General features: G+C 47.9%; 1 protein-coding gene across 1 annotated transcript; it reads right to left on the reverse strand.

Moving 5' to 3' along the window:
• Positions 1–14,987: 14,987 nt before the first annotated feature.
• On the reverse strand, positions 14,988–46,934 carry LOC134017789 (protein NLRC3-like). Its single transcript, XM_062457818.1, is given in 14 exon segments — positions 14,988–15,875; positions 15,877–16,093; positions 17,541–17,596; positions 19,710–19,883; positions 29,206–29,376; positions 31,641–31,808; positions 31,941–33,738; positions 34,808–34,860; positions 35,241–35,283; positions 35,693–35,827; positions 36,257–36,524; positions 42,494–42,610; positions 45,186–45,302; positions 46,812–46,934. Coding segments are annotated over 11 exon segments (3,387 nt in total). The 5' UTR covers positions 36,516–36,524; positions 42,494–42,610; positions 45,186–45,302; positions 46,812–46,934; the 3' UTR covers positions 14,988–15,562.
• Positions 46,935–63,687: the final 16,753 nt, after the last annotated feature.

Raw genomic sequence — 63,687 nt, forward strand, 5'->3', positions numbered from 1 at the left:
ACATGCTAGCGGACAAACTTTGTAGCACAATGGAGTGTGATATTTTGTCTCCTTGCGGCCGCAAGCAATAAAGCTTTCTTAAACTTTTTCAACGACTGACTGCAATGCTTGATAGATTAATATTTTTGACACATACTAGTTACAGGTTCCGGACAATACAACAGGTCAAAGTCTATCATTCATTATAGTAGCACGTACACTGAACAGTACAATAAAACAGGTCAGAGTCCAGTGATATAGACCCCATCATGAGAGCTGTTAACCCTTCAGGTAGGAGGGCCCTGGGTGTACTGTCACATCAGAACATCAGACACAAGTGAAGTTACAGACCTACGACTAACTGGAGAAAGACAACATCCCTGAGACAAGATCTTTATTGATGCAGAGTTGTTGGTCTGGATATCTACAGGACTTCAGGTCCCAGAATCCACCTCTCCACTGCCCTTGTTACCTGAGATCACGGGGACTTCACAATGCCCTGGTGGTAACACACTCTAGAATGTTGAATCATTAACAGCATGAACATCATAAAGCAGATTATTACACTCTGACCAGAAGTTCTGCTCTCCTGTGTAAACCCTGCCCTATCTCCCCTGTCCCCTATAGACCTGCTGTACCTGGACTGACTCTCACCTGTCACTGATCACAACGCTCCTATAGACCTGCTGTACCTGGACTGACCCTCACCTGTCACTGACCACCACGCTCCTATAGACCTGCTGTACCTGGACTGACCCGCACCTGTCACTGACCACCACGCACCTATAGACCTGCTGTACCTGGACTGTTCCTGACCATGATTCTGGATCAGCTCTTGGTACATCTGAACCTGTGTTCTGATTAAAAGTTCTGCACTTGTGTTCCGCTCCTGGTCTCTCTGTCCTGTTACAACCAAGAGTCTTCATGACCAGGAATATCTACACCCTTTTCTCTTGGGCTGAATCCATTTCACTTTATTAACCTTCTGTTGTAAACACTCCCCAAATAACTGCTGTGTGCTGATTCAGCAGCACTGGAATGAGAGCAGTGTTGTCATGGCTGTGTGCTGGAGGTCACATGTATATGGGTACAATAACAGCAGTCTCAGACAGGGTTAGGGTTAGAAAGGGAGGGCCGTAGTGTCTTACAGATCTCCTCCACTCCCTCACCACGGAGGATGGCTACCGAAGTCTCCACTCCTCTGGTGGAATGAGCCTGAATGCCAGGAGACACAGGACATCCCACACCCTCATCCATGATACTGAGAGCATTGTGGAGCCAGTGAGAGAGGCTTTGTGGAGACAAAGTATCCCAACTCTTGATCCACCACAGCAGAACAGTAACTGAGGGGAAGATCGTTTGAAGGAAGATTGGAAACTAAACAGTGTTTTAACATTAACCAATGTCAATGCCAATACCACAATGCCAATATCAATATAATTAGTTATTTGTCTGGGGGTTAAATCAGAGCAAGAATGGTCAAAGTAAGGTTAAATGAATATACATTTAATAACATTGCAAATGAATGAAATCAATTACAAGGCAAACATGGTACAAAATGAAATCTTTAAATCTTACCTACTCTACCATGATTATTGTAACTCAGAGAGAGAAAGCAAGAGGTGAGGAAGGAGAAGGAGTAGGACAAGCCAGAGCTGAGGAGAAGGTCTCAGGAGATGAAGAATCCACAGAACAATGCTTCACAATTCCCTTTATACACATGAACAACCAATCAGATCACATCTTGACCCTTATCAACATATGACTTAGCATTGCGACAGGAAGTTACACAATGAGGTGTGAGACCCATCAAGCAGAGACTCTGTCCAGCAACTCCAGATGTTAGCATATGAGAGGAGGGGGCAGGGTGACACCCAGCCTTACAGTAGCATGAGAGAGGAGGGGGCAGGGGGGCACCCAGCCTTACAGTAGCATGAGAGAGGAGGGGGCAGGGTGACACCCAGCCTTACAGTGGCATGAGAGAGGAGGGGGCAGGGGGACACCCAGCCTTACAGTAGCATGAGAGAGGAGGGGGCAGGGTGACACCCAGCCTTACAGTAGCATGAGAGAGGAGGGGGCAGGGGGACACCCAGCCTTACAGTTGCATGAGAGAGGAGGGGGCAGGGGGACACCCAGCCTTACAGTAGCATGAGAGAGGAGGGGGCAGGGGGACACCCAGCCTTACAGTGGCATGAGAGAGGAGGGGGCAGGGTGACACCCAGCCTTACAGTAGCATGAGAGAGGAGGGGGCAGGGGGACACCCAGCCTTACAGTAGCATGAGAGAGGAGGGGGCAGGGTGACACCCAGCCTTACAGTAGCATGAGAGAGGAGGGGGCAGGGGGGCACCCAGCCTTACAGTAGCATGAGAGAGCGTCTACTGGACATAAACACAGCAACGTTTTTCTTTCTCCCCGCTGTGTGGAGGGGGGAAGAATGATCTCAGCTGGCAGCTCTGTACCCTGAACATCCCACTGGTGACCTTGGGCACAAAGCCTGGGTTAGGTCACACCACTGCGCTTGTCTGGTCACCTGAGATGATCAGACAGTCTGCGTGTGTGGACAAGGCACACAAGTCAGTCACTGGCTTAGCCGGAGTCAGAGCGAGGAGGAAGCTGGTGAGATAAACGAAGCGCAGGCTGGTGATCAGTTCAAACAAAGGCTTCCATAACCAGACCCTTGTCTCTGAGGCTTTAATCCTTTTCACTTTATTAACCTACTGACATTCCCCAGACAGCTGCTCTCTGCTGATTCAGCAGCACTGGAAAGAGATCCATGTTGTCATGGTTATGTGCTGGAATTCACGTGGTCCCACCGTGGCCCTGACGCTCTCTGAGGGGGTCTGAGCCTGTACGTACCAGACAGGAAACGTTTAACCAACAGGAGGCTGAACACAGTCGTCCTGGCAACACCTTCATAACAAGCTGAGACGGCTGTTGCATATACCCTGACACTAGTCTCCTGTCAAACAGTGATCGTAAAAAGCACAAAAACGTTTTGATCAGGAATTGTGTGTGATGTGTGTGTCGTGTGTGTATTGGTTGTGTATGTGTCTTTGTTTGGTGTGGTGGGTGTATGTGTGGGCTGAGTGGTGGGTGTATGTGCGGGCTGAGTGGTGGGTGTATGTGCGGGTTGAGTGGTGGGTGTATGTGTGGCCTGAGTGGTGGGTGTATGTGTGGGCTGAGTGGTGGGTGTATGTGTGGGCTGAGTGGTGGGTGTATGTGTGGGCTGAGTGGTGGGTGTATGTGTGGGCTGAGTGGTGGGTGTATGTGTGGGCTGAGTGGTGGGTGTATGTGTGGGCTGAGTGGTGGGTGTATGTGTGGGCTGAGTGGTGGGTGTATGTGTGGGCTGAGTGGTGGGTGTATGTGTGGGCTGAGTGGTGGGTGTATGTGTGGGCTGAGTGGTGGGTGTATGTGTGGGCTGAGTGGTGGGTGTATGTGTGGGCTGAGTGGTGGGTGTATGTGTGGGCTGAGTGGTGGGTGTATGTGTGGGCTGAGTGGGAGAGAGGGCTGCCAAAGGGTCGTTCTTGATTGTGCGCAGAAACCGTTTGGAATATCCCCTCTGTCTAAGTGCGTGAAATAGTGTTGAGATGGCTATGTGTAAATCTTCTTTGTAAGAAGATATTCTATGAAACCGGATTATTTGTGATTTGACTATACCTTTAAATGTGTGTTTGGGATGGTAGGTCTGTTTGTGTAACAGGGCGTGTGTGTCTGTAGGTTTGAAATATACCCGTGTCTGTAATGTCTTATGTGTTGTATTTATTGGGTGAAAGTATACTGTGGTGCCCAAAAAGTGAATTTGCTGTGGGTCAATTATGTACTTTACTGTTATTGAGGGGTGATGTGAGTTGAGTATGTGTATGAATTCTGTGAAATGTTTCATGTCGTGTGGCCATGCTCCTATGATGTCATCTAAAAACCTGTAGTAAAATGATGGTTGCAGTGGACACTTTGACAGCGCTTCTCTCTCCCACTCAGACATGTAGATGTTTGCATAGGCGGGTGCGAACTTCTTGCCCATAGCTGTTCCCGATATCTGTAGATATTGTTTATTGTTGAATAAAAAGTCATTTCTGTCTAGACTCATTTGGAGTAATTGTAGAATGTCCTGATCCGATCTATTGGGGTCTGGGTGTTTTTGGAATAATGACGTTGACAACCTGCACACCCATCGTGGTGTTAATGTTGGTGTACAGGCTGTCAACGTCAATGGTGAAGATGTGTGTGTGGGAGGGAACAGCTATGGGCTTGAGCTTCTCTAAGAAGTGGTAGGTGTCTTTGAGGTAACTGGGGTGGCGGGTGGATAGGGGGTTGATATGATAGTCGATGTATTCCGATATGTTGTAAGATTCGCTGTTACAGTCCGATACTATGGGTCTACCAGGAGGAACTTCAAAGGGAATGGTCCAGGTGTCCGGTTCTTTATGGATCTTGGGAAGTAAGTACAGAAGTCTTTGTCGTGGTGTGTCCGGTCCGTATAAATAGTCCCGTTGTTTGGCTGTAATGTAGCGTCTGTTGTAAAGTGATTTGATGATGGTCCTAAATTTAACCTGTGTCTGTGGTTGTATGCTGTCCGGTATGATCTTGTAATGTCTGCTGTTGTTTAATTGCCTGTTTGCTTCAAAAATGTACTGGTGATGATCTAAAATGACTATTTTGGATCCTTTGTCCGCTGGTTTGATGACTACCGTATGTGTGTGTTGTTTTTAAGTGTTTGTAGGGATTCTCGGAGTGTGGTCGTGAGGTTGTCCTGTCTGTCCGTCTGTGTGTTGTGGTCTCGTAGTGTCCTTCTGTCTGTCTTGATAAGATTCCTGATGTGGTGATCCACCTGGAGAGTTTGGGCTCCCAGGTGGAGGGGTTGATGAATGGCAGGTGAACGTCACTGTCTGTGAAGCCAAAGTAGTCCAAAATCTTGAGTCGTCTGTGGTATTAGTGAATGTCCCTTTGAAGTTCCTCATGGTCAAAAGTGGTGGGGCGAGGAACGAAGGTGAGGCCTCTCTCCAGCAGTGCTATTTGTGCTGGTGATGGATGGAATGTTTTGGACAGGTTCAGTATGTTGGAGTTAGGTGGTAGTGGTGTGTAAGAGGGCTGAGAGACGGAGAGAGGGGGGTAGATGTGTGTGTCGTTGGCAAGTGAATGGTGATGTTAGAGGTGTCCGGGTTGTGGGTAGGGGTGATTATAAATTTAGCTGTGCACACCAGTGTGAGAAAATTGCTGTTGCTGTTTCCGGTGTCCAGTGAATGGTGTCCCTAGTGGTGCGAGATGAGTCGTTGGGTATTTCAAAGAGTGTGGGTAGATGTGTGCTGATGTATCCCTTCATTATCTTGATGTTTTGTTTCTGTTGTGGGGTGAGAAGTGGTGAGTGGTTCATGATGGGGACATAGATGGTGGCGTTGGGGAAGGTGCTCTGGGCTTCCTTGTACATGCTGGCTAACTGCTTCAGTGATGTCTGGTATGGGTCGTGGTCCTTGTTGTTGAGACCCACCGAGAGGACCACCACCTCTGTGTGTGGATGTACATTAGTTTTTTCTAAAACTTTTGGGAAATGGTAGAAGGTGGCCCCAGGGTAGCTGTCCACCTGTGCCATAGGGTTCTGGAAGGAGGGGATTCTGTTGAGGTTGGAGTCCCCAATGAATAGGTGGGACTTGATGCCTTTGATAGTCCGGTCCGCCACCTTGCGCGCGGCACGGGCTATGTGGTAGGATGGTTTGAATAATGTGTGGGTGTGTGGGGAGGTGGTTGGGCCTTGTGCTGGGAGCTGAGAGGTGTGTGACGGCTGTAGGGGTGTGTGTGCTAAGGCGCCAAGTGGCGGAGAGTCCCCCACAGGCCCCTTGGTAGGATGGAAAGGGGAGGGCTCAGAGCAGGCTTTATCTCAAGGGGAGTTGCCTTTTAGGTGCCCTTTCATCATTTTAGCCTGCAATGAGGGCCTGTTTTTGGGGGGACTCTCCTGTCTGGCGCCTGGGGAAGGGAAGAAAGAGGGGGTTACTGGGTGTTCAGTGATGTTTGGGCCAGCTTCCTGAGGGATGGGGGAGGCTGATGAGGGGGACTTTCGGTGACCTACAGGGGAGGGGAAGCTTGTCTCTGTGGAGAAAGCTCCCCGTGTACGTGTCTGTGTGTGGGAGGGGGAGTAGGTGTGTTTTTTGAAGTGGGACTGAGTGAGGGACTTAGTGGCTAGTGTAGGGGGGGTCCTGAGTGTGGTGGCCAGGAGGGGGATCTGGGATGTGCCTGTACCTAAATTGAGTGTGTATTTGTATGCATGAGTGGCTCTGGGGAGGAGTGGGAATTCTGGGGATGTCTGTGTGTTGTGAAATGAAGTGTCTGTGATGTGTTGTTCGATGGGTGTTCCTATGTGTGTGCTAATTATTTCTTTTGTAGGTGTGCTTGGACGTGTTGTAGCTGACTGCAGTGGCGGTGAGGCTGGCAAGGTGGTGGAATGGACGATCGGCAGAGGTAAGTGCTGTGTGGTGGTCTGATGTGCAGGTGAAATTGACAAGGTCTGAGGAGCTGTGGGTGATTGGACTACAGGTAGGATGAAATGTGTGTTGCGTGGCTGTTGAGTGGTTGAGCGTGATGTGGTACTAGCTGTGTGTATGGTGGGTGGCTGTTGCGTGGTTGAGTATGATGTAAGTATGATAAGCGTGTCTGCATATGTCTTGCGTGGCTGTTGGGTGGATGTGTGTGATGCAGGGATGACTGTGCGTGTAGTGGTGGTGGTAGTAGTGAGTGGCTGATGTACAGGTGGATCTGTTGTGGGGGTGACTGTGTGTGTAGTGGTGGTGGTAGTAGTGAGTGGCTGATGTACAGGTGGATCTGTTGTGTGGGTGACTGTGTGTGTAGTGGTGGTGGTAGTAGTGAGTGGTTGATGTACAGGTGGATCTGTTGTGGGGGTGACTGTGTGTGTAGTGGTGGTGGTAGTAGTGAGTGGCTGATGTACAGGTGGATCTGTTGTGGGGGTGACTGTGTGTGTAGTGGTGGTGGTAGTAGTGAGTGGTTGATGTACAGGTGGATCTGTTGTGGGGGTGACTGTGTGTGTAGTGGTGGTGGTAGTAGTGAGTGGTTGATGTACAGGTGGATCTGTTGTGGGGGTGACTGTGTGTGTAGTGGTGGTGGTAGTAGTGAGTGGTTGATGTACAGGTGGATCTGTTGTGGGGGTGACTGTGTGTGTAGTGGCTGGCTGTTGAGTGGATGCCTGTGGTGTTGGAGTGGTCCTGTGTGCCTGTCCGTGCTGTGTGGCTGAGGGGAGTTGTAGAAGTGTCTCTACTGTTGTGATGGTTGTCTGTGTGAGTCTGTGTGTGTATCTCTTCTGTGCCCACCCCATGGCTATGTGCAGTGCAGTGGTGTTTAGGGTGGGTGCTGTCGGAATGAGTGTCTGGATGGTGGAGTTGTAGTGTGTCTGTAAAATGCCCAGGTTATTGTTCATCCATAGTGTAGTGTTGTCTGAAACTACGAGTGTGGTGTGTTCAGTAGGTGAAGAAGGCCTGATAAAAGAAGTGAGTTTCCCCACCTGCCTCATCATGCCCCTTGGGTGAGTCTTAGTAAGAATGGCTGCATTCATGATCTCTCCATGGTGGACTGCCTGTATTCATTTCAAATACAATTTGGCTGCTTTTCTGGTGGCATCATCCGGTGCCTGACCAGTGGGTGGAGTGTTGTGTGTGCTGTGTGTGTGGGTGTTGTGTGTGTGCGTGTCTGCATGAGTGTTGTGTGTGTGGGTATTGTGTGGCTGCGCGTTGGGTGGATGCGTTCGCTATTGATAAGTGTTGTAGGCCTGGGTGTTGTGTGACTGAGTGTTGTGTGGTACAGTGTGATGTGGATGAGGATTGTGGGGCTGGGTGTTGTATGGTTGGGTGTTGTGTAATGGAGTGTGATCTGGGTGAGTGTTGTGGCCTTGGGTGTTGTATGGTTGGGTGTTGTGTAATGGAGTGTGATGTGGGTGAGTGTTGTGGCCTTGGGTGTTGTATGGTTGGGTGTTGTGTAATGGAGTGTGATCTGGGTGAGTGTTGTGGCCTTGGGGGTTGTATGGTTGGGTGTTGTGTAATGGAGTGTGATCTGGGTGAGTGTTGTGGCCTTGGGTGTTGTATGGTTGGGTGTTGTGTAATGGAGTGTGATCTGGGTGAGTGTTGTGGGGCTGGGTGTTGTATGGTTGGGTGTTGTGTAATGGAGTGTGATCTGGGTGAGTGTTGTGGGGCTGGGTGTTGTATGGTTGGGTGTTGTGTAATGGAGTGTGATCTGGGTGAGTGTTGTGGCCTTGGGTGTTGTATGGTTGGGTGTTGTGTAATGGAGTGTGATCTGGGTGAGTGTTGTGGGGCTGGGTGTTGTATGGTTGGGTGTTGTGTAATGGAGTGTGATCTGGGTGAGTGTTGTGGCCTTGGGTGTTGTATGGTTGGGTGTTGTGTAATGGAATGTGATCTGGATGAGTGTTGTGGGGCTGGGTGTTGTATGGTTGGGTGTTGTGTAATGGAGTGTGATCTGGGTGAGTGTTGTGGGGCTGGGTGTTGTATGGTTGGGTGTTGTGTAATGGAGTGTGATCTGGGTGAGTGTTGTGGCCTTGGGTGTTGTATGGTTGGGTGTTGTGTAATGGAGTGTGATCTGGGTGAGTGTTGTGGCCTTGGGTGTTGTATGGTTGGGTGTTGTGTAATGGAGTGTGATCTGGGTGAGTGTTGTGGGGCTGGGTGTTGTATGGTTGGGTGTTGTGTAATGGAGTGTGATCTGGGTGAGTGTTGTGGGGCTGGGTGTTGTATGGTTGGGTGTTGTGTAATGGAGTGTGATCTGGGTGAGTGTTGTGGCCTTGGGTGTTGTATGGTTGGGTGTTGTGTAATGGAGTGTGATCTGGGTGAGTGTTGTGGGGCTGGGTGTTGTTTGGTTGGGTGTTGTGTGGTACAGTGTGATGTGGATGAGGGTTGTAGGCCTGGGTGTTGTATGGTTGGGTGTTGTGTAATGGAGTGTGATCTGGGGGAGTGTTGTGGCCTTGGGTGTTGTATGCCAGAGTTTTGCGTGGTTGAGTGTGTTGTACATGAGTGTTATGTGGTTGAATGTTGTGTGCATGGATGTTATATGGATGCATGTTACGGTACTGTGTCTGAATGGAAGGATGTGGTGCTCTGTTGTACGTGTGTGATGTTCTAAATGGTGGGTGGGAGGGAGGGTGGACGGAGAGTGTAAGGAGGGAGGGTGGGGGGAGAGAGTAGAGAGGGAGAGTAGGGAGGGAGGGTGGGGGGAGAGAGTAGGGAGGGAGGGGATCACACTAGACACACAGACAGTGTATATTCAAGTGGGTAATACTGTCATATTACTGGTCCTAAATGTAGTGTTTCCAGTGTGTGTGTGTGTACATGTGTGTGTACGTGTGTGTGTGTGTGTGCATGTGTGTGTGTGTGTGTACATGTGTGTGTGTGTGCATGTGTGTGTACATGTGTGTGTGTGTGTGTGTGTGACCCTCACCTGTCACTGACCACCACACTCCTATAGACCTGCTGTACCTGGACTGACCCTCACCTGTCACTGACCATGATTCTGGATCAGCTCTTGGTACATCTGAACCTGTGTTCTGATTAAAGGTTCTGCACTTGTGTTCCACTCCTGGTCTCTCTGTCCTGTTACAACCAAAAGTCTTCATGACCAGGAAAATCTACACCCTTGTCTCTTGGGCTGAATCCATTTCACTTTATTAACCTGCTGTTGTAAACACTCCCCAGATAACTGCTGTGTGCTGATTCAGCAGCACTGGAATGAGAGCAGTGTTGTCATGGCTGTGTGCTGGAGGTCACATGTATATGGGGACAATAACAGCAGTCTCAGACAGGGTTAGGGTTAGAAAGGGAGGGCCGTAGTGTCTTACAGATCTCCTCCACTCCCTCACCACGGAGGATGGCTACCGAAGTCTCCACTCCTCTGGTGGAATGAGCCTGAATGCCAGGAGACACAGGACATCCCACACCCTCATCCATGATACTGAGAGCATTGTGGAGCCAGAGAGAGAGGCTTTGTGGAGACAAAGTATGCCAACTCTTGATCCATCACAGCAGATCAGTAACTGAGGGGAAGATCTGATAGATGCACAGCATTTCAGGTAGTGTAGGGGGGTTAATATTGGTGAAACAATCAAAACGAATTCCCCTGTTTGAAGGAAGATGGGAAACTGAACAGTGTTTTAACATTAACCAATGTCAATGCCAATACCACAATGCCAATATCAATATAATTAGTTATTTGTATGTGGGTTAAATCAGAGCAAGAATGGTCAAAGTAAGGTTAAATGAATATACATTTAATAACATTGCAAATGAATGAAATCAATTACAAGGCAAACATGGTACAAAATGAAATCTTTAAATCTTACCTACTCTACCATGATTATTGTAACTCAGAGAGAGAAAGCAAGAGGTGAGGAAGGAGAAGGAGTAGGACAAGCCAGAGCTGAGGAGAAGGTCTCATGAGATGAAGAATCCACAGAACAATGCTTCACAATTCCCTTTATACACAAGAACAACCAATCAGACCACATCTTGACCCTTACTTATCAACACATGACTTAGCAATGTGACAGGAAGTTACACAATGAGGTGTGAGACCCATCAAGCAGAGACTCTGTCCAGCAACTCCAGATGTTAGCATATGAGAGGAGGGGGCAGGGTGACACCCAGCCTTACAGTAGCATGAGAGAGGAGGGGGCAGAGTGACACCCAGCCTTACAGTAGCATGAGAGAGGAGGGGGCAGGGGGGCACCCAGCCTTACAGTAGCATGAGAGAGGAGGGGGCAGGGGGACACCCAGCCTTACAGTAGCATGAGAGAGGAGGGGGCAGGGGGACACCCAGCCTTACAGTAGCATGAGAGAGGAGGGGGCAGAGTGACACCCAGCCTTACAGTAGCATGAGAGAGGAGGGGGCAGAGTGACACCCAGCCTTACAGTAGCATGAGAGAGGAGGGGGCAGGGTGACACCCAGCCTTACAGTGGCATGAGAGAGGAGGGGGCAGGGTGACACCCAGCCTTACAGTAGCATGAGAGAGGAGGGGGCAGGGTGACACCCAGCCTTACAGTAGCATGAGAGAGGAGGGGGCAGGGGGACACCCAGCCTTACAGTAGCATGAGAGAGCGTCTACTGGACATAAACACAGCTACGTTTTTCTTTCTCCCCGCTGTGTGGAGGGGGGAAGAATGATCTCAGCTGGCAGCTCTGTACCCTGAACATCCCACTGGTGACCTTTGGCACAAAGCCTGGGTTAGGTCACACCACTGTGCTTGTCTGGTCACCTGAGATGATCAGACAGTCTGCGTGTGTGGACAAGGCACACAAGTCAGTCACTGGCTTAGCCGGAGTCAGAGCGAGGAGGAAGCTGGTGAGATAAACGAAGCGCAGGCTGGTGATCGGTTCAAACAAAGGCTTCCATAACCAGACCCTTGTCTCTGAGGCTTTAATCCATTTCACCTTATTAACCTTCTGACATTCCCCAGACAGCTGCTCTCTGCTGATTCAGCAGCACTGGAATGAGATCCATGTTGTCATGGTTATGTGCTGGAATTCATGTGGTCCCACCGTGGCCCTGACGCTCTCTGAGGGGGTCTGAGCCTGTACGTACCAGACAGGAAACGTTTAACCAACAGGAGGCTGAACAGTCGTCCTGGCAACACCTTCATGACAAGCTGAGACGGCTGTTGCATATACCCTGACACTACCCGCAGTCTGCTGTCAAACAGTGATTGTAAAAAGCACCAGAACGTTTTGATCCGGTACCAGACTGGGTCAACGTTTTGTCCTTCACACCACCGAGAGAAAGTTTGCCAGCGTGTCACATGACCCCTCACAGTGGATCACATGACCCCTCACAGTGGATCACATGCATGTGCTCTGTACAGTCTGGATGACAGCCTCAGACAGACCTCTGTGTTCTAACAGGTCCCTCTCAGTAGCCAAGCCATGAGAGGACCTCCGATCCCAGGTGGGCTCTTCACCGTGCCTCCGGCTTGGGAGAGCATCCTTCCACTGAGGGAGAGGCCTCGTCCATCCACCCCCAACGGTGGTTCGTCCCCGTGACATCAGGTCTGCTCCTTTGTTGAGCAGGTCTGGGATATGCAGGGCTCTCAGGGAGGGGAGACAAGACAGGTACTCATGCAGGCACCTAAACATGTCCTTTGAGCCTTCTCATACTACAAATGGACAGATACAAACAGATGGGTTTCAGCAAAACAATGATTGTCACCGAACGACCTCCTAGTTAAGTTACTAAACCTTCTCCCTGGTTCATGTGTGTGTGTGACCCTGCCCATCTCCCCCTGGCCTCCTCCAGGTAGATTGAGCCCAGGTGCAGGTAGATGGGATGTGTGTCTGAGGCGTCCACCACTAAGTCCAGGGTCCTCTCATATCAGAGAGTAGGGAGGGAGGGTGGGGGGAGAGAGTAGGGAGGGAGGGAGGGTGGGGGGAGAGAGTAGGGAGGGAGGGTGGGGGGAGAGAGTAGGGAGGGAGGGAGGGTGGGGGGAGAGAGTAGGGAGGGAGGGTGGGGGGAGAGTGTAAGGAGGGAGGGTGGGGGGAGAGAGTAGGGAGGGAGGGTAGGGAGGGAGGGTGGGGGGGAGAGTAGGGAGGGAGGGTGGGGGGAGAGAGTAGGGAGGGAGAGTAGGGAGGGAGGGTGGAGGGAGAGAGTAGCGAGGGAGGGTAGGGGGAGAGAGGAGGGAGGGAGGGTGGGGGGAGAGAGTAGGGAGGGAGGGTGGGGGGAGAGAGTAGGGAGGGAGGGAGGGTGGGGGGAGAGAGTAGGGAGGGAGGGTGGGGGGAGAGTGTAAGGAGGGAGGGTGGGGGGAGAGAGTAGGGAGGGAGGGTAGGGAGGGAGGGTGGGGGGGAGAGTAGGGAGGGAGGGTGGGGGGAGAGAGTAGGGAGGGAGAGTAGGGAGGGAGGGTGGGGGGAGAGAGTAGGGAGGGAGGGTGGGGGGAGAGAGTAGGGAGGGAGGGAGGGTGGGGGGAGAGAGTAGGGAGGGAGGGTGGGGGGAGAGAGTAGGGAGGGAGGGTGGGGGGAGAGAGTAGGGAGGGAGGGTGGGGGGAGAGAGTAGGGAGGGAGGGTGGGGGGAGAGAGTAGGGAGGGAGGGTGGGGGGAGAGAGTAGGGAGGGAGGGTAGGGAGGGAGGGTGGGGGGGAGAGTAGGGAGGGAGGGTGGGGGGAGAGAGTAGGGAGGGAGAGTAGGGAGGGAGGGTGGAGGGAGAGAGTAGCGAGGGAGGGTAGGGGGAGAGAGGAGGGAGGGAGGGTGGGGGGAGAGAGTAGGGAGGGAGAGTGTAGGGAGGGAGGGTGGGGGGAGAGAGTAGGGAGGGAGGGTGGGGGGAGAGTGTAGGGAGGGATGGTGGGGGGAGAGAGTAGGGAGGGAGAGTGGGGGGGAGAGAGTAGGGAGGGAGGGTGGAGGGAGGGAGAGAGTAGCGAAGGAGGGTAGGGAGGGAGGGTGGGGCGAGAGAGTAGGGAGGGAGGGTAGGGAGGGTGGGGGGAGAGAGTAGGGAGGGAGGGTAGGGAGGGTGGGGGGAGAGAGTAGGGAGGGAGAGTAGGGAGGGAGGGTGGGGGAGAGAGTAGGGAGGGAGGGTGGGGGAGAGAGTAGGGAGGGAGGGTGGAGGGAGGGAGAGAGTAGCGAGGGAGGGTAGGGGGAGAGAGTAGCGAGGGAGGGTAGGGAGGGAGAGTAGGGAAGAAGGGTGGGGGAGAGAGTAGGGAGGGAGGGTGGAGGGAGGGAGAGAGTAGCGAGGGAGGGTAGGGAGGGAGGGTGGGGCGAGAGAGTAGGGAGGGAGGGTGGGGGGGAGAGTATGGAGGGAGGGTGGGGAGAGAGTAGGGAGGGAGGGTGGGGGGAGAGTGTAGGGAGGGAGGGAGGGTGGGGGGAGAGAGTAGCGAGGGAGGGTGGGGGGAGAGAGTAGGGAGGGAGGGTGGGGAAGAGAGTAGGGAGGGAGGGTGGGGGGGAGAGAGTAGGGAGGGAGGGTGGGGGAGAGAGTAGGGAGGGAGGGTGAGGGGAGAGAATAGGGAGGGAGGGTAGGGAGGGAGGGAGTAGGGAGGGAGGGTGGGGGGAGAGACTTGATGTAGTCGGGAGCAGTCCTGTTCACCGCTCGGAAGGTCAGTACCAGAGTCTTGAATCTGATACGGGCCGTGATGGGAAGCCAGTGGAGGGAGATGAGGAGTGGGGGGAGAGAGTAGGGAGGGAGGGTGGGGGAGAGAATAGGGAGGGAGGGTGAGGGGAGAGAATAGGGAGGGAGGGTGAGGGGAGAGAGTAGGGAGGGAGGGTGGGGGGAGAGAATAGGGAGGGAGGGTGAGGGGAGAGAGTAGGGAGGGAGGGTGGGGGAGAGAGTAGGGAGGGAGGGTGGGGGGGAGAGAGTAGGGAGGGAGGGTGGGGGAGAGAGTAGGGAGGGAGGGTGAGGGGAGAGAGTAGGGAGGGAGGGTAGGGAGGGAGGGTGGGGGGGAGAGAGTAGGTAGGGAGGGTGGGGGGAGAGAGTAGGGAGGGAGGGTGGGGGGAGAGAGTAGGGAGGGAGAGTAGGGAGGGAAGGTGGGGGGAGAGAGTAGGGAGGGAGGGTGGGGGGAGAGAGTAGGGAGGGAGAGTAGGGAGGGAGGGTGGGGGGAGAGAGTAGGGAGGGAGAGTAGGGAGGGAAGGTGGGGGGAGAGAGTAGGGAGGGAGGGTGGGGGGAGAGAGTAGGGAGGGAGGGTAGGGGGAGAGAGTAGGGAGGGAGGGTGAGGGGAGAGAGTAGGGAGGGAGGGTGGGGGGAGAGAGTAGGGAGGGAGGGTGGGGGGAGAGAGTAGGGAGGGAGGGTGAGGGGAGAGAGTACATTTACATTCATTCATTTAGCAGACGCTTTTCTACAAAAGAGCACAGGTCACTGATCATAGTGGGGAGAGAGTAGGGAGGGAGGGTGGGGGGAGGGTTAGTGTGTGTGTGTGTACGTGTGTGTGTGTGTACATGTGTGTGTGTGTGTGTGTGTACGTGTGTGTGTGTGTGTGTGTGTGTGTGTGTGTGTGTCTATAGGGCCACTGGGTCACCAACAAACACACAGCATGTCTTCTATCATCCTGTATAAAACATCTTTATTTCTCCTTATTTAGTCACTAAGACACTATTTAGTTCATCACATTCAGTGGGACTGAGATCAAAGACAGGATTGTTGTTTGTCAACAATTAACCCGTTAAGGAGCAGCATCACACGTGTGCGATAGTTCGAAAGCCCCACAGAGTAACGTCACACGTGTGATTCTGAACATTCCAACCGACTATTTTCCGACAGACAAAAACGACATGACAAACGCTGTAGTACGGCTTCAAAATGTACAATTAGGAGGCTAACAAGTAACACTAGCAGGTAGTAGCATTGCTACGAGTATTATGCTAGGTTGCTAGGTAACGGAAGCTAACTAAAGCTAGCTAGCTTCCGTTTTGGAAAAATAACTCACTCTGGTGGAAGCGTCGGTAATATTTAGAGATATTAATAATATTTAATATCAGTAATATTTACATCTAAAGGTTAAAACAAAACAAACATTCTACACACAGCAATATTTACAAACACTCTGGGATATCAATTCCAACTGTACAGTTCAATCTTCAATGACATCTATGTGAGCACAGTGTGTGAGAGTGTGTGTGGGCTATTCTACCTGACACAGGGACACTGAGGAGCCATGAACCCTGAACCCAGGATAGAGGGGCTCAGTGAATGTGCTGTGGAATGTGTGCAGGTGGGTCAGTGTGTCAGAGGAGACTGTGTAGAAGGACAGAGTGCCGGCCGGCCAGTCCAGATACACTCCTACTCTGTGGGAGCTGGGGGGGGGGGGGCAGGTATGGCAGATCTCATCATTGTGCCAGGCAGAGTAACTGTAATCATCACAGTCCAGACTCCAGGACTTGTTATTGTGTCCAAGCACACAGTCAGCACCCCCTCCTCTCCTGCTGATTCCTTTATGTCACTGCTATATAAACCCATCCTCCACTCCACTCTGCCTCCCAGTAACAGCGCCCAGACAGACCCTCTCTACACAGCACCTGTTCCCAGTCCTCAAATCTCTCTGGGTGATCAGGATACGGCTGCTTCTCTCTCCTCCATGTCACCTTTCTGTTCTCCTCAGACAGAGAGAGTTCTCTGTTTGCTGTGTTTGGGTCCAGTGTGAGCTCACAGGCATCTGATGGGGGAGACCAAGACACAATATATTACTGATCATCATCATTCACATTAGAATGTCTCCCTCTTCCTGCCCTCCCCCTTTCATTCTCTCTCTCCCCCTCTCTCTCCCCCTCTCTCTCTCTCTCTCTCTCTATCTCTCTATTTCTGTTCCATCCTCTCTACCCTGCTCTCTGTCCCTCCCTCTCTCTCTCTCTTCCACTCTCCCTCTCTTCCTTTCATTCTCTCATTCTGTTCTCCATCCCTCACATGCTACCTCTCTCCCTCCAAATCCCTCTTTCCATCATCCCTCATCTCCTTACCCCTGATATGCCCCCATCACTCCATCTTTCTAGGGAGGGGAGGAGAGCAGAGGGAAGAAGGGAAGAGGGGAGGAGAGGAAGGAGGGGAAGAGGGGAAGAAGGGAGGAGAGGAGGGGAGGAGGGGAGGAGAGGAAGGAGGGGAAGAAGGGAAGAGGGGAGGAGAGGAAGAGGGGAAGAGGGGAGGAGAGTAGGGGAGGAGGGGAGGAGAGGAAGAGGGGAGGAGAGCAGAGGGAGGAGGGGAAGAGGGGAGGAGAGGGAGGGGAAGAAGGGAAGAGGGGAGGAAGGGAGGAGAGGAAGAGGGGAAGAGGAGAGAAGAGGGAGGAGGGGAAGAGGGGAGGAGAGGAAGAGGGGAGGAGAGCAGAGGAGGGGAAGAGGGGAGGAGAGTAGAGGAGGGGAAGAGGGGAGGAGAGTAGAGGGAAGAGGGGAGGAGAGGAAGAGGGAAGAGGGGAGGAGAGGAGAGGGAAGAGGGGAAGAGAGGGAGGGAAAGAAGGGAAGAGGGGAGGAGGGGACGAGGGGAGGAGAGGAAGAGGAGAATAGGGAGGAGGGGAAGAGGGGAGGAGAGGGAGGAGGGGAAGAGAGGAAGAGGGGAAGAGGAGAGAAGAGGGAGGAGGGGAAGAGGGGAGGTTTGGAAGAAGGGAAGAGGGGAGGAGAGGAGGGGAAGAGGGGAGGAGAGCAGAGGGAGGAGGGGAAGAGGGGAGGAGAGCAGAGGGAGGAGGGGAAGAGGGGAGGAGAGGGAGGGGAAGAAGGGAAGAGGGGAGGAAGGGAGGAGAGGAAGAGGGGAAGAGGAGAGCAGAGGGAAGAGGGGAGGAGAGGAGAGCAGAGGAGGGGAAGAGGGGAGGAGAGTAGAGGGAAGAGGGGAGGAGAGGAAGAGGGAGGAGGGGAAGAGGAGAGGAGAGCAGAGGAGGGGAAGAGGGAAGGAGAGGAAGAGGGGAGGAGAGGAAGAGGGGAGGAGGGGAGAAGGAAGGGGACATAGCACACACAGACGTACACACAGTATTGATGTGGGTAATTGTGTTAAATTACTGCTTCTAAAAGTGTGTGTTTACAGTGTGTGTGTGTGTCCATTTTTGACAGTGTCCAAGTCACTAATGGTATTGTCCCTTGTATGACCTTGTGTACTAGAACCAAGTAGCAGTCAATACTCACGTCTCCAGGCCTTCAAAAGGCCAGGTTTGATCCAGCACTCTCCACCATGATCCACACTGTAGGGATATGCAGAGGAATGATGAAAAGACACTTCACCTGTTGATAAGTGACTTAGCAACTGACTTTCTAAGTAAACATGTTGTTTCTCTCTTATCATCAGAGGTGTATTCCAGAAAGCAGGTTTTACAAACTCTGAGCCAAACCCTGAATGAACCCTTGATGAACCCTGAGATGGGAAGCTCAGAGTTATCGCTTCCAGAACAGCTGATCTGAGTTAGTTCATTTCTAATTCACTGGAATTACATTTAGTCATTTAGCAGACACTCTTATCCAGAGAATTAGAAATTCTCATGCGTGCAGCCGAGTATGAAGACATTTTCAGAAAAATATTACTATTAAAAATATTTAATAGTAGAGCTGCACGCAGCATACTGATTCGCTCAGCCCCTTCTTGCCCCGCTCGCGTTCTCTCTCTCTCACTACAACAGACACGTCTGTGAATAAGCCCCTCTCTCCGTGCACGCTCTGAATCAATGCACGGGTCAAACAGCTTTTTCCCTCAGAGACAACAGGACAATCAATCTGGAGTTTACGAACGGTTAGGCCCAATCCCAATGTCCACCCTCACAGACTCACAGACTTTGAGGCACGTTCTCACTAAGTCTGTGAGGGCTTAGGGCTGTCCCACTGTCAAATTGTCAAGTTCGTGAGGGCTCTTTCGAACACATTTTATGCACCCGTAAGTCTGCATTTTTGCAGACTTGCCCACAATTCACAGCGTAGTGACGTGAAACACGAGGGTTACCGGGGGAAGCCTGGAAGAGAGAAAAAGATCCTGGCTAACCCTCTTCATAAGACAAGAAAGACGAAGAACAGTAAACAAACAAGCATGGAAGGAGCAACCAACCCTGACGTTAACAGAAATAGAAGTTAGAAATAACAGTTAACATCAGAAAGTTTAAACACAAAGCTCACTGACGGTTAATATAGCCAGAACTGGGTGTAGTAGGGCTGCACAATTAATACAATTTTAATCACGATCACGATTTTGGCTTCCCACGATCAAATTCGCGTGATGGAGCGATATTTAAAATGCGGCATTCTTTTGGCAAAGCCAATCTAGCGCTCTGTAAACCATAGGTGCGTTCGACATCGGCTGCGTGAAACGACCAGAGAGAGTTGCTGCTTGCAGTCGGGGAAGAGTTATAAACGGCTGCGTAAAGTCGGACATTCCTGCTTCCTGGTTTGCTGCGTTGACGTCAGTCATGGCCGATCAAGCGCTGTTTGCTTACTTCATCACTGACAAACTGCATGGTATAATTAGCCTACGTGACAAAAAAAGTTGTTTTGGTTAAAATCAACAAATAATCATGATAATTAATCGTGATCTCAATGTTGATCAAAATAATCGTGCTTATCATTTTGGTCATAATCGTGCAGCCCTAGTGTGTAGGTTGTCCTTTGATGATAAATTCCAAATATGCTTTCATCAGATTTGATCCAACAACATTACTATTTTACCTATAATGCCGCAAAGTGCTGAACCATTCCAATTCATAGCATTTTGAGCTCTTGTAGCCTCTTGCAGTCAATCACTTACTAGGTGATGTCAAGTAAGTGTGTGAGGGTTCAGGGCTTAGGGTTTAGGGGGGACATTGGGATTGGGCCTTAGTATCATCATTCTCTGCACAAAGGAGTCCAAAACTGAGTAAATATAATAATATTTGTAGTTAAAAACATTCGGCAAATATAACAATATGAGTCCAACATGATGTTTATATTATATGAAGCTCAAAAACTATTTTGCGCTCAAATTGATTCCATTTTCTTTTCTTGTTGAAGTCCCTAGCTACATTCACTTCAAACCGACACTAGGACCTAGGTTTGAGCTGAGCTACATTTTACAACGTCTGGTTTTAGTGACCTCTCTTTCTGGAGCTAAAAACCCAGAGTTTCCCTCATCTCAGGGTTTAAAAACTCAGTTTTCACTAAACCCGCTTTCTGGAAATACAATTATGATTGTGGCTACAACCATATTGTAGATTGTAGAGTAAACATGCAGTTTTAATTGTAACATCAAGAAATGCAAGGCCTATTAACGTAATTAGATATATTCAGTGTTAAGCGACATTACTTAAAGAGGTATATAAAAAACAAACATCTCCTTACTTGAGTTTCTCCAGTCTGCAGTGTGGATCCTCCAGTCTAGCAGAGAGCAGCTTCAATCCTTTTTCTCCTGGATGATTGTAGCTCAGGTCCAGTTCCCTCAGGTGGAAGGGGTTGGACCTCAGAGCTGAGGCCAGAGAAGCACAGCCTTCCTTTGTGACCAGACAGCCTGACAGCCTGTAGAAAGAGGATCAATATTGTGACAGAATCCATCTGGGCCTCCAGAGTGAGTCAGCACAGAGGGGTTCATTTGGCAGGTACTGTCATAGCTGCACCTCCCCTCATTAGACAGTGACCCACGTAATCCAATATCAGAAAAGTTGAAGATGTAACTCTTTATCCTGTATAAGAATGATAGTGTTCAGCATTCCATTTGTGTAGAGAGGCCAACCCCCCAGGTGAACTATAGGCAAGGTAAAGGCTTAGGTAAACAGGAAGATCCTTATCTTATCTGAGCATTTCACGTAAGTTAGCCTAAGCAGGGCCACTTTAAGACATACGCACGCACGCACGCGTGCAGGATCTATGCAAGGGAGCCAATGAAAGAAGAGCCATGTGACAGACAATTCTATATATTTGTACAACATGGTTTTTGTATTGGGAATGTTGGGATGATAATAGAGAATCGAGGATAAAGAACAAGCAAGTTTGCTTGTTCAATATTTCCACTATTTTAAACAGTTATCATATTCCAAAGGAAGAAATATTAGTGCATCTAAACCAGCCAAGATAAATTAGAGTAGGCTATAGGGAAAGGAATTGCACATTTGTGTGCCAGATAATATTTCCACAAAAACTCCCCCATTAAATACAATACATCATGACAGTTTGCATGATTTGAAATGGTCACTTATTATCACACTGGTATTTAATTATCACAGCAAACAATTACTGCACTGAACTGTAAGTAAAGCAAAAATAACAAAACCTGTAATTATCACTCGAATCATTCACGTCTTCTATGCTAAACCTAGCAGTCACGTGAACGTGAATGAGGTGAACGAATCCTTTCTGTTTCCTCTACTGAGCCAATGCAACAGTCCCTATGCGCTGCCACGAGAAGATGAACGAATCACTCACTGAGACGACTCGTTACTCCCCAGTCATTCTAAAGATTCGTTCAAAATGAAGGAATCGTTCACAAACGACACGTCACGACTGGCCTCTTGGTTGACGTGAACATACCACTTTACAATTAATAGACGTACACAAAAATAAATAAAAATGGCCATTCCTCTGTATACGGAGGTAGTGACCAAATCAATTAATAAGTCTCCCTGTGTGAGTTCTTGTTTAAACTGTAGTTAAGCTGTAGTTCTCCTTTAGCTTTCCGGCAGAATAGACAGCATCTATCTTCCACTTTCCTAACTGTAGGAGCCATTTGTGTTTCTTATTGACATGTCATATTATTTTGGTTAGATAGAACTGTCAGAATATTTTGGACACTGGGTGGCAGTCATTGGAGGCACAGGGTTCTATATTTAGGGACACAGGTGACAGGAAGGGGCACTGGTAGAGGGAAGGGACACAGTTCTCACCAGACCAGAGAACAGACCACAGTGCACAGACCACCAATGACATTGGGAAACCTGGTATGTCAATCTACATTTTACAACTATGCATAATAAATAACAACTAAACGGCAAATAAGGACTGGAAAATCTGATACATTGTGTCAGCATAAGATCACTCCTAAACTACCTGTGTATAATGGCAACGATATAGACGTATTGGAAAACTAGAAACATTAAGCGAGAACTCGCCCTTTTATTGGAACTTGAGCTTCAAACTGAAAAAGGTTTTTTGTATTCCACAAAACCTGGCCGCTATCCCCAATCAAGGGACATTGTCGTCACCTGCGCTGGTCTGACAGATTGGAAACCCTGAAGTTAAACGCGCAGGGAGAGTGTACTGGCAGCATCAAGCACGCTTTATTGATGCTATATAAGCCATATTGGGAAACGGCTAATATAATGGGGTTGTTCGACTGAATGCTAAAATCTTACAACAATATCGTCTGTTTGAAAGTCGTGCAGTCGGCATACAAACGTTCCTGCATTACGCCAATGAGGTCTTATGAATAATAAACAACTAAACGGCAAAGCCCTCTCCTGCTGCCTCTTCCTAGCTAGATATTTGTAACTACCTCCCGTTCCCCCTACCCTGCCTCAGTCACCTAAAATGTCATTTTACATATAAAACGGTGAAATATCAGCCTACCTGGCGAACTTGTTCCACTGAGTTGGATTCCAACTGAAGAATATCCCACCTCAGTCGCTCTTTATTAGCTAGTTACAAAATGTCCTGGTTTATACACCGCAAATATCCTGTGGTAATCCTGAGGTAAACTTCTTCTAAATTACAGTAAAAAAAACTGAAATACTTTTGTTCTGGACTGGAAAGTCATGTTTTGTTGACTTAAACTTTCAGATGTTAGCTACATTTTTCTTATCTTTGAATTTTCTGAGCAGATATACATCGCTGGTTCCGACGCCATTAGTTAATGTCGTTCTTTTTAGCAACACGGCTAACTGATCCAGAGGTGGAGATCACGTGACAGAGCATGCAAACACGTCATGCTATTGGACAATATTATCATAGTAAAATAACAGCAAGTTCTTCTGAAAAATGAAAGGGGAATTAAATGGAAGTGAAATTAACCAAATATATGCAAAAAAAACTTAGCTACCCAATACATGTATATATTTTAAAATAACAGAATGCTTATCAGTATTTATTTAATTCTGTTAGGTCATTAGATAACCATATTCTGCTCCAAAAGAGCAACATAACTGCCTGTTGGCTCTGCCTTCCGTCCTGAGAGAAGAGGAACTGCTATATTCGGATGCTGTTCGTGGATAACGGTGTTGGAACAAACGGTTAATCGTCAACACCATCATGCCTATGTATTTCTGTATTTCAACATTTTATATCTTGCTAAATATATATATATATATATTAAAGAATATATTGTGCTTATTAAAGTTATGCATTGTGCTTATTAAAGTTATGAACTTAGAAGTGTGCTCAGGCTTAAACATTGGGTCTCACACTGGGTGTGGGAAGCAGGCTGTTCTTTGTGTCTCTATCTCTTCATTTTCAGAAACAACCTTGAAACCGGGTGGAGACGGCACCCGAGCAGGTGGGACGCGTAGGCAAGAACAACTCCCTGATGCACGAGAGAACAAGCTCAACCCTTTTTTAATACTTGTGTTTCAATTGCACTGTATAAATATATGCTGGGGAGGGACAGATAGCCAGTTGGACTTCGTGAACCAGCCCAAACTCTGTTGCGGGTAGGGAAACGTAGACAACCCCAGAGCTCTGTACTTGTTGATTTCCAACTGCTGCATTAAAGCTGATATTATCGGACCTCTGCGACTCCAGACCACTCTTTCTAGAACACAGATTTGTGTCATTGAATACCATCATTACATATTGGAATAGACACATAGATTTTGAATCCTTCAAATGGTGACCCCGACGCTGAAAAGAGGGAGTCCAGAGGGTTCCGGCCCGACCGACAGATCGGGAGAGAGACCCGTACACCGGTACGAGGAGGCAGACGTAATCGTCAGAGGCGCCTCAACGTAAAAAAAAAGGTAAGCAGACACCTGTTAATTCAAAGTACTGCTATTCAGAACTGAGAACCAAATTTAAACGATTACTATGTTTCATCGTACGTAGTCAAACCAACAGTGGTGGGAAATCAACCGTTTTTGTGTTTTGTCTTTGTCCAAGGGGAGGTTAGAGTCCTCTCCAGGGGTTAGAGTCCCTAAACTCGTTGTCTTTGTCCAAGGGGAGGTTAGAGTCCTCTCCAGGGGTTAGAGTCCCTAAACTCGTTGTCTTTGTCCAAGGGGAGGTTAGAGTCCTCTCCAAGGCTTAGAGTCCCTAAACTCGTTGTCTTTGTCCAAGGGGAGGTTAGAGTCATCTCCAGGGGTTAGAGTCCCTAAACTCGTCTTTGTCCAAGGGGAGGTTAGAGTCCTCTCCCGGGGTTAGAGTCCCTAAACTCGTTGTCTTTGTCCAAGGGGAGGTTAGAGTCCTCTCCCGGGGTTAGAGTCCCTAAACTCGTTGTCTTTGTCCAGAGGGAGGTTAGAGTGCTCTCCAAGGGTTAGAGTCCCTGAACTCGTTGTCTTTGTCCAGAGGGAGGTTAGAGTCCTCTCCAAGGGTTAGAGTCCCTGAACTCGTTGTCTTTGTCCAGAGGGAGGTTAGAGTGCTCTCCAAGGGTTAGAGTCCCTGAACTCGTTGTCTTTTTCCAGAGGGAGGTTAGAGTCCTCTCCAAGGGTTAGAGTCCCTGAACTCGTTGTCTTTGTCCAGAGGGAGGTTAGAGTCCTCTCCAGGGGTTAGAGTCCCTGAACACTGTCTATTTGTGTGGAGTCAGATTGAGTTTAATAAAAAGAGAGGAGTGTGGTGTGTCTTTTCTTTGTCCTCTCCGGTACAAGAGGGTTACAGAATTGAATTGATGTGAAAAAGTAATATTTGTGTGGAGTCGGGTTGAGTTGAACGGTATTTTAAACAGATCTGTCGTTCTTTAAAAAATAAAATAAAAAATAAAAATATCCACTAGGTGTCCTCCAAGGACCATAATTGCCTTCAGTGCAAAATCTAACAAGTTGTCAAATTGTGAGATCACTAACTTTTATCAATCTCGTGCTTTTTTCTTTGACCAAGAAGTTACAGAAATCCCGAGGAGAGTTGGAGAAAGGTGGGGGCTAAAAGAGTCCAGTTACGTTGAGATCTTACAAAGGTGATCCCTGAGGGTATACCCCTGGTTTATAAATTGGTTCTAATACAATTGGAAGAGTTATACTAGAGCAAAATTAAGTGAATAGACGGTAAACGCTAAACAGCTGTGTTGGTCAAAGAATGGTTTGAGGAAATGTATGTGAAAAATTGTGAGGAAGCAATTGGAAAGTTACATAAAGGATTGGTTTAGAGAGGATCATGGAAGGTTATGAAATAAAACAAGAACGTTTTGTGGATGTGAAGAGATGATTGGTTTAAACACTGATGTTTTGAAGAGGAAACTATGAATATACTTTGATGGTATATGGGATAACATTTTAAGTCAAAATAGTAAAATCTAGGGTTTTTAAGAGTTTTGATAAAGGTATTAGATATAATGTGGTTAAAAATGAGAAAGAGAACATAACTAAATGTACTTTTATTTGGAGTTTAATTGTAATTTGGTTTTAAGTTTTATTTGAGAGTTTTATCAGAGCCTGGCATACTGTTTGGGATAAACAGTTAGGCTGTGATAATGTTGTATTAATAAATGGTATTAGTGCATGAAGAGGGTTATTATAACATTCAGTTCTGAAATAATTTGGGAACACTCATCAAGTCTGATAAATTGTGGTTATGATGGTTTGAGCTAATTGGCTCGTTTTGAACTGCAGCAAAACGAGTTATGAAGTTCTACCTATCTGACCTTTATAGAAAATATATTTGGGAAAAATGTTTGGTTAATAGCTACATTAAGAACATTATTTGGTCTATATTTCATTTAAGAAGCATACGGATTCTGGTTTGGCATAATGAAAATTGCTTTTATCATATCTTTGATAAAAAGAGGTGTGATTTGGTAAAATAGAGAATCTAAAACAATATTGGTCTTAAACTTAACTGTTTTAAAAGACAGAAAAGGTTTTTTGGAGTGAAAGAAATTAGACTAACAGTTGATTTTCTAAAGAAGGGAACAAAGAAACAGATTGTCATTTCTGGGCATGACTAATAGGAGTTGAATATGGGGGCTCGTTATTAGATGCTGTTACATGTTATCTTTAGTGATCAATATTATCTTTAGTGATCTGTGCAAATGACCAATACAAGTGTGTTCTACTTCCTACAGAGCAGCGTTGCACCTGACACTTAAGGCCGAAATATACTTTCCGCTATGTACGTGTACACATGCTGAATGGCTGCAGCACGTATCCTGCGTTCGTTTGGTGCCTACTTTAAGCACGTCTCCCTGGCCCTTAAATGTACGCATACGCAAGGTGCAATACCGACAGAAATCGTGGGCCAGTATACTATCCCTGCATCTCAGATGGAATGCTACCATCAACCTACCCAGACGCTCCCATGTCACCCCGCTCTTCATCTCCCTCCACTGGCTACCCATCACGGCCCGCATCAGATTCAAGACCCTGGTACTGACCTTCCGAGCGGAGAACGGGACTGCGCCTGCCTACATCCAGTCTCTCCTCCAGCCTTACACCCCTACCCGCCACCTACGGTCTTCTTCTGACAACCGTCTGGTGGCCCCACCTCTCAAGAGCACCCGCTCCCAACCCAAGCTCTTCTCCTGTCTGGCCTCCCAATGGGGGAATCACCTCCTCACCTCCATCAGAGACACTGACTGTCTCCCCACCTTCAAGAAAAGGCTAAAGACGCACTTGTTCCGAAAGTACACCAGCACTTAAAGATTTGTTAGTTGTAACTGATTTACAGTTAGGTCCATAAATATTTGGACATTGACACAATTTTCATCATTTTGGCTCTGTATACCACCACAATGGATCTGAAAGAATACATGTAAATGGACCATCCTCTGAAGTAAAAATAGCAGGTTACAGAGTAGTATTATACACCAAGCACACTTCTTGCTATTCCTAATCCGAAACCCTTCATGCAGTGGAAGAGGCGCCAACCATAGGGACTGACGTGGAAATTGACACCATACTGTTGAAACGATGACGATGGGTATGATTATGGATTTATCTGATTGAAAATGAAATTTTGAAAATGTTCACCCCTTTTAGTGTTATTTTATATTACTGGGAACCATATGTTAAGCTGTTGACTTATTATAGTTGAGCTTAGTATTATTACCACTACTGTACAATAATATGAGGAATAGTATATCTTAACCCTTGTGTTGGAGCCATTATACAACTTTGTTTTGTTTTATTTATATACCACATTGGTGATGCTAATAAATGGGCAGTTTTATGTTTGAGCACTGGGTGGAGCATTGTCTTTGGGAAGGCATATAGGTAATTAACAGCCAGGGATACACAGGTGTGTGGCTAGGTGGAAAAGCATACAGCTTTTCACCGTGTCAGGTTTGTGTGTCATTGTTTGATTTGTGTGCAAAAGAAAATGAATGGAACTAATCCAAAAATTAAATGAAATGGACTGTATTGCTGGTGCTACCGTGAGCAGGCCGTCAGCACAGAAATGCAGACATATTGTGGACATTGATTATTGGCACGCAGAACACGCGTCCAAGCAAGTGCTTCCCTGGTCCCACCTCATTGGCCTAATGTAAGAGTTGGTAAAAGACTCTACACCTTGTGTTGTCATAAGGGTCAAACATGACTGCTATTATATTTAACAGCAGAGAAAACCCCCAAATAGTTTTTTTTTTTACCCAACTTCAAATGTCTTACTTTTCCTAGTGACCCCAACATTTGGAACTCTGATTATCTGTGTTCAACATCCATTTGCACATTTTATTTCCATCTCTACCTCTTGATGCATGATTATGCTTTGCTTATGGTCTGCACCTCTCTTAGTCACCGACCACCTCTGGAGAAGTGGAACTCTCACTGAATTGCTCCTCCCAGGCTTTCTTAAATGTTTTAACTATGAGTTTTCCTGAGTTTTTTCTTGTCTTCCTTGAGGGTTTAGGTTGGTTTAGGTGCAGTTCTATGGGCCCTCTGTGACATTGCTTGTAGAAAGGGCTATACAAATAACATTGATTTGAACACAATGACACGGTAGTCAGTAACTAATGTGAAATATTAACCTGTCTGAGAAGCTGATGTCACTGGGCTGGATTGTACCTGTGGAATATTCTATCTCTTGTCATATACTGAGACATCGTGTGGTCATCCTGAGGTATTTCTATTATGATTATAAGAAGAATTATAAACACTATTACCCTCTGGAGGTAGAAATAAAGAATATCAGTGTAATTTTCCTCTCAAACACCAAGAAGGTTTGATTAGTCAGAGGACTGTCTGTTCAGGTTGGCTGACTTTACTTTTATCTCAAATGGAATCGTACCAAACTATTGTGTCAGAAATTGTACATGCAGTGCACCTTTTTCTTTCCTTTTTAAAAAGTGGAGAAGGACCATTTTGAGGGAGGAACAGAAGGGTAACATTTGCAGTGGCCTCTTAAATTTTACCCTTCTGTTCCTCACAAAATCGTCATAGTAGTACAGTACACCAAGAAAGTATTACATATTACATCCAATAGCAGGTCTGTCAGTATACCAAGCAGCATACGTTTCTGGCTATTTCTGACACACAACCCTTGATGCAGGGATAGTGGTGTCAAGCACAGGGACAACAGTACACTAGCAGACAGATACAAAACACAATGCCATGTCAATCTACAATAACATAATGAAGTAGTATGTCTTAAAGAGATTCCTGTCCCACCCTGATCTGTTTCACTCATCTCCTGTTTGTCTCCACCCCCTCCAGGTGTCTCCCATCTTCCTTCCTACCATCATTTATCCCTGTGTTTTCTGTTTGGGGTCAGTTCTTCTTGTTTGTCAAGCCTACAGTACCAGCATGTTTTTCTCTACCTCCTTTAGTCTTTTCTGCCTCTTAGTTCCCCTGGTCCTTACATCCTGCCTGCCCTGACTTCGAGTCTGCCTGCTGCCCTGTACCTGAATGACTCTGCCTTGTGGATGACAAACCTAGCCTGCCCTGAATATTCTTTGTCCGGCTCCCTTGTACCTTTAATAGACCACAAACTCACAACCAGTGTGTGGTGTGTGATTCAGTGCGTGGTGTGATTATAACTGTGGTTGTGTTATGTTGAACAGATATGCAGACCTGAACCACAAATAGTTTACAATAAAGTCCAAAAGAAAACACACCTTGTGTTATAATTATGCAAAGAGACGCTCACTGATGAGGCTGGGACTACGCCTACATAAAACCTTTACCGGCATTTAAAATTTCGTTTAAGTTGCTTGGCAGATTTTGTTTGTGATAACGAGCCAGGCCACCTAAAGCTATGTAGCTAATGATGAATATAAAGTTATGTTACCTCAATGTTAACTCATGTGAGCCGCATATCTCTCCCGACTTAATAAAGCTAAGTTAAACACTGCGGTACCGCGCTCCTTCACTTGGGTGAGAGAGACAGATATGAAAGCAGAGACCGAGTACTAATGCGCCTCTAAGAAAAGAAAAAAACTAATGTATTAAATGGGCTGCATTGCCATAAGCACACTGCACTACTTTGAGAGTGCTAATTTTTAGTTCAAATACACAGTTACAGATCAAATTTAACTTTTTACCGAGTCAAACCCTACTGCTTGTGTGTTTTGAGTGGTCTGGTCTTGACCCGGTATCGCCCTGACTTGGTCTTGGACTTGACTCAGTATAGCCCAGTCTTGGTCTTAGTCTTGACCCTTTCTCGACCCCTCAAAGTGTTGGTCTTGTCTCGGTCTCGATACACCTTGGTCTCGGTTTAGGTGATCTTGACTACAACACTGTCTCCTGGTTGTGTCATGTTGAACATGAATACAGACCTCAGTGTCTCCAGCTTGCAGAGTGGATTCCCCAGTCCAGCAGAGAGCAGCTTCATGCCGGCATCCTTCAGATCATTGTTATTTAGATCCAGTTGTCTCAGGAATGAGGTTGACTTCAGAGCTGAGCTCAGAGAAGCACATCCTTCCTCTGTGATGTGACAGCCTGACAGCCTGTAGAAGGTAATCATGATATGGATTACTAACACTACTATCTTCTAGAGGTAGAAATAAAGAAAATCAGTCTGATCATTTCCTATGGGTGTTGTGGTGAGTTACTGTTGCAAGCTGAAACCAACAGGGGGGACAAGGTGTTCTCATATAGAGCTTCTCTCCTCTAGAACAGACTTCATGTTTCAATCAGGGAGGCTGGCACTGTCTAGGTGTTTAGGGTTACATCAAGAGCACTGAGTTGGAACTGTGATTATCTGTGTTCAACATCCATTTGCACATTTTATTTCCATCTCTACTCTTGATGCATGATTATGCTTTGCTTATGGTCTGCACCTCTCTTAGTCACCGACCACCTCTGGAGAAGTGGAACTCTCACTGAATTGCTCCTCCCAGGCTTTCTTAAATGTTTTAACTATGAGTTTTCATGAGTTTTTCCTTGTCTTCCTTGAGGGTTTAGGTTGGTTTAGGTGCAGTTCTATAGGCCCTCTGTGACATTGCTTGTAGAAAGGGCTATACAAATAACATTGATTTGAACACAATGACACGGTAGTCAGTAACCAATGTGAAATATTAACCTGTCTGAGAAGCTGATGTCACTGGGCTGGATTGTACCTGTGGAATATTCTATCTCTTGTCGTATACTGAGACATCATGTGGTCATCCTGAGGTATTTCTATTATGATTATAAGAAGAATTATAAACACTATTACCCTCTGGAGGTAGAAATAAAGAATATCAGTTGGAGGACTGTCTGTTCAGGTTGGCTGACTTTACTTTTATCTCAAATGGAATCGTACCAAACTATAGTGTCAGAAATTGTGCATGCAGTGCATCTTTTTCTTTCCTTTTTAAAAAGTGGAGAAGGACCATTTTGAGGGAGGAACAGAAGGGTAACATTTGCAGTGGCCTCTTAAATTTTACCCTTCAGTTCCTCACAAAATCGTCATAGTAGTACAATACACCAAGAAAGTATTACATATTACATCCAGTAGCAGGTCTGTCAGTATACCACACAGCATACATTTCTGGCTATTTCTGACACACAACCCTTGATGCAGGGATAGTGGTGTCAAGCACAGGGACAACAATACACTAGCAGACAGATACAAAACACAATGCCATGTCAATCTACAATAACATAATGAAGTAGTATGTCTTAAATAGATTCCTGTTCCACCCTGATCTGTTTCACCCATCTCATGTTTGTCTCCACCCCCTCCAGGTGTCTCCCATCTTCCTTCCTACCCTCATTTATCCCTGTGTTTTCTGTTTGGGGTCAGTTCTTCTTGTTTGTCAAGCCTACAGTACCAGCATGTTTTTCTCTACCTCCTTTAGTCTTTTCTGCCTCTTAGTTCCCCTGGTCCTTACATCCTGCCTGCCCTGACTTCGAGTCTGCCTGCTGCCCTGTACCTGAATGACTCTGCCTTGTGGATGACAAACCTAGCCTGCCCTGAATATTCTTTGTCCGGCCCCCTTGTACCTTTAATAGACCACAAACTCACAACCAGTGTGTGGTGTGATTATAACTGTGGTTGTGTCATGTTGAACAGATATGCAGACCTGAACCACAAATAGTTTACAATAACGTCCAAAAGAAAACACACCTTGTGTTATAATTATGCAAAGAGACGCTCACTGATGAGGCTGGGACTAGGCCTACATAAAACCTTTACCGGCATTTAAAATTTTGTTTAAGTTGCTTGGCAGATTTTGTTTGTGATAACGAGCCAGGCCACCTAAAGCTATGTAGCTAATGATGAATATAAAGTTATGTTACCTCAACGTTAACTCATGTCAGCTGCATATCTCTCCCGACTTAATAAAGCTAAGTTAAACACTGCGGTACCGCGCTCCTTCACTTGGGTGAGAGAGACAGATATGAAAGCAGAGACCGAGTACTAATGCGCCTCTAAGAAAAGAAAAAAACTAATGTATTAAATGGGCTGCATTGCCATAAGCACACTGCACTACTTTGAGAGTGCTAATTTTTAGTTCAAATACACAGTTACAGATCAAATTTAACTTTTTACCGAGTCAAACCCTACTGCTTGTGTGTTTTGAGTGGTCTGGTCTTGACCCGGTATCGCCCTGACTTGGTCTTGGACTTGACTCAGTATAGCCCAGTCTTGGTCTTAGTCTTGACCCTTTCCCGACCCCTCAAAGTGTTGGTCTTGTCTCGGTCTCGATACACCTTGGTCTCGGTTTAGGTGATCTTGACTACAACACTGTCTCCTGGTTGTGTCATGTTGAACATGAATACAGACCTCAGTGTCTCCAGCTTGCAGAGTGGATTCCCCAGTCCAGCAGAGAGCAGCTTCATGCCTGAATCCCCCAGGTTGTTGTTACTCAAGTCCAGCTCTGTCAGATCTGAGGAGGGGAGAGCTGAGGCCAGCGCTTCACAGCACCGTTCTGAGAGGTTACAGTCATTCAGCCTAATAACATAAGGAGAACATGAGACATCATCAGTTACGTTTTGTATTATAGGAACATACGGTAATCAAACACTATCACAATATGTGCTGTTGTAATATTATCATTTAAAAAATCAAATTCCTAATACATACAGAGCAGCTTTGGAGTTTTTGACCACTGGCAGCAGCCTCAGAAGACCTTCCTCTGATCTGGAGTATTTCTTCAGGTCAAACACGTCCATCTCCTCTTCTGAAGTCAGCAACACAAAGACCAGAGCTGACCACTGTGTAGATGAGAGCTTCTTCTCACTGGAGAGACTTCCTGAGCTCAGGTAGTGTTGGATCTCCTCCACCAGAGAATGGTCATTCAGTTCATTCAGACAGTGGAACAGATTCATGCATCTCTCTGGAGAGGAATTCTCTCTGATCTTCTCTTTGATGTACTTGACTGTTTTCTCATGGCTCTGTGTGTTGCTTCTTGTCTGAGTCAGTAGGCCTTGTAAGTCAGTCTGGTTGGACTCCTTTGAGAGACCCAGGAGGAAGCGGAGGAAAAGGTCCAGTTGTCCATTCTTACTCTGCAAGGCCTTGTCCACAGCACTCTTGTAGAATCGGACTTCTGGTTTCTCTCTGAAAAGAGCCAACAGTTTGTTGGAACTGGAAGGTACTGGATTCTTAGACATCAGATTCTCATCGTTGTTGATGAATGAGAGAAACACAAACACAGCAGCCAGAAACTCCTGAAAGCTCAGATGGACAAAGCAGAACACCTTCTTCTGGAAGACTTTACGATCCTCTCTGAAGATCTGTGTGAACACTCCTGAGTACACTGAGGCATCACGGACATCAATTCCACACTCTGTCAGGTCTTTCTCATAGAAAATCAGGTTGCCTTTGATCAGATGGTGGAAGGCCAGTTTTGCCAGTGACTGAATACTCTGAATGCTGTCTTCATCCCAGTCTGAATCTGTCTCAGTTTTCCCAGCATACTTCACTTTCTTTTGTATGGTCTGCAACACCAGAAACTGTGTGTACATCTCAGTCAGGGTCTTGGGCATCTTCTCTTTCTTCTCTGTTTTCAGCATGTTCTCTAGGACAGTCACACACATTAGGGAGAAGACTGGAATGTGGCACATGATGTAAAGAGTCCTTGATGCCTTGATGTGTGAGATGATTCTCTCGGCCAGGATCTCATCACTGCATCTCTTCATGATGTACTCATCCTTCTGTGGGTCATTGAACCCTCGTACCTCTGTCACCCGGTTAACACACTCAGAAGGGATCTGATTGGCTGCTGCAGGTCGAGTGGTGATCCAGATGAGAGCAGAGGGAAGCAGGTTTCCTCTGATCAGGTTGGTCAGCAGCACATCCACTGAGGTGGACTCTGTGACATCACAGCACCTCTTATTCTTCTTGAAGGCTAAGGGCAGTCGACACTCATCCAGACCGTCAAAGACAAACAGAACGTTGTAATTGGAGATTCCAGATTCTCTCATTTCCATGGAAAAGTAATGTAGAAGATCCATCAAACTGAACTTTTCTCTATCCAACAAATTCAGCTCTCGAAACGGGAGAGGAAAGATGAACTGGATTTCCTGATTGGCTAGTCCCTCAGCCCAATCTGTGATGAACTTCTGCACAGAGACAGTTTTTCCGATGCCAGCAACTCCTTTTGTCAGAACAATTCTGATACATGTGTCTCGTCCAGCTGAGGGTTTAAAGATGTTGTTGCATGTGATGGCAGTTTCTGTTTTTGCTGATTTCCTGGATGCTGTCTCAATCTGTCTCACCTCATGTTCTTTATTGACCTCTCCACTCTCACCCTCTGTAATGTAGAGATCTGTGTAGATCTTATTGAGAAGAGTTGCGTTTCCTTTTTTAGCTATGCCCTCAAAAACTTCTTGAAACTTCTCTTTCAGTTTCAGTTTGAAATGATCGATTAATTCAAGAACACCTGGATAAAACAAACATTTTATATTTATTAACATACCTATACAATGCAAGCCTTCTAACTGACAACACTCTCTCTTAAAGCTGTACAATAATACTACTGCTAATATCTTCATAACTCAACATATGAAGTGGATGTTGCTTTTGAATACAGAATTATTTAGAGACAGGAAGAGTCAAGTGCTGCATTGTGTCAAAGTCAGGTCTACAGTTTGTTGTGTGTGTTGATTGTTTGCCTGTAGCTATGCAGGTTTGACTCTCCCATTTCGACTTGTGTTGGTTGACAAAATTATTATTACTGATGAGATGAAATGGACGTTATTTTCCCGAGGTACCTTTTTTCCTGACATACAGTATATGAGCAGTGTTGTACCTGCTGTATAATATAGACTATAAAGACATACACTAACAATACATCATATGGTTTAGTCCTGAGCCTAAGGTTAATGTAGGACTGTAATGAACAGTGTTGTACCTGCTGTAAAATATACAATACATCATATGGTTTAGTCCTGAGCCTAATGTTAATGTAGGACTGTAATGAACAGTGTTGTACCTGCTGTAAAATATAGACTAGACATACACCAACAGTACATCATATGGTTTAGTCCTGAGCCTAATGTTAATGTAGGACTGTAATGAACAGTGTTGTATCTGCGGTATAATATAGACTAGACATACACCAACAGTACATCATATGGTTTAGTCCTGAGCCTAATGTTAATGTAGGGCTGTAATGAACAGTGTTGTATCTTCTGTATAATATAGACTAGACATACACCAACAGTACATCATATGGTTTAGTCCTGAGCCTAATGTTAATGTAGGGCTGTAATGAACAGTGTTGTATCTGCGGTATAATATAGACTAGACATACACCAACAGTACATCATATGGTTTAGTCCTGAGCCTAATGTTAATGTAGGGCTGTAATGAACAGGGAGACTAAAGAGGGTTTGTACTGTTGAGCATGAGGGGCTGAGCTGTTACTCTATCAAGCCCGTTGGCTGATGGCTTTGGAAAGGCAGGCTCAAAAAATAATAAAAGAAAGCAAGTTCAAAATACAGGCTCACCATTGTCTTCACCACTCCTGTTTGTCTCTCGCTCTTTGTCTTCATAGAGTTGTCTGAAGAAATGAAATAATCATGTCAATATTGTTTTTGATTTGAACAGAAATGACAGGTTTGCTGCTTTGAGGTTATGCCTCACTTACTGTAAGCATACAAAGTATTTTCCACTGTCAAAATGATTGTATACTTCATTATTGTAATGTCTAATTTACATTTACTCATTTAGCAGACACTCTTATCCAGAGCGACTCCTGTCCTTGTAAGTACAGGGACATTCCCCCCGAGGCAAGTAGGGTGAAGTGCCTTGCCCAAGGACACACCGTCATTTGGCAATCGAACTGGTAACCTTCAGATTACGAGCCCGACTCCCTAACCGCTCAGCCACCTGACTCCCCGTCTTATGATACCACATTAAAATACATGTTTACTGTCTTACGTTGGTGAGGAGGTGCTTTGCTGTGGGATCAGGGATGCTTCCTCTGAAACAGAAAGGTTGGTGTGTAACTTGTCTGAATGGGCGGAGACGCCACCATGTATCAGCAGCAGGAGTTCAGAACAGAAGGAGGCTCCTTGCTGATGCTCAATGGCACAGTACAGTATATCATATATTGTAGCCTAGACATTGTTTTATTTGTATTTTCTTACTTTGTAATTGATACTTGTGAGAACACAAGCCAACACACACACACACATTACTTGTGATATGAATATTTCCAACAATATTACTCTAAGCTCTCTATAGCATACATATACTGCCTATGCTTCATCTTTTACCATGACAGTCTATTTCATCATGATCATTTCTTATGTACCATGACAGTCTATTTGATCATGATCATTTCTTATGTACCATGACAGTCTATTTCATCATGATCATTTCTTAAGTACCATGAGGCTCTGAGGGGTTTCCACCAGGAGCAGCAGCATGGCCTCCAGTCTCAGTCGTGTTGGAGGAACCCTGGACTTCCTGAGGAAGACAGGAAGTTGAACTGTTCCCACCAGCCTCCTCAGCACCACTGACACCTGTGAGGAGAGAGAAGACAGGAAGAGTCAGGGCTGTCTCATCCTCTCAGGTGTTCCACTCTGTGGAGCTGTGGGTGACATGTAAGGATCCTGTCCTGTGTCTGTGCTGGGTTTCCTGTCCTGTGTGGACTGGGGTTGGTGTTAGCGTGCTGGACTACCACTAATATAATGTCACCTTGTTTAGTTAAGAGAAGGGTGTCAGTCGTCCTTACAGTGTCTGCAGTCCTAAGTGATAGATACACATGCAGACTAACACTGCCGACACAGAAAGGAGGGCAACATCTCTACACTGCATCTCTGACAGTGAATACAACATATGTCTTGATATAATGTATACCAGCTTATGACATTGCAGCATTATCACTGCATTGTTGTTTTTGTTTCCAATTTGGGATAAAATAATAATACTAATACCCATAGAACACTTACCCATCAGCCGCTCAGCAAGATTATTCTGATCCATCTTTCTCAGGATCTCCACAGTGATCTTCAGAGCTCCTTCCAGTGTGTATGTCTCCTCCATCCTATCCACTGTGTCTGTTCTGGCAGGTCCCTCCAACCTGCTCTTTGGGATGGGATCAAACCCATCCAGAACTTTATCCTGCAGGTACCATTTAAACGTCTTCAGCTCCTTTTCCCCAAGCTGCTCCAGAGTTTTCAACAGGTGCGTTTTATTACTTGTGGCCATTGTGGATCACTGGAGAAAGTGGATTGTGTGTTGCTTAGTATATAAAGTTCAAACATTTCTTAAAAACTAGACTTTAAGTGACACAAGATGTTTCTAAATTAGTATGTTAAAAGCCATTGCCATCACACAAGTATTGTTGTTCTCTTTCAGAATCTTTTTTTTTCACACTTCACAACATTTTTCACACTTCACAACACTCTCTCTGCCCTGTCTCTGATCACCTGCCCTGCCAGAACCCTCCTCTCTCTGCCCTGTCTCTGATCACCTGCCCTGCCCGAACCCTCCTCTCTCTGCCCTGTCTCTGATCACCTGCCCTGCCAGAACCCTCCTCTCTCTGCCCTGTCTCTGATCACCTGCCCTGCCAGAACACTCCTCTCTCTGCCCTGTCTCTGATCACCTGCCCTGCCAGAACCCTCCTCTCTCTGCCCTGTCTCTGATCAGGGTCTTTCTCATGCTCAGGATACTCTTGCACAGTGCAAATGACACATTCACCAATGCACAGAGGAACACATGGAACAGGTGTACACTAGATGGTGTATTGAATACGATACGATGAACTTTATTTTCCCGATCAGGGAAATTTGTCTTGGACTCTGCGGTGCGTCATGAATGCCTGACAATTGACAATGAAAGTTTGTCATCATGGGTTGTCATGGGCTAGCCATCTCTCTGACCGACAATCAAAAGCTGTTAGCACTAGCTCCCCAGTCTATAGAGGACCAAAGTAGTCTAAATAGACCCTTGATTACACATGTACAGTTTTCTTGTTAAATGTCATAGTCTGTCTCCTTCCCTGGCCACTGTTTACTGATAACACAGTACATCCTCACAGTAGCCTCTGATCACATTTACAGACACACTAGACATGTTTAATGGACATGAAATAATGGTATACTGTGCAGCCTAGGATCTATGCTGATAAACAAACACGTCAGTATTTGAAAGGATAACACATCAGACCAGGAATAGAGATGCTAATTTACTTACTCATAACCTATTCTGGACTGACAGTAAATCCTTCACTCTCCAACATATGAATAAACACCTTCTACTGACCTTTATAAAACTCTGGTTTCACCCTCAGCCTCCTCTCTGTGATCCATCTCGTTCTGTGTGTGTCTGCTGTAATGCGGACAGTCTGATCACCTGTAGTGCTGCCTTGTACTCATCTGATCCCAACGTTAAAGACTACTCTTACTGCTGTTGGTATTGGTACTGTTCATGGAACATTCTGTACATATTATTCAAGTCCAAATATATATACCCCTCACTCTTGGTTGATCCTGTTTGGAGTCTCAGTACTGGAACTTTCTTATGTAAGGGTGCATGCATGCCCAAACAGGATGGGAGAAAGGCAGAGGTTTGAAGGAGAGGGGGAGGTGTAGAGGAGGAGAGAAGAGGTAAAGGAGAGAGGGGGAGGAGTAGAGGAGGAGAGAGGAGGAGGAGTAGAGGAGGAGAGAGGAGGTAAAGGAGAGAGGGGGTGAGGAGGAGAGAGGGGGAGGTGTAGAGGAGGAGAGAGGAGGTAAAGGAGAGAGGGGGTGAGGAGGAGAGAGGGGGAGGAGTAGAGGAGGAGAGAGGGGGTAAAGGAGACAGGGGGTGAGGAGGAGAGAGGGGGAGGAGTAGAGGAGGAGAGAGGAGGTAAAGGAGACAGGGGGTGAGGAGGAGAGAGGGGGAGGAGTAGAGGAGGAGAGAGGGGGTAAAGGAGACAGGGGGTGAGGAGGAGAGAGGGGGAGGAGTAGAGGAGGAGAGAGGAGGTAAAGGAGACAAGGGGTGAGGAGGAGAGAGGAGGTAAAGGAGACGGGGTGAGGAGGAGAGAGGGGGAGGAGTAGAGGAGGAGAGAGGGGGAGGAGTAGAGGAGGAGAGAGGGGGTAAAGGAGACAGGGGGTGAGGAGGAGAGAGGGGGAGGAGTAGAGAGGAGGTAAAGGAGACAAAGGGGGAGGATTTGATCCTGGTTAAGGCGTGTTGTGACTCGCACTTTAGATCTTTTTCAAAAAAATCTTAATCTTGACGGGAAGGAGAGAGAGATAGAGAAAAAGATAGAGAATGTACACTGTGTATATGTGTGAACGTGTTTGTATCAGTGTACTGTATGTGTAAATATATGTTTGTAAGTGTGAGTGGAGGTGAATGTAGTACACCACTGTGTGGTGTGTGTGTATGTATATAGGTTTATATAATAATAATATTATATGTGTATGTTTGTAGGTTTGCTGTATGTATACTGTACAGCATGCTTGTGTTGTCAATGTTTGACCTATAATATCTTAACTTGCCAATATGTTAAAATGTTTTGATAAAAAGTGAAAGACATAGAGGGGAAGGGAGAGAGACAGAGAGAGAGAGAGAGAGAGATAGAGAGAGAGAAAGAGAGATAGAGAGAGAGAGAGAGAGAGAGAGAGAGAGAGAGAGAGAGAGAGAGAGAGAGAGAGAGAGAGAGAGAGAGAGAGAGAGAGAGAGGAGCGGGAGGGAGGGAGGGAGGGAGGGAGGGATAGAGAGTGTTTTCCATTACTGTGTGTGGAAGCACTAATCAGTGGTTCACAATGCAGCCATGTCCTAGTGCTGCCCCCTAGTGGTGCTACAGGACACTTGTCTCATTGAAACAATGTCAAGACTTTACAAGTGTTTAGATCCTCAAAGTGTTTCTTCTGGTATTAGTCACCTCTTCAGGGGCCCTAGCATTAGACCAGCTGGACACAAATGAAGGCTCTCCAGCAGCCTGTTGGTCATGTGATTAGAGAGCTGGGGGAGCTGCAATAGAGCAGTCAGAGACACACCTGGTATGAATACAGCCTTGGAGAGGAGGGCAGGAAGTGATCAGTTCCCCCATAACCCCCCAGGGTGGAGGGAGGACCTACACACACCAGACGTAGGTCAACCAGGTGTTCCACCGCTTCGCGTCGGGGTGCTGTTCGCCCTGTCGGGGCTTATTTTCCCGATAATGACCGTCGCTCTATACATTATCCCTTACATGTACAACAAAGAAAATGATTGAAAATGTTTAATGTTTTGGAAATAAATCTGTTAGTTGAATTTCAGTTTTATTTAAAATGTTGTTCAAAATATCGTGATGCGTATTGTATTCCTGGTACTCTAGTAGAGAAACAGGTGAAGTACACTGTGCTGCTACAGAACATCCTGACAGAGAGACAAAGAACATGCTGGCAGATACACAGCAAGCAGTAGCACCAAACACAAGTGGAAGAGGAGTGAAGGTCCATCAGCACTCATAAACATGCCTTATTCTGATATAAGGTGGGCTTTGATCCAGACTAGATGAATGCTGTCTTACTTGGTGTCATTAGAGTCTGATATAGGGTGGGCTTTGATCCAGACTAGATGAATGCTGTCTTACTTGGTGTCATTAGAGTCTGATATAGGGTGGGCTTTGATCCAGACTAGATGAATGCTGTCTTACTTGGCTTTACTCTAGTTATGCTCTTAAAGTCTTCGTATTTGTTCTAAATTAATGTTTGCTCTTCTTGTATGAAATACGGCACTCTACGCTTGTCCATGTTTGTAAATGGTCATATTTAGCAAACACGCCCCATTTATGTGAATGCGCTCATCGCTCAATTGGGGAAACCTGGGTTGAGTTAAGGAGTTGATAACCACCGTCATGATACTGCTAAGCGTGATCACGGTTGTTGGGTTTAGTGATGCAAGATAAGGAGAATTGATCCTGGGCGTGTTGAACTTGCTTGGTAGTACAGTTTCTTTGGCTCTCGACGAAGGCGGTCGCATTTTTCTCTCCTCCCCTTCCTGACCTTCCCTGCTTGGCTGTGTCTTGTGTCTTGTCTTGTGTCAAGATACTCTCTCATCATCACTCTCCGAAACTAGAAGCATGGAATTAATTAGCTGGTCTCTCAATGCTATTGACACCATCTTCTCGAAGAGAAGCTCGGGTTCGGGGGAACCCAACTGTCCGGACGGGACGTTCGCAGCTGGCTACACGATGGACGCGTGGGAAAATTGGCGTGTCGTGTGTCTAGCGGCGCTTTCCGTGGAGGACGTTGAAGACATCTTCATATTCGGAACCGTGATTACAGGCTTTCTGCTGTTGGAATAGGCGCTAGCTTTGTATATCGGAAAATTAAGGAAACGGCTGCAGCCATCAAAAGCCCCGTTAGGTTGCCCGACATGATTGATGCGGTGGGCAGAGTTGTTGGAGCTCAGACTGTGAACTTACAACGCAGCATTGATTACAACAGGGATAAGTTTGCGGCTCTGCAAAGGAAGATGGAGGACATGGAGACCTTCCTGAAGGGTGGACGTGAAAATTGAGTTGCGGCTACTCGTCAAAACAACTACCCCAATCTTATCCACTTTCGGCCCCGTAACCAGCACAGTCCTTGGCCAAGGCCGTCGCTGGAAAACAACTCCCCTGGAGAGCGCTGAAGCGAGACTATCTTGCTCCTCCCTCCCCCTCCCCCCCCCCCCCCCCCACCGACATCTGTGGTTTGGTCTCTGCCCGGGTCATGACCAAGGATGTCTCCTGGCCAACACAATCTGCATAGGGAGAATCGGACTGATTGTGGCCTAGGTCGAGGGCGCCAGCCCAGACCTACTCACACATGAACTTTCACCTACTACAGATATCATCACCCCCCCACCCCCATCCAACGCCTTCGCCTGCTTGTTTCCCCACTCCCCGTTGCAAGTCACGTGTTTTTGTAAATGTTGTTGTGCTTATGTGCTGAGGTTTTTGTCTGTTCCCACACTGTACTCCTCTAGGAGCATTGTCTGGGTGTTGCCTTTTTTCCTCCTCTCCTCATGTTTACCTTGTCTTGTCCTGTCTACCCCCTTGTCATGTTTGTGTATTAGAAACTGCAAGTGGCAGCTCGGATCTAAGATGGATTCGAGAGACCGCAGATAGAGTGCGGCTAGTTTGGTTTGTTAAACGTTTTAGATCAACACTTGTATTATTGTTTTTGTTGATTTTATGTAAAGCACTTTGAGCTGCAATTCTTGTATGAAAAGTGCTATATAAATAAAGTCTTACTTACTTACTTACTTACTTACTACAGGGCCCCGTACAGGCCTCTATATGTAGCCTGTCTACCTGTTGAACTTGCTTGGTAGTACAGGCCCCGTACAGGCCTCTATATGCAGCCTGCCTACCTGTTGAAGAGCAGGCTCTTCTCTCACCCTCCCTCCACCATCACTACTCAGCTTTGCTGCCAGCACTTTGTTGTTTTGTAGCTCAATAGTGTTTTTACACTTCCAGTACCCCTATATTCTGATGCCTCGCTCATTTATCCATTGTATTCATTTGTATAGCCCTTTTCAACAGCAAGCTTTTAATCAGCAGTGTCACAGAGGGCTTCACAGATGCCCACAGACCAGCACCTATAACCAACCTGACCCAAACCTACACTCCCTTCACTGCTGTGTCACTAATGGACACACCCCATCACTTAATTATTGTTAACTGCTTTTCTTAGTTTAGTTCAATACATGCATAACTTTGCAACCCCATGTGTGCAATCATTTTGTCACAGCCTAAAAGCCAGCCATGACAGGTTTAGTTGTGCAAGGCACCGTCTTCTCTTCATGAGGAAGCGTTGTGGTCTCTTGGTGACATTTCTTGCTCAAAACCAGTTCTCAGTTTGAGCTGAGTGAATCAGGAAGGGAAACTTGTCATCGTTTACAGACAGTATAGTTCCACAATGAGTGGAATATGTACCCGAGGAAGATCAAGATTCATCAGAAGTGAATAGTTGTACAGTATTTCAGTGGTCAGATTCAAGGAACATTAGGCGTAAGTGATTTGCTTAAGTATATCAGTGGCTGTTGTCATTTTCAACCATGTGAAAACACCAGCCTAAAACATCTATTTTATTCAAATTGCTGTGGTATCAAAAAAATAATTACAAGCCCATATCTACACCCACCAGAGTGGAATATTTGTTCTTTTGACTACAGAACAAATCAATCAATATGCTACTATGAATCATGACAGGGAATATTATCACATTTACCTTATTTGACTTTAATCTTATCTGATTCAGTCTTGAGGATCTCTGGGTGCTCTGTATTGAAGTGATGTTCTGAAGGCATTAACTACCAAGTCCATGCAATGCAGATGTGAACATTTCCTGTTGAGAGACAGATCTCTCTTCAGGCTGTGTGACTGATGCTGACAGGAAACCACAAGGTGAGAAACAGCATGTACAGAACTGGCTCATGTACATAGAGCCATGATTAGCTTCAACCTGCATAGGCTGCCATTATCAGCCTTACAGTGTGTCAGTCTGAATAAAATATGTAATAGTCACATTTCATGAACATGAGTAATACAAAGTTTTATATGATAGTTTTTTTTGTATGCGGAATAGCAGCCTAAATATGACATACTGTCCCCTGACTGCTGTTCAAATGAGGAAGTTGAACATGCTACGGTCTGCTGTATCACATGAAACTCTCTTCTCAGAACATGACAGCTCTCAACTCAGGCTCCTTCCAGGAACAACAACACCTTAACACATTTACAATCATGGGTTTGACAAGGATGACCAGAGACCAGGGTTGTGTCTCAGTATTATATCTGTCTCTACTTCTCCTTCATCCACACTGATCTGGAAACCAGAGAGAATAAACAACATGGGCCACTGGGAATGACCTTTCACCTGTCAACTCTGTCTGACCAGGGAGGTACTGCAGGGAATGACCTTTCACCTGTCAACTCTGTCTGACCAGGGAGGTACTGCAGGGGATGACCTTTCACCTGTCAACTCTGTCTGACCAGGGAGGTACTGCAGGGAATGACCTTTCACTTGTCAACTCTGTCTGACCAGGGAGGTACTGCAGGGAATGACCTTTCACCTGTCAACTCTGTCTGACCAGGGAGGTACTGCAGGGAATGACCTTTGACCTGTCAACTCTGTCTAACCAAGGAGGTACTGCAGAGAATGACCTTTCACCTGTCAACTCTGTCTGACCAGGGAGGTACTGCAGGGAATGACCTTTCACCTGTCAACTCTGTCTGACCAGGGAGGTACTGCAGGGAATGACCTTTCACCTGTCAACTCTGTCTGACCAGGGAGGTACTGCAGGGGGGTCGCAATTGTTTATGTTGATTAGACACATTTTTTAAATGTGTATTTTATTTATTTTTATTTCAATGTCTTAAAATACACATTAACATGAATTCGACATATTGTAGCGAACGGATAAATGGAGGCAGAAGACTTTATCTTTCAGTCAGCAATGCACACATTCAGCTCCACACAGGAGCTCTCTCAAGCAGGGCACCGGTTCACTCACAGCCCGAGACTAGCCTAGACCTCCAAGCTTCCTGTACACAAAGAGGAGGACCTGCCCCTATCACTGCTGTGCCAATCACAAGGCCACATGTTACATGCTGGCTCTGTCAGGTTCCCCGTGATTGGCCGAGAGCCTATTCAGTCCCCAGCTGACTAAGATCACTGACACAAGGACGCAGTGAGGGTTCTACCATACAGACTGAATCTGGATACTAATGATATCAGTGAGGGTTCTACCATACAGACTGAATCTGGATACTAATGATATCAGTGAGGGTTCTACCATACAGACTGAATCTGGATACTAATGATATCAGTGAGGGTTCTACCAGGAGAATTGATCCTGGGCGTGTTGAACTTGCTTGGTAGTACAGGGCCCCGTACAGGCCTCTATATGCAGCCTGCCTACCTGTTGAACTTGCTTGGTAGTACAGGCCCCGTACAGGCCTCTATATGCAGCCTGCCTACCTGTTGAAGAGCAGGCTCTTCTCTCACCCTCCCTCCACCATCACCACTCAGCTTTGCTGCCAGCACTTTGTTGTTTTGTAGCTCAATAGTGTTTTTACACTTCCAGTACCCCTATATTCTGATGCCTCGCTCATTTATCCATTGTATTCATTTGTATAGCCCTTTTCAACAGCAAGCTTTTAATCAGCAGTGTCACAGAGGGCTTCACAGATGCCCACAGACCAGCACCTATAACCAACCTGACCCAAACCTACACTCCCTTCACTGCTGTGTCACTAATGGACACACCCCATCACTTCATTATTGTTAACTGCTTTTCTTAGTTTAGTTCAATACATGCATAACTTTGCAACCCCATGTGTGCAATCATTTTGTCACAGCCTAAAAGCCAGCCATGACAGGTTTAGTTGTGCAAGGCACCGTCTTCTCTTCATGAGGAAGCGTTGTGGTCTCTTGGTGACATTTCTTGCTCAAAACCAGTTCTCAGTTTGAGCTGAGTGAATCAGGAAGGGAAACTTGTCATCGTTTACAGACAGTATAGTTCCACAATGAGTGGAATATGTACCCGAGGAAGATCAAGATTCATCAGAAGTGAATAGTTGTACAGTATTTCAGTGGTCAGATTCAAGGAACATTGCAGTTAGCCAGATCACAGAGTAACTGTATCTTGGCTAAAAGGCCCAATGGAAAACAAATAACTAGTGCAACAATAACATTAGGCGTAAGTGATTTGCTTAAGTATATCAGTGGCTGTTGTCATTTTCAACCATGTGAAAACACCAGCCTAAAACATCTATTTTATTCAAATTGCTGTGGTATCAAAAAATAATTACAAGCCCATATCAACACCCACCAGAGTGGAATATTTGTTCTTTTGACTACAGAACAAATCAATCAATATGCTACTGTGAATCATGACAGGGAATATTATCACACTTACCTTATTTGACTTTAATCTTATCTGATTCAGTCTTGAGGATCTCTGGGTGCTCTGTATTGAAGTGATGTTCTGAAGGCATTAACTACCAAGTCCATGCAATGCAGATGTGAACATTTCCTGTTGAGAGACAGATCTCTCTTCAGGCTGTGTGACTGATGCTGACAGGAAACCACAAGGTGAGAAACAGCATGTACAGAACTGGCTCATGTACATAGAGCCATGATTAGCTTCAACCTGCATAGGCTGCCATTATCAGCCTTACAGTGTGTCAGTCTGAATAAAATATGTAATAGTCACATTTCATGAACATGAGTAATACAATGTTTTATATGATCGTCTTTTTTTTGGCAGAATAGCAGCCTGAATATGACATACTGTCCCCTGACTGCTGTTCAAATGAGGAAGTTGAACATGCTACGGTCTGCTGTATCACATGAAACTCTCTCCTCAGAACATGACAGCTCTCAACTCAGGCTCCTTCCAGGAACAACAACACCTTAACACATTTACAATCATGGGTTTGACAAGGATGACCAGAGACCAGGGTTGTGTCTCAGTATTATATCTGTCTCTACTTCTCCTTCATCCACACTGATCTGGAAACCAGAGAGAATAAACAACATGGGCCACTGGGAATGACCTTTCACCTGTCAACTCTGTCTGACCAGGGAGGTACTGCAGGGAATGACCTTTCACCTGTCAACTCTGTCTGACCAGGGAGGTACTGCAGGGAATGACCTTTCACCTGTCAACTCTGTCTGACCAGGGAGGTACTGCAGGGAATGACCTTTCACCTGTCAACTCTGTCTGACCAGGGAGGTACTGCAGGGGGGTCGCAATTGTTTATGTTGATTAGACACATTTTTTAAATGTGTATTTTATTTATTTTTATTTCAATGTAATCTAAGATCACTGACACAAGGACGCATGCCCCGTCTTTTGGTATCTGCCCTGGAGATGAAATACTTTTGTTTAGCATTTTGTTCATTTACGACAATTCATGCACTGTCAGTTATAATATATTTCCTTTCAATGCCAATACTAAAGTGGCATACAACATGTCACTCCAAAGGTATTTAGTCAATTATTGGTCTGTTGTCAGACCAACAATTGACCAACAACTTCAGAACATGCTATATCTACAAATAGGTTTGAACATTGACCAAGATGGGAGGTAACCTAAAGACTCCTGTAGAATAGACATGGTTCACTTTGTCTGAATAACGATCGGCTACCACAACTTTCATTAGATAAATATCAAAAACACATTGTAGTTTTTTGGCAAACTGAATGTAAATATTTCACACACACCCTAGTCTGGAGTCTGGTAAAGTCAGTCTTTTGGTCTGTTGACCCACCAGAACGTGAGTCTCTGAATTATCTTGACTGAAGGTCTGAAGGTCCACAGCAGTGCTGTTCAGGTGACTGCCCATCATAGTGAATCGGCACATTAAACAACAAGCACCCAACAGTGCTGTTCAGGTGACTGCCCATCATAGTGAATCGGCACATTAAACAACAAGCACCCAACAGTCCTGTTCACCAAGTCAATTGATTGAGGTGCATGGAGTTCTGTAAATCATTTCATAAAATCTCTGCCAATAAAATAACGTCCATTACACTTACTGTATTGCGTCTTCTCTTTATGAGTGCAGGTTGGGAGTGGACATTTCCTGTTGAGAAGCGCTTCTCTTATTGAGCTGTGATACTGAAACTGACGCGCAGAATAAGAGGAAGAGGGAAACCAACTGGAACAGAGCAGTAACATGAAGAGGAAGAGGGAAACCAACAGAAAGAACACAAGTTGAGACCAGGGTTAAACACAGAGGGATTCATCCAGTTAGAAAGGTTGACACAATGGTGCTGTCTGGAAATAGTTTGTCTTTGGTCTACTCTCTCATTGACATTGCTTTTGGACTAGTGACTTTGCAACCATACTGCCCATTGTATTTATTTTACACTTATACTTTGTCCATTTGAGAGGACATCTTAGGCTTTCCAATGATGTCACAAATGGACACACTTTAAGAATAGCAGTCAGGTAAATAAGTTATAATAGATGCATAACTATAACTATAAGATAAAACATTTGTGAAATTATTATGTTCATGAACCAAACCCAAACACGCATGTCATGTACAATGTAAACCTCTAAAGAGCTTTCTCCTGGGTGTCAGGAGGATATAGATCTTTGCTGAATAACTGAAGCCTGTGTGCCCTGACTTCTGCACAGAACATGCTGCTCAGACACCAGATGTATCATGTCAGGGTGAAGTGTGTTTACTGGATGTGTTTGTGTATGAGGGAGATCTAACACTGTGTTCCTGTAGTGTTGCTGAGGCACTACATTACAGTAATACCAGAGGCTGGCAGAATCCACAGCAACTCATGACCTGATTATACATAATTAGGGAACACAATGAATCGATCCCCTTCAGATTCACAACAGATACGCAGAAGTGACACAATGTTATGAGCAGGTGAGGTGTGCTTAACTCATAGTGAACAAAACATAAACCATCTCTGAGCAGTGGCGGCCGGGACTTTGCAGAGGCCCCCCGCAAAGTCGGAGCTCGAGGCCCCTCCCCTAAATCCACTCAAAATGTATCTCCATACTATCTTATACATTGCTGTCTACCTTTAAATATAGCCTATATTCACCAATGTGAGAGAAAGAAAAAAGTTTAAAAATAATAAAATCATAATAGCAGCCTATTTGTGTGGCCTCCTGCAAAAACCCGTCGGATGTCGCGGCCGCTCATTGCCGCTCATAAAATATCTGTTTTCTATAGTTAACACCGTAAACTTCATTGTAATGTACAAAAAGTATAGCTTCTGAAAAACTGTTAATTTCAACGTTTTTTGGACATGTCAGCTATAGCAAGATTTCCAAGCCATTTCAAATCAAATGCTCAGTTTGCTTGCTCTTTTGAGTGCTGCAGCAGCCCCAAACAACTGATCAATGAAGTCAGGCTGGTAAACTTAAAAATAACTTGCTGAGAAGTTATTAATGTAGCCTATACTTAAACTGACATTTACATTCACAACGTGATTACGAACAAAAGGATTTCCTTTCCATATTCGCCACAGAATTAGAATGAAACGGAGTGGAATGCAATTTTCTCGCTTATTATCACTTTATTGACACAGGTCAACTTTAAAATTATGTAACTTCAGTTGTGATAAAGATATCTGAGTTATTTAAACAGATTTGTATTCATGATAGTTTGTAGTTTCCAAATATGTATAATACCCAGAAAGACCCAAATGTTCACGATGTGAAGGGTTTCCGCAGGCCGCCACACATTTGTCATTGTTCAAAACCAAAGACAGCGCTAGCCTTCTGATAGTTCAGCACCAAGGATAGCATCGCCGAAATAACACACAATCAATGGAGGAAAGGAAAACATTTATTCTTGCCAATAAGTAGGCTAAGCAAGTATATTTTTTGTTGGTTGCTGGTGAAGACGTGCTGCTGCTAGCTACCTGCGGCTGCGGTAGTGTTTCGTCTGGAGATGTTGATAATATTCTTCTCTGGCTGGTCTAAATAAGTGTGTAATCTTCGGGTGTTTTGCTCGAGCTTGTTCAGACAACAGTTTATTTCTGCGCTTTTGAGCACCGCATGCATATTTTCTTTTACTCATGTCTCTACCGTCATCTAGCAGAACGTAGCCTAATGATTAGTATTTTTGAAACGTGAGCGTTCAATAGGCGTAATGGCCCAAAAGGCACGTAAGATACGCAAAAGCCATTGTTGCCAGATTCAGGGATTTTGAGACTATTTAGCCTATTTAGATCTGTTACGTTGCCTACATTACGGAATTCCTTTACCTGGCAGTTGAAACGTGGGGCTCTCAATGAGCGCCCTCAAAGAGTTTTCCTTGTTTTTTATATATATATATTTTTTTATATAGGCCCAGTCTGTTTTTTGATATGCAGGGCGGGGCCCTTAGGAAGTGGGGGCCCCCCCCCTTGCGGGGGCTGCGGGGGCTTCCCAGCCGCCACTGTCTCTGAGAATGTTGTGACTTCCTGTTTTAGTCTTAACACTTCCTGCAGTTCTCACCTACATTACATTTACATGTATTCATTTGGCAGACACTTTTATCCAAAGCGACTTACAAGAAAGAGCTTTACAGAAAGTGCCTAGGTCAATGATCATGAATGTGCTGACAGGGACAGCATTTCAGGAAGGGAAACTTGATGAGGCCTTTAATGATGCTGACTGGGCTTGGAGCAGAGACCAGGGTGATGTCTCAATACATCACCACTAAGGCTACTCACAACATGTTCACAGTAAACAAGGCCTTTATTGTCAGGAACACATTGTGGGCAGGCTTTGGTGTGTTTCACCTGACCAACTGATAAAATACAGGCTAATGTTAGATGTCTGTATATGAGTGGCTATAACCAGGGGTCAATCCTGACAAATGTTAGATGCATGTAACCTATTTACAGACATGGTAGCAGTGTCTGAAGAGGAGTAGGGGCAGGGTGGGTCTGGAGAGGGATCAAGCAGGCAGGAGAGTGGGGGTCCAGGGCAGGTCTGGAGAGGGATCAAGCAGGCAGGAGAGTGGGGGTCCAGGGCAGGTCTGGAGAGGGATCAAGCAGGCAGGAGAGTGGGGGTCCAGGGCGGGTCTGGAGAGGGATCAAGCAGGCAGGAGAGTGGGGGTCCAGGGCGGGTCTGGAAAGGGATCAAGCAGGCAGGAGAGTGGGGGTCCAGGGCAGGTCTGGAGAGGGATCAAGCAGGCAGGAGAGAGGGGGTCCAGGGCAGGTCTGGAGAGGGATCAAGCAGGCAGGAGAGAGGGGGTCCAGGGCAGGTCTGGAGAGGCATCAAGCAGGCAGGAGAGTGGGGGTCCAGGGCAGGTCTGGAGAGGGATCAAGCAGGCAGGAGAGTGGGGGTCCAGGGCAGGTCTGGAGAGGGATCAAGCAGGCAGGAGAGTGGGGGTCCAGGGCAGGTCTGGAGAGGGATCAAGCAGGCAGGAGAGTGGGGGTCCAGGGCAGGTCTGGAGAGGGATCAAGCAGGCAGGAGAGTGGGGGTCCAGGGCAGGTCTGGAGAGGGATCAAGCAGGCAGGAGAGTGGGGGTCCAGGGCAGGTCTGGAGAGGCATCAAGCAGGCAGGAGAGAGGGGGTCCAGGGTGGGTTTGGACTGGGTGTTTATAGAGGTCTTGGTATAGAACAGGTAGCAACTGGTTCAAACAGTGTTGCATAACTAGACCCTGTCTTGTCTGTGCTTCCACAGAGCCTCCAGCATGGACAGGTCCCACCGTGGCCCTGACGCTCTCTGAGGGGGTCTGAGCCTGTACGTACCAGACAGGAAACCTCTCTGAGGGGGTCTGAGCCTGTACGTACCACACAGGAAACGTTTAACCAACAGGAGGCTGAACAGAGTCGTCCTGGCAACACCTTCATGACAAGCTGAGACGGCTGTTGCATATACCCTGACACTACCCGCAGTCTGCTGTCAAACAGTGATTGTAAAAAGCATTAAGAACGTTTTGATCCGGTACCAGACTGGGTCAACGTTTTGTCCTCCACACCACTGAGAGAAAGTTTGCCAGCGTGTCACATGACCCCTCACAGTGGATCACATGACCCCTCACAGTGGATCACATGACCCCTCACAGTGGATCACATGACCCCTCACAGTGGATCACATGCGTGGGCTCTGTACAGTCTGGATGACAGCCTCAGACAGACCTCTGTGTTCTAACAGGTCCCTCTCAGTAGCCAAGCCATGAGAGGACCTCCGATCCCAGGTGGGCTCTTCACCGTGCCTCCGGCTTGGGAGAGCATCCTTCCACTGAGGGAGAGGCCTCGTCCATCCACCCCCAACGGTGGTTCGTCCCCGTGACATCAGGGGGGTGTTCCATCAACGTTGATTACGGAAAAGCGAGACTTATTTCGCCAAGTCTCACTTACTTTAGCGAGAGTTCCGTTCCATTAAGGTGGCTTATTTTAGTTCTAGCTACGTAACCAAGGTAACTTATACTTCGGAACTAGCCTGATCCGTGTCAGGCTAAAAGTCAAGCTAAACTAAAATGTGTTGCAAATAATTTCAAATAGGCGGAAACAGAATCTCAAAAGACAGTTCCGTCGAGTAAATTCCTGCGCGCAAACCACTTTAGTCCGTGTTCGGAAACGTAAATTCAGACTTTTTGAAGTGCAGACATGAATGATTTACGTGTTTGCGATCATCTCCAAAAAATATATTAATTTAAATAAACAAGTTAAGAAATAATGTCACTTTAACTGTTTTCAAAAGCCATTGGTTATTGACATAAGGCCTTAGAAACTAAGCAGAGCATCTAGACAAGTTACAATCAATGATGGCGTATCCGTTCTTTGACAACTCTGTGGTGGATGAAGGTGCTCAGAATATACAAAGAGCATTTATCCCACCAGCCCCAAGGGTCTTCAGAGACAGAAGTAATGCTTCCCTGACCAGTATCTGTGGAAGAAGTATAGGTTCAGCAGGCCCAGCATAGTTTATCTAGATAGATTTAATTGTCATTCTTAAAAAAATTAATACATAAATATATATATATGATGTAGCACAGTCCACAGACAAAGCACGGTACCATCACACCTTCTCCTACCCCCGACAAGGAAAGGGTCTTCCCCCTTCGTCCTTCTCCCAGAGGAGAAGCTTCAAAGCTTCTGACCCAGCATGGGGTCAGATACAGAGGCCACACGGCCCACAGTATCAGACAAAGGATTTACAAGGAAGAACTTTCTTATGTGGATTTACAAACATATTCTCAAGGACTACATGGCTCATGGACACTATTTCAATGACAGTAGTTGATGTGTTATAATGTGTGTTTTTCCCATTTACTTAGAACGTTGTTTAAGTGAGGTTTGATTATAACTTCCCTTCAAGTATAGTTAAGTCAGCCAATCTTGATATCAAAATGATTGTACCATACTAACAAAACCATTTACGAATGTTGTATTGTTATATTCTGAAGTTTGAGCATTCCATGGACAGTTGAAATAACGGAACTCAAAAGGTACAACTACTTCACACCTAGGCAGATCTCAGGACGACGCCCAGGTGGTGGGAAACTGACCAATGAAAGAGGTCACCTTCACGGGGACCCCCCCTTTTCCTTTGGAGTATAAAACCCCCAAACGTACAATCACCCCCGCTTGTTCGTAGGATTAAACTGAAGTGCTCGCGACATTTCTAAACTATTCCTCTCAACCTGCAAATTCACTGAGCGCCCGGAACTTTGGCCAAAGATTCCGTTGTTCTATTTTCGTTGGACGATAACGAAACCATTGACTCTACCCTTCTTCAAACCGACAAAAGTAACTACGATTTGCAATATTTCTTACCTGTGACATATTGGCATGTTGTGATTGAATTGTTGATGTTGATTGTATTTTACAAATGAGTTAGCTTAACCCTTGCTAAGTCAGTTGCCCTTGCTCGTCCATTGTTACCACAAAGGCCTACCTGTCCCTCTCTACCCCTCTCTCACTCTCTCTCCCTCCCCCCTTTACACGCGCTCTACACAGCCATTGTGTTGCTCGCCCTCATTTGCATCCAGCCACTGTACTACTCTGACTAACCCATAACTTATCTGGTATTTGTTCATTATAATTACATTCTCCTAAATAAATCATTGTGTATAATATTCGCGTATCACTCACGTTATCTGATCTGCTCTACTTTCATAGAATTCACGACTTAAGATTAGACTGATTATTACATATTAAACATAGGATTCCCTAATGTCCTAAACCAATATTAGGGTGGTGCCCCAGACTTTATGATAAATTAAGTATTTCTATCTTTAAATGAGCAAACCCCGCTACACCCTGTACTGGATGTTGATTTGGATAAATATCAGTAAGAACCGTGTGAGAAAGTACGGTTTAGGATGTTTAGACATTAACATAAACCCCCTGAAACCAACCCTGCACAAAGAGACACATTTACATATAACACACTATTAACCCCTACCAGAACTCTCATGCAACACTGGAGTGAGAGACACAGAGACAGAGAGAGGCAGGTGTGTGTGTGTGTGGTGTGTTCATTATGCAGAGAGATGGAGAGAGTAATGGACAGAGAGACAGAGGGAGAGAGAGAGGCAGGTGTGTGTGTGTGGTGTGTGTTCATTATGCAGAGAGATGGAGAGAGTAATGGACAGAGAGACAGAGGGAGAGAGAGAGGCAGGTGTGTGTAGTGTGTGTATTATGCAGAGAGATGGAGAGACAGAGGGAAACATCAGACAAGTATAACTCTGCTATATCGACATTGGATTATATTCTATTATTTAACACATTATCACTTTCAACAACCTTAACTCAAGAGACAGTGACAATGAACAGTGTAATCTTATCCAAAGCACGTTTACTGCCTTCTTTGAAACTGCTCTCTCTGTCATCACATGTTCTGTAAGAACACCCAGTCCAGTAGACATCTGTACTGTAGACAATGATTAACAGGAATCACCAAGGATCTGTACTGTACATTTGTACTCAAAATCACCTTCAGTACCATGAAACACTAACTACTGACAAACTAATATTACCATTAAACCATTAAAATCCTTCACTCTCTACTAGATACAGTTATTCATGTGAGTGTCCAACCACATGTTCCAACGGTTCAGCTGTGTCTCTTGACCACCCTGGTCCTCCATTCAGGAGGATTGTAGGTCTGAGCGTTCAACTAGAATCATCCTCACTTCCTACCTGACCTGAACATGATCCCTGGAGGGACTTACCTCTGCTTTCTCCTGGTCTGAATTCACAAACACAACGTCAAGTCAAGCAGGCATTGTCCTTTGTGCTGAAGAAGAAATCTGTTGATGCTGTTTGTGCTGCTTCCAGGAGTGTCTCTGGAACATTATAGTTACAGATTCAGTACAAGAATACAGGTCAAAGTCTGGTCATATAGACGCTATCATTCATTGTAGTAGCACGTACACTGAACAATACAATACAACAGGTCAGAGTCCAGTGATATAGACCCCATCATGAGAGCTGTTAACCCTTCAGGTAGGAGGGCCCTGGGTGTACTGTCACATCAGACACAAGATTATTCTTTGACAGGACGTTGTAGGCCCATGTTGTATCGTGTGTTGGACTTGGATGAATATAACAACTGCAATCAATTATGTGGGGAATGAGAACGATTACATCCAGTCAAGTGTGAAACGATGAGGTGTTCTAGAATACCAGTAGAAGAGAGCTGGAGGGAGATACAGGTGGAGGTAGTCAGGTGGAGGAGAGCTGGAGACCTATAGACAGGTCATTCTCTCTCTTTTCTCTCTCTCTCTCTGTTCCTTTCAGACAGAACAGTGCAGGGGCCACACAATTCTCTCTCACAAACAGACACATGTGTGTGTGTAGTGTGTATTATGCAGAGAAGATGAAGAGAGAGACAGAGGGAGAGCTGGTGTGTTTGAGACGGATGAGTAGATGAAATAAGAGTCAGAAAGTCAGGAAGGGAGGGACTGTCAGAGCTGCTGGTTGAGGTGTTCATACTGAGGACACATCACCAAGTCTGACTCTGGAGTCAACTCAAGTCTAACTCAAGAGACAATGAATAGTGTAATCTTATCTAAAGCATCTTTACTGCCTTCTCTGAAACTGCGCTCTCTGTCATCACATGTTCTGTAATAACACCCAGTCCAGTAGACATCTGTACTGTAGCCAATGATTAACAGGAATCACCAAGGATCTGTACTGTACATTTGTACTCAAAATCACCATCAGCACCATGAAAAACTAACTACTGACAAACAAATATTACCATTAAACCCATTAAAATCCTTCACTCTCTACTAGATACAGTTATTCATGTGAGTGTCCAACCACATGTTCCAACGGTTCAGCTGTGTCTCTTGACCACCCTGGTCCTCCATTCAGGAGGATTGTAGGTCTGAGCGTTCAACTAGAATCATCCTCACTTCCTACCTGACCTGAACATGATCCCTGGAGGGACTTACCTCTGCTTTCTCCTGGTCTGAATTCACAAACACAACGTCAAGTCAAGCAGGCATTGTCCTTCGTGCTGAAGAAGAAATCTGTTGATGCTGTTTGTGCTGCTTCCAGGAGTGTCTCTGGAACATTATAGTTACAGGTTCCGGACAATACAACAGGTCAAAGTCTGGTCATATAGTCGCTATCATTCATTATAGTAGCACGTACACTGAACAGTACAATAAAACAGGTCAGAGTCCAGTGATATAGATCCCATCATAAGAGCTGTTAACCCTTCAGGTAGGAGGGCCCTGGGTGTACTGTCACATCAGCACATCAGACACAAGTGAAGTTACAGACCTACGACTAACTGGAGAAAGACAATATCCCTGAGAAAATATATTTTATAGATGCACAGTTGTTGGTCTGGATATCTACAGGACTTCAGGTCCCAGAATCCACCTCTCCACTGGCCTTGTTACCTGAGATCACAGTGACTTCACAATGCCCTGGTGGCAACACATTCTAGAATGTTGAATCATTAACAGCATGAACATCATAAAGAAGATTATTAAAAAGCAGATTATAAAAAGCACAAGAACGTTTTGATCCGGTACCAGACTGGGTCAACATTTTGTCCTTCACACCACTGAGAGAAAGTTTACCAGCGTGTCACATGACCCCTCACAGTGGATCACGTGCGTGTGCTCTGTACAGTCTGGATGACAGCCTCAGACAGACCTCTGTGTTCTAACAGGTCCCTCTCAGTAGCCAAGCCATGAGAGGACCTCCGATCCCAGGTGGGCTCTTCACCGTGCCTCCGGCTTGGGAGAGCATCCTTCCACTGAGGGAGAGGCCTCGTCCATCCACCCCCAACGGTGGTTCGTCCCCGTGACATCAGGTCTGCTCCTTTGTTGAGCAGGTCTGGGATATGCAGGGCTCTCAGGGAGACGAGACAGGTACTCATGCAGGCACCTAAATATCTCCTTTGAGCCTTCTCATACTACAAATGGACAGATACAAACAGATGGGTTTTACTTACAGCAAAACAATGATTGTCCCCAAACGACCTCCTAGTTAAGTTACTAAACCATGTCCCTGGTTCATGTGTGTGTGTGACCCTGCCCATCTCCCCCTGGCCTCCTCCAGGTAGATTGAGCCCAGGTGCAGGTAGATGGGATGTGTGTCTGAGGCGTCCACCACTAAGTCCAGGGTCCTTTCATATCAGAGAGTAGGGAGGGAGGGTAGGGAGGGAGGGTGGGGGGAGAGAGTAGGGAGGGAGAGTAGGGAGGGTGGGGAGGGAGGGTGGGGGGAGAGAGTAGGGAGGGAGAGTAGGGAGGGAGGGTGGGGGGAGAGAGTAGGGAGGGAGAGTAGGGAGGGAGGGTGGGGGGAGAGAGTAGGGAGGGAGGGTGGGGAGGGAGGGTGGGGGGAGAGAGTAGGGAGGGAGAGTAGGGAGGGAGGGTGGGGGGAGAGAGTAGGGAAGGAGAGTAGGGAGGGAGGGTGGTGGGAGAGAGTAGGGAAGGAGAGTAGGGAGGGAGGGTGGTGGGAGAGAGTAGGGACAGAGGGTGGGGGGGAGAGAGTAGGGAAGGAGGGTGGGGGGAGAGAGTAGGGAGGGAGGGTGGGGGGGAGAGAGTAGGGAGGGAGAGTAGGGAGGGAGGGTGGTGGAGAGAGTAGGGAGGGAGGGTGGGGGGAGAGAGTAGGGAAGGAGGGTAGGGAGGGAGGGTAGGGAGGGAGGGTTGGGGGAGAGAGTAGGGAGGGAGAGTAGGGAGGGAGGGTGGGGGGAGAGAGTAGGGAAGGAGAGTAGGGAGGGAGGGTGGTGGGAGAGAGTAGGGAGGGAGGGTGGGGGAGAGAGTAGGGAAGGAGGGTGGGGGGAGAGAGTAGGGAGGGAGAGTAGGGAGGGAGGGTGGGGGAGAGAGTAGGGAGGGAGGGTGGGGGGAGAGAGTATGGAGGGAGAGTAGGGAAGGAGAGTAGGGAGGGAGGGTGGTGGGAGAGAGTAGGGAGGGAGGGTGGGGGGAGAGAGTAGGGAGGGAGGGTGGGGGGAGGAGAGTAGGGAGGGAGAGTAGGGAGGGAGGGTGGGGGGAGAGAGTAGGGAGGGAGAGTAGGGAGGGAGGGTGGGGGGAGAGAGTAGGGAAGGAGAGTAGGGAGGGAGGGTGGTGGGAGAGAGTAGGGAAGGAGGGTGGGGGGAGAGAGTAGGGAGGGAGAGTAGGGAAGGAGAGTAGGGAGGGAGGGTGGTGGGAGAGAGTAGGGAGGGAGGGTGGGGGGAGAGAGTAGGGAGGGAGGGTGGGGGGAGAGTGTAGGGAGGGAGGGTGGGGGGAGAGAGTAGGGAGGGAGAGTAGGGAGGGAGGGTGGTGGGAGAGAGTAGGGAGGGAGGGTGGGGGGAGAGAGTAGGGAAGGAGGGTAGGAAGGGAGGGTGGGGGAGAGAGTAGGGAGGGAGAGTAGGGAGGGAGGGTGGGGGGAGAGAGTAGGGAAGGAGAGTAGGGAGGGAGGGTGGTGGGAGAGAGTAGGGAGGGAGGGTGGGGGGAGAGAGTAGGGAAGGAGGGTGGGGGGAGAGAGTAGGGAGGGAGAGTAGGGAGGGAGGGTGGGGGAGAGAGTAGGGAAGGAGGGTGGGGGGAGAGAGTAGGGAGGGAGAGTAGGGAGGGAGGGTGGGGGAGAGAGTAGGAGGGAGGGTGGGGGGAGAGAGTAGGGAGGGAGAGTAGGGAAGGAGAGTAGGGAGGGAGGGTGGTGGGAGAGAGTAGGGAGGGAGAGTAGGGAGGGAGGGTGGGGGGAGAGAGTAGGGAAGGAGGGTAGGGAGGGAGGGTAGGGAGGGAGGGTGGGGGAGAGAGTAGGGAGGGAGAGTAGGGAGGGAGGGTGGGGGGAGAGAGTAGGGAAGGAGAGTAGGGAGGGAGGGTGGGGGAGAGAGTAGGGAGGGAGGGTGGGGGGAGAGAGTAGGGAAGGAGGGTGGGGGGAGAGAGTAGGGAGGGAGAGTAGGGAGGGAGGGTGGGGGAGAGAGTAGGGAGGGAGGGTGGGGGAGAGAGTAGGGAGGGAGAGTAGGGAGGGAGGGTGGGGGGAGAGAGTAGGGAGGGAGGGTGGGGAGGGAGGGTGGGGGGAGAGAGTAGGGAGGGAGAGTAGGGAGGGAGAGTAGGGAGGGAGGGTGGGGGGAGAGAGTAGGGAGGGAGGGTGGGGGGGAGAGTAGCGAGGGAGGGTGGGGGGAGAGAGTAGGGAGGAGGGTGGGGAGGGAGGGTGGGGGGAGAGAGTAGGGAGGAGGTAGGGAGGGAGGGTGGTGGGAGAGAGTAGGGAGGGAGAGTAGGGGGGAGGGTGGGTGGGAGGTGGAGTAGGGGGGAGGGTGGGGGGAGAGGGAGGGGAGTGGGGGAGAGTAGGGAGGGAGGTGGGGGGGAGAGTAGGAGGGAGGGAGGGGGAGGGGAGGAGGGGGAGGAGAGTAGGGAGGGAGGGTGGGAGGGAGGTTGGGAGGGAGGTGGGGGGAGAGAGTAGGGAGGGGAGGTAGGGAGGGAGGGTGGGGGGGGGGGGGAGAGTAGGAGGGAGGGAGGGGAGGGTGGGGGAGGTGGGTGGGGAGAGTAGGGAGGGAGGGTGGGGGGAGAGAGTAAGGGGGAGAGTAGGGAGGGAGGGTGGGGGGAGAGTAGGGAGGGAGGGTGGAGAGAGTAGGGAGGAGGGTAGGGAGGGTGGGGGGAGGGTGGGGGGAGAGAGTAGGGAGGAGAGTAGGGAGGGAGGGTGGGAGGGTGGGGAGAGTAGGGGAGGGTGGAGAGGTGAGGGAGGGTGGGTGGGGGGGAGAGAGTAGGGAGGGAGGGTGGGGGGGAGAGTAGGAGGAGGAGTGGGGGGAGAGTGGGAGGGGGGGTGGGGGGAGGAGTAGGGGAGGGAGGGGGGAGGTAGGGAGGGAGTAGGTGGGAGGGTGGGGGAGAGAGTAGGGAGGGAGAGTGGAGGGAGGGTGGGGGGGGAGTGGGAGGAGTAGGGAGGGAGGGTGGGGGGAGGGTAGGGAGGGAGGGTGGGGGGGAGAGTAGGGGAGGGAGGGAGGGTGGGGGGGAGAGGGGGGGGAGTGGGAGGGTGGGGGGAGGGGAGGGAGGGTGGGGGGGAGAGTAGGGAGGGAGGGTAGGGAGGGAGGGTGGGAGAGTAGGGAGGGAGGGTGGGGTGGGAGGGAGGGTGGGGGGAGAGAGTAGCGAGGGAGGGTGGGGGGAGAGAGTAGGGAGGGAGAGTAGGGAGGGAGGGTGGGGGAGAGAGAGTAGCGAGGGGAGGGTAGGGAGGGAGGGTGGGGGGAGACAGTAGGGAGGGAGAGTAGGGAGGGAGGGTGGGGGGAGAGAGTAGGAGGAGGGTGGGGGGAGAGAGTAGGGAGGGAGGGTAGGGGGGGAGAGAGTAGGGAGGGAGGGTGGGGGGGGGGGTGGGGGGAGAGAGTAGGGAGGGAGAGTAGGGAGGGAGGGTGGGGGGAGAGTAGGGAGGGAGGGTGGGGGGAGAGAGAGGGAGGGAGGGTGGGGGGAGAGAGTAGGGAGGGAGGGTGGGGGAGAGAGTAGGGAGGGAGAGTAGGGAGGGAGGGTGGGGGGAGAGAGTAGGGAGGGAGGGTGGGGGAGAGAGTAGGGAGGGAGGGTGGGGGAGAGAGTAGGGAGGGAGAGTAGGGAGGGAGGGTGGGGTGAGGAGTAGGGAGGGAGGGGGGGGGAGAGAGTAGCGAGGGAGGTGGGGGGAGAGAGTAGGGAGGGAGAGTAGGGAGGGAGGGTGGGGGAGGGAGTAGGGAGGGAGGATGGGGGAGAGAGTAGCGAGGGAGGGTAGGGGGAGAGAGTAGGGAGGGAGGGGGAGAGAGTAGGGAGGGAGGGTGGGGGGAGAGAGTAGGGAGGGAGGGTAGGGAGGGAGGGTGGGGGAGAAGTAGGGAGGGAGGTAGGGAGGGTGGGGGGAGAGAGTAGGGAGGGAGAGTAGGGGAGGGAGGGTGGGGGAGAGAGTAGGGAGGGAGGGTGGGGGGAGAGAGTAGGGAGGGGGTAGGGGGAGAGAGTAGGGAGGGAGGGTGGGGGGAGAGAGTAGGGAGGGAGGGTGGGGGAGAGAGTAGGGAGGGAGGGGGGAGAGTAGGGAGGGAGGGTGGAGGAAGGGAGAGAGTAGCGAGGGAGAATAGGTGGAGAGAGTAGCGAGGGAGGGTAGGGAGGGAGGGTGGGGGGAGAGAGTAGGGAGGGAGAGTGGGGGGAGAGAGTAGGGAGGGAGGGGTGGGGGGAGAGAGTAGGGAGGGAGTATGGGGGAGAGGGTAGGGAGGGAGGGTGAGGGGAGAGAGTAGGGAGGGAGGGTGGGGGGAGAGAGTAGGGAGGGAGGGTGGGGGGAGAGAGTAGGGAGGGAGGGTGGGGGGAGAGAGTAGGGAGGGAGGGTGAGGGGAGAGTACATTACATTTATTCATTTAGCATAGACGCTTTTCTACAAAAGAGCGCAGGTCACTGATCATAACACTGAGACGCCCAAACATTGCAGAAAGCCAAACAAGAAGCACACATTGTGAAAAACCTAAATAAGTGCCAGAAGGAAGAACCATAAGAGCTTGTAGTTGAGTAAGTTACAATTAAACAACATGAACCTCAAAAAAGTGCAAGAGTGTACCTGTAGAAAAAACAAGCAACAGTAAAAATATATTTCACAGCGAGTACGATAATTTTAAATCAGTTACAGTTAACCAACAAGAGCAACAAGTCTCTAAGTAAAGTAAGAGTCATTGTGATCCTGGAGGAAACTAACATCAGGTCCAGCAAATCATCCCTAAGTACCGTTGTACTCCCGGAACAAGTGCGTCTTGAGGGTGTTCTTGAAGGTGGAGAGACAGTCAGTGTCTCTGATGGAGGTGAGGAGGTGATTCCACCATTGGGGGGCCAGACAGGAGAAGAGCTTGGGTTGGGAGCGGGTGCTCTTGAGAGGTGGGGCCACAGACGGTTGTCAGGAGAAGACCGTAGGTGGCGGGGGGGGGGGGTGTAAGGCTGGAGGAGAGACTTGATGTAGTCGGGAGCAGTCCCGTTCACCGCTCAGAAGGTCAGTACCAGAGTCTTGAATCTGATACGGGCCGTGATGGGAAGCAGTGGGGGGGGGGGTGTAAGGCTGGAGGAGAGACTTGATGTAGTCGGGAGCAGTCCCGTTCACCGCTCAGAAGGTCAGTACCAGAGTCTTGAATCTGATACGGGCCGTGATGGGAAGCCAGTGGAGGGAGATGAGGAGTGGGGGGAGAGAGTAGGGAGGGAGGGTGGGAGAGTAGGGAGGGAGGTGAGGGGAGAGAGTAGGGGAGAGAGTAGGGAGGGAGGGTGGGGGGAGAGAGTAGGGAGAGAGTAGGGAGGGAGGGTGGGGGGGAGAGTGTAGGGAGGGAGGGTAGGGAGGGAGGAGAGAGTAGGGAGGGAGGGTGGGGAGAGAGAGTAGGGAGGGAGGGTAGGGAGGGAGGGTGGGGGGGAGAGTAGGGAGGGAGGGGGGAGAGAGTAGGGAGGGAGGGTGGAGGAAGGGAGAGAGTAGCGAGGGAGAATAGGGGGAGAGAGTAGCGAGGGAGGGTAGGGAGGGAGGGTGGGGGGAGAGAGTAGGGAGGGAGAGTGGGGGGAGAGAGTAGGGAGGGAGGGTGGGGGGAGAGAGTAGGGAGGGAGGGTGGGGGGAGAGAGTAGGGAGGGAGAGTGGGGGGAGAGAGTAGGGAGGGAGGGTGGGGGGAGAGAGTAGGGAGGGAGAGTAGGGAGGGAGGGTGGAGGGAGGGAGGGAGAGAGTAGCGAGGGAGAATAGGGAGAGAGAGTAGCGAGGGAGGGTAGGGAGGGAGGGTGGGGGGAGAGAGTAGGGAGGGAGAGTGGGGGGAGAGAGTAGGGAGGGAGGGTGGGGGGAGAGAGTAGGGAGGGAGGGAGGGTGGGGGGAGACAGTACGGAGGGAGGGTGGGGGGGAGAGAGTAGGGAGGGAGGCTGGGGGGAGAGAGTAGGGAGGGAGGGTGGAGGGAGAGAGTAGCGAGGGAGAATAGGGGGAGAGAGTAGCGAGGGAGGGTAGGGAGGGAGGGTGGGGGGAGAGAGTAGGGAGGGAGGGTGGGGGGAGAGAGTAGGGAGGGAGTAGGGAGGGAGTGGGGGGGAGAGAGTAGGGAGGGAGGGTGGGGGGGAGAGAGTAGGGAGGGAGGGTGAGGGGAGAGAGGAGGGAGGGAGGGTGGGGGGAGATAGTAGGGAGGGAGGGTGGGGGAGAGAGTAGGGAGGGAGAGTAGGGAGGGAGGGTGGGGGAGAGAGTAGGGAGGGAGGGTGGGGGGAGGGAGGGGATCACACTAGACAAACACACAGTGTATATTCAAGTGGGTAATACTGTCATATTACTGGTCCTAAATTTAGTGTTTATAGTGTATGCATGTGTGTGTGTGTGTGTGTGTGTGTGCGCGTGTGTACATGTGTGTGTACGTGTGTGTGTGTGTGTGTACGTGTGTGTGTGTGTACATGTGTGTGTACGTGTGTGTGTGTGTACATGTGTGTGTGTGTGTGTGTGTGTGTGTGTGTGTGTGTGTGTGTGTGTGTGTGTCTATAGGGCCACTGGGTCACCAACAAACACACAGCATGTCTTCTATCATCCTGTATAAAACATCTTTATTTCTCCTTATTTAGTCACTAAGACACTATTTAGTTCATCACATTCAGTGGGACTGAGATCAAAGACAGGATTGTTGTTTGTCAACAATTAACCCGTTAAGGAGCAGCATCACACGTGTGCGATAGTTCGAAAGCCCCACAGAGTAACGTCACACGTGTGATTCTGAACATTCCAACTGACTATTTTCCGACAGACAAAAACGACATGACAAACGCTGTAGTATGGCTTCAAAATGTACAATTAGGAGGCTAACAAGTAACACTAGCAGGTAGTAGCATTGCTACGAGTATTATGCTAGGTTGCTAGGTAACGGAAGCTAACTAAAGCTAGCTAGCTTCCGTTTTGGAAAAATAACTCACTCTGGTGGAAGCGTTGGTAATATTTAGAGATATTAATAATATTTAATATCAGTAATATTTACATCTAAAGGTTAAAACAAAACAAACATTCTACACAGCAATATTTACAAACACTCTGGGATATCAATTCCAACTGTACAGTTCAATCTTCAATGACATCTATGTGAGCACAGTGTTGTGAGAGTGTGTGTGGGCTATTCTACCTGACACAGGGACACTGAGGAGTCATAGTCACGAACCCAGAACCCAGGATAGAGGGGCTCAGTGAATGTGCTGTGGAATGTGTGCAGGTGGGTCAGTGTGTCAGAGGAGACTGTGTAGAAGGACAGAGTGCCGGCCGGCCAGTCCAGATACACTCCTACTCTGTGGGAGCTGGGGGGGGGGGGCAGGTATGGCAGATCTCATCATTGTGCCAGGCAGAGTAACTGTAATCATCACAGTCCAGACTCCAGGACTTGTTATTGTGTCCAAGCACACAGTCAGCACCCCCTCCTCTCCTGCTGATTCCTTTATGTCACTGCTATATAAACCCATCCTCCACTCCACTCTGCCTCCCAGTAACAGCGCCCAGACAGACCCTCTCTACACAGCACCTGTTCCCAGTCCTCAAATCTCTCTGGGTGATCAGGATACGGCTGCTTCTCTCTCCTCCATGTCACCTTTCTGTTCTCCTC

This window comes from Osmerus eperlanus, chromosome 3, assembly GCF_963692335.1.
Source record: "Osmerus eperlanus chromosome 3, fOsmEpe2.1, whole genome shotgun sequence".
Classification (NCBI taxonomy): Eukaryota; Metazoa; Chordata; class Actinopteri; order Osmeriformes; family Osmeridae; genus Osmerus; species Osmerus eperlanus.